Genomic DNA, 72,089 nt, shown 5'->3' on the forward strand with positions numbered 1-72,089 from the left:
TTATTCTTTCCGACTAGATATTGATCAAATTTGTTGTTAGGACCTACTGATCAGTGATCATAACTGTATTTTCTTTGATCTCTCTGTAAATGCTGTTGGTGTCTTAAAAGAACATTGCAAACCTGCATCATTACTGAGAGACCAGCTGATCAGTTCTCAGCACTTTTTTACTGTGATATTTATAATGCACTGCTCCATGTCGCTGGACAAGTGGCACCTTTCAAGGTTAGGACTAGGGCTATCGGCAATACTTCTCCGTGGATGACAGATGCTGTCTGCTGCCTGAGACGGAAGTGTCACAAGCTACTGGGCTAGAAGTTTATTCTTCAGCTCATCCAGTTCATTCATCGCTTAAGATCTCCAATATTCTTTTAAGTCATTAGTAAAAGATGTCCGGACTGCAAACTTTGCTAATCTAATCTTTTCTTCAAAAAGAAATCCTAGGATTTTATTTGACGCCATTAATAACATTGTTTCACTGCCATGCTCTATATTACCATGTTTTTCTATCGGTGATTGTAACATGTTCCTTACTTTCTTTGTTGATATGGATATGGCTATTAGGTCCAGTATTCATCCTGAAACTTGCCCGCCCAACTCTGGCCCCTCTTTATCTCCTACTGTTCTGGACTCTTTCTAACGTATCAGCCGATTTGAATGATGTGATTATGAAAAGGACTCTACCCCTCTCAATGTAATGCCATCTTCTCTATTTTTAAAAGTTTTGCCAGTCATTGGTCCCACTATTTTAGCTATTGTTAACTGTTTCTTGTCTACAGGACGTGTCCCTTCCTATTTCAAGCATGCCACTATTGAGCACTGTACTGAAACTACTCTTCTGAGAGTATCTAACGTCATTCTAATGTCCTCCGATGTAGGTGAGTGCGCTGTCTTAGTACTTCTTGCCCTCAGCTCTGCATTTGACACTATAGACCATCATATCCTGATTAAGAGGCCACGTGATTGGGTGGGCATATCAGGCATAGCGTTAGACTGGTTTTCATAATATCTCACTAACAGAAGTTTCACCGTCTCTATCAGTGACATTGTGTCCGATTCCTCTTCACTGTCTTGTGGTGTCCCTCAGGGCTTGGTTCTGAATCCAGTTTAAAATTCTCACTCTTACCTACAGAGCATTGCACGGTCAGGCTCCTGCATAATGTGGCTGACGATACTCATCAGCTTGCTCTCTTAGATCAAATGAGCTAAATTTGCTGTCTGTCCCATGCACTCGCCTTAAGTCCCGTGGTGCTCAAGCTTTTGAGGCCGTAGCACCTAAGCTTTGGAATGCTCTGCCTGAACCTGAGATTGCCAGTGTTCAGGGCATGATGTTCTGTAGGTCTAGTCTCCTTTAAGCCTGAATGTATTATTAGCAGGGTTGCAGTTAGGGTTCAGCAGATATGGGTCTTTGGGGGACATTACTGATGTCTACCAACTTCATGTAGGTCACCAATAACTGGAATTTGGGCTTCAAAAGACCTCTTTCAGGCCAAGAATGATAGGGATTCCTGACATAATTGTATTCTTGTCAGGGTGAAGGCCTCTGGAACAGCATTTAGAACACCCTGGGACACTAAAGGTATGATTTACAAAGTCTAAACTGCATCACCACAGAACAGTAATTTAACTTTGATAAAATACATGTTAGCATATATACAGTAAGCTGACCTGATGTTCACGTTGTTCTGCGCTTACTGTTTTAATGAGCTTCAGCTGCACATCAAGCTGTAATTAATTCCAACTATTATGACCCCTTTTATCACTTTCAGCCAAAAAAGATTAAATTTTTGATAGGTGATGTCTTTCTCTCTCCCTCCTTCACTTCTCATGGCCAATCAGAATACATTGTCTTGCTTTGAAAATGAGGTGAATAGAGATCTGGCAACTATAGAGGAGTCTTGCATAAAATATTATTTTCAATACTTTTATTTGCTGAATATAAAACACATTTTTTATATTAAAACGTTCTGTTGTCATTTAACAAAATAAGTCAAACTTCTTAAATACTTGAGTACTTCTTAAATACCCTTTCAACCTGTTTTCAATTTACTTTATTTACAGGGTTATGGGATGGTCATTATATGTTTTAGCTATGTCATATAGTGTTATTCATACCTGTATGGTAGTTTAAGGTTTTTCATTTCCTGTTTTATTTTGTAGTATTCTCCTTCCCTCTCGTGGTTTTACTTCCTGGCTTTGTTTTCCCTCCAGTTTTGATTGTTGGCCCTTCCTTAATTGGTTGCACCTGTGTCTCGTTGTCTCACCTCCCCTAGGGTATTTATTCCAGGTCTCTGTCTTTGTTCAGTGTTGGATCATTGTTGTTACACATGATGTTGTTCCTGCCTTGAGTTTTGTTCCTGTCCTGTGAGTGTTCCTGACCTTTGTGTGTGTGTCGCCGTTTGGTGCACCTGGTTCCTGTGCCCAGTTCCCCAGAATTCTTACCGTGAGTTCTGCTTTGGATTCTTTATCTCCTGTGGACCTTGGTTGGATTCTGGATTTTGTACTTTGCCTGCTCCCTATTTGGACTGTTTAGCCACATCGGACTCACTTCCCTGTTTCCACCACTGCCAGCCAGTAAATCCATTTTCCTGTTGGTTGTTCATTACCTATCTGCCTACCGGTCTGCCTGTACCTGCCTGTAAACCACATCACCCCCAATAAACACGGTAGCCATCCGGCTACTTCACCTCATACCGCTTCCTGGTCATCTGCCTTTGGGTCCACATACCACTACACAGCACATACGACAGAATGACCCAACCAGTCATGGACCCTGCAGAAGTTGACTCTCTCATGGGGGAGTTAAAAGAAGTGTTCTCCACGATAGAGACATTCAGTCTCTCCATTCAGGGCTCGGTGGCTATCCCATGCAGGCATTTTGTATACTCCTTAATGGAGAGGACAATACTTTCCAGAACCAGGCTTGCAACTCTTCTCATTCTGGTAGAGAACCTTGCGATAATCTCCAGCATGAGGCAAGATTTGCAGCCCTACCTCGACTCCCAGCCGGCCAGCAACCAGCCAGACTCCCGGCCCGCCAGGTGACCAGGTGGTACCTCAGGCTGTTGCTGTCTTGGCGCCTTCTGGGAAACCCTCCAGGAGGAAGCGTGGCTCCCACAGTGGCTCAGCTGCCCAGCTGCTCGCCTGCTCCACGGCAGCCTCCAGTCCCTGCTGGATACCTTTGCTGCCGGCCTCCAGAAGGTCTCAGTCTTCGCGGCCGGTCTCCAGAGGGTCTCAGTCTTCGCCGCCGGCCTCTTGTGACCTTCCTCCTGTGCCACCGGCATTCCGCCAGGCCTCCAGATGGTGTCAATCTTTGTCACAGACCTCAGGAGATCAGCTCCGCACATGTCCAGCCCCCGGGCCGTCTGCCCAAGGTCCTCAGCTCCGCACATGTCCAGCCCCCGGGCCGTCTGCCCGAGGTCTACCACTTGGCCCTTGTATCCATTAATTTTTATTTTACTTTTGACTGTTTTTCCTATAATGCACTTTACAGTGCACAACTTATAGTAGATTAATATTTTTTTTAAGTATGTGTATATGTTGTATATGTTTACCAGCAGAATAGTCACTGCTTTAAGTTCTCCTTAGAAAATTTTGTATAGTGTCCCATAGAATTTTGGCTATGTTAGCTTGGAAAACATTTGGACACCCTCTGCATCTTGCAAAAATAAAGCAATCTAAGCAATTGCACCACTTTTTAGCATACATTAGGCTACTCTGGAGTTGGTATGTCATACTAGGATAGTTTTTGTATTAAAAAAAAGTTTTTTGTCTGTATGTCCACAGGTTTTCAACACACATCACATAATTGTTTATGGATGGATAGAGGAGAGTGTCAGTGTTCCAGAGATATTAGAACCAAACTATGGACATGCTGAGCCTCAGTAATTTTTATAGTGTGAAACACTATTTTTCTTATGAAATTACTATACTTTTAGATTTTTCCCCAAGGGTTCTCATCATGCTTTGGGTACTGTAAACAAAGTGTAATTTAAACATGAAAGTTCATTCTTGACCTTTGGAACAATAGCTTAACAAAATAATAGTAACTCAACATCTATGAAGCATTTTACAAAGCTTTTATCCACAGCTCATAGTTTTCCTCAGAGGATGGAGTTAGCTCAGTTGACACCATATGATCTAAGTATGGAGCTTGCTGCTTTACTGATGTAGTGTTCCCCACAACTGTCACATGTGATGTCATGATGATGTCATACACCACTCCAGTCTTCCTCTTGGGGGGTTCTGTCTTTAGGGTGTAGCAGCAGAGATCTTAAGGTGTTGAATGATCTGTGGTAAGTGTAGCCTGGCAAGATCTGAAGTTACAAGAGCTTGAAGCAGATTTATGGACATGCTTGATGGATATTGGATATGTGATAGTCAGGAATGATATCAGTGGAAAGTGTGAGTTCTGTTGATCTGAGCAATATGTGTATGACATCTGTGTGTTTGATGTTTTGAAGCATATTTGTCAGGTTACGAAAATAGCATAACACACATAAAATACAGGTTAAAATCAACAAAAGATTAGGAGGAGGACCTAAGTATTAGGTGCAACTTTTCACTACTGGCTGCTAGAGACACAATTCAGTCATGACTCAGAGAGAATATGAGGTTTCATACATACAGTAAAGGAGGAGGAATCCAGGCCGAGCAACTAGTATTATCAGCATATGCAACAAATTCTCTTTGTGTCCCCATTTAGACTCCGTACAAACGTATTGTCAGGGTGATCGATAATAGCCACCACAGAGCAGGCCCCTTTTGTTTCCACATGGAGAATTGCCCTAACTACCAATTTTAATATGTAAACGTCAGCAAGGATGGATTTTATTTTCCAGAGCTGGTGAGGTAGTGGATCAGAGTGGAGGGAGATCTTGGCATCAATCATGTCAGAGACCAGAGCAAGCATGACAAATGACCAGGCCTGCCATCAGCTTTCAGGCTCCGAATCTCCCATTACACAATGAGAGGAGCCAGTCATTTATATACTGCAGCCCAGCATGGGAAGGACATGCACTGCACATCCATCCCTCTTATTATGAAAGCTGTTGCAGTTGGGGATTCTTCTATCAGTGTTAGTGAATAATTTTTGCTGAGCCGTATAGAGGCTCCAGGATTGTGACACACACAGAGCTCTGTCTGTAACTTACATCAGCGTGCTGTGCTAGCTTGTTTGATGAGGCCACCAATAAATGCATCAATGCTGCATCTATTTCTAAGCTTCTGTTTCTGCTGCTACTGCAAGATAATGTCTTCTCTCTTTCAAAGGGAGGGAAGAACACTAATCTGAACAGAAAGCAGGTGATGTACAGCTGGGAAGTACTTTTTTAGTCAGACTCTTATCAGTGTCTTCAAATGCAGATACATGCTCCCTGCATGGAAACAGAGTTTCCCCAATATGAAAGGATTACACAAAGGAGGACTGACTAGACACAGATAGTGCTCTGATATTCAATAGCATGGTGGTGAGGACATGACTTTGTCTGGGAGGTGAATGAGCATATTCATGTACTCTAATAATCACACATACCAAGAAGATGTGCACTACACATTCCTGCTGCTGGTTATTCCACTCATTAACAGTCGGTTCCGTTAACACACAAAGAAATGTAGCAATGTGCCAACAAAGGCAGTGAGGAAGAAGACTGCAAACAAGCAAATATGGTTATAAACAATGCAGGATTTACATATCAGTTATTTGTTTACAAGAAAACTCCACAGCCAATTTTATGCACACAAATTAGTATTTTGTGTTCTCAGATTAATAGGTTGTGTGAAAAAATTTGTAATTTGTGTTTAAACTAATAATTTGTTCTCCAAATTAGTAATTTTTGCCCTTGAATTAATAACCTTTCCTCAAACCTTTCCTGGCGTAGTGTTTTGTCATCCACCAGTTATTTTGGCAAGAATTAGATAAGACTGCAGCACACTTTTGAACACTGGATTTGATTCAACTCACCAGTTTACCAGCTTTTCTGTGGATCGGATATGGCCAGCAGAGATCCTGCTAGATGCTCACTATGACAACAACATCAATGGGAGCGTGTCTCTGCGAAGGTGAAAGAGAAAACATTGGGGAAGATGACTCTGTGACAGGCTGAGAACCTGAGCCCACCATCCACCCCTGCCCAGTATCCTACATATGGGCGTCCAGTCCTTGGAAAGCAGGATGGATGATCTTAGGGGGAGGATTGGATTACAATGAGACATGGGAGACTGTAACACTCTGTATACCTAGAACAAGGCTCACCCACCAGGTGCCGGATCAAGCCATCAGAGTCCTTGCTCTGTTTTCCGTGTGGATGGAGCGCTGTATGGTGTTCTCTGCCGGCACCAGATCAGATAGGATGCTGCCCCTGTCGGGACTGGGGATTTTAACACGGCAAATCTTAAAAATGTTCTGCCGAACTTCTATTAACAAATTACAGCGGTGTGAAACGTGTTTGCCCCCTTCCTGATTTCATATTTTTTTGCATGTTTGTCACACTTAAATGTTTCAGATCATCAAACAAATTTAAATGTTAGTCAAAGATAACGCAAGTAAACACAAAATGCAGTTTTTAAATGAAGGTTGTTATTATTAAGGGAAAACAAAATCCAAACCTACATGGCCGTGTGTGAAAAAGTGATTGCCCCACCTGTTAAAACATAACTTAACTGTGGTTTATCACACCTGAGTTCAATTTCTCTTGCCACACCCAGGCCTGATTACTGCCACACCTGTTCTCAATCAGAAAGCACTTAAATAGGACCTGCCTGACAAAGTGAAGTAGACCAAAAGATCTTCAAAAGCTAGACATCATGCTGAGATCCAAAGAAATTCAGGAACAAATGAGAAAGAAAGTAATTGAGATCTATCTGTCTGGAAAAGATTATAAAGCCATTTCTAAAGTTTTGGGACTCCAGCGAACCATTATCCACAAATGGCAAAAATATGGAACAGTTGTGAACCTTCCCATGAGTGGCTGGCCGACCAAAATTACCCCAAGAGACAAAAGACCCCACAACAACATCCAAAGAACTGCAGACCTCACTTACCTCAGTTAAGATCAGTGTTCATGACTCCACCATAAGAAAGAAACTGGGCAAAAATGGCCTGCATGGCAGAGTTCCAAGACAAAAACCACTGCTGAGCAAAAAGAACATTAAGGCTTGTCTCATTTTTGCCAGAAAACATCTTGATGATCACCAAGACTTTTGGGAAAATACTCTGGACTGACGAGACAAAATTTGAACTTTTTGGAAGGTGTGTGTCCCATTACATCTGGCATAAAAGTAACACCGCATTTCAGAAAAAGAACATTATACCAACAGTAAAATATGGTCGTGGCAGTGTGATGGTCTGGGGCTGTTTTGCTGCTTCAGGACCTGGAAGACTTGCTGTGATAAATGGAACCAGGAATTCTGCTGTCTACCAAAAACTCCTGAAGGAGAATTCCGGCCATCTGTTCGTGACCTCAAGCTGAAGCGAACTTGGGTTCTGCAGCAGGACAATTATCCAAAACACACCAGCAAGTCCACCTCTGAATGGCTGAAGAAGAACAAAATGAAGACTTTGGAGTGGCCTAGTCAAAGTCCTGACCTGAATCCTATTGAAGATGCTGTGGCTTGACCTTAAAAAGGCAGCTCATGCTCAAAAACCCTCCAGTGTGGCTGAATTACAACAATTCTGCAAAGATGAGTGGGCCAAAATTCCTCCACAACGCTGTAAAAGACTCATTGCAAGTTATTGCAAACGCTTGATTTCAGTTGCTGCTGCTAAGATTGGCTCAACCAGTTAATAGGTTTAGGGGGCAATCACTATCTCACACAGGGCCATGTAGGTTTGGATTTTGTTTTCCCTTAATAATAACAACCTTCATTTAAAAACTGCATTTTGTGTTTACTTGTGTTATCTTTGGATATCAGGAATACATTGGACTATGGTTGCTGGTGTCGCTAACATCTCCTTTCTCAGAATAGAGCTGCCAATAATCACAGTTGGTTTCTCAGCGGGTGTGTCGCTGAATGGTGAGAACATGTTAGAAACATGAACAGGTTGGTGGTGAACCGTGGGCTTCTGCTTAGAGCTATGCTTCCTTCGGACAGTCACCCAGCCTTCGTGGGTTCCGCTGCCGGGAGACAGCTAATAGGAGCTACCTCTGGTTGGTCCGCACTGGCTACTGGGAGCTGGCTAACTACAGCAGCTAATGACTGAGTTCCCATGGTTCGGAACAGAGTTTCCAATTCACTACGCCTCGTCTCCAATGCTACAAATAAAGTGCATTTATTACATGTACCATTATCACTAAAGGAAGTAGAGGAATAGCTTAACATTTAACTAAGATGGTCCATTGTTATCCAAATAACAAACCGTGGGTAAAAAAAGTACATCAAAGACACCCTGAATGCCAAGAGGAGGGCCTTTACTGATGGTAATAGGGAGGAGGTGAGGGCAATCCAGGCTGACCTGAAGGTGAAGATCAGGGAGGCCAAGGAGAAGTTCAGGAGGAAGCTGGAGTGGAAACTCCAGCAGAACAACATGAGAGGTCTGGAGCGGCATGAAGAACATCACTGGCTTCAGACCGACTGGCAGCAGAGGAGTTGAAGGCACCTTGGACAGGGCCAACAAACTTAATCTGTTCTTTAACAGATTCGACACACCAGCTGCTGTCTGCCCTCAGACTCCTCTGAGTCCACTGCTCCCGCCTCCTCCATCTTCCTGGGAGAGTCCTACTCCCCCCTCAACTGGCTTTCAGGCTAACGGCCCTCTCCAGACTGCTAAGATAAAGAACGGTAGCTAGCAAAACTGAATAGCATGTAAACTGTGGTATTAGCAGAAGTCATTAAAAGAAGGAGAGCGCTATGAGTGCTTGAGCAGAACTAGTGTACATTTAAATGTATATAGTTAGTCAGTTAATAAAGAATCGAACAAAATTAACTGTGATGAGCTAGAGCAGCAAATTGCTACTAGTAACACACAAACACCGGTGACCAGAAATGAACACGTTTACATATGTCAGACATGTTCTGTATTCATATTATTATAAGTATCAGGCAGGCAGAGAGATGAAGGCAGCTTGACTGAAGACCAAAGAGATTCTGGCTGAGATCACTGGCAGGCAATGGATCTGAAGGAAAGACAGGCAGAGTCAGACAGGGAAAAATGAGCAAACTAGAATATTAGACTGGGTCAGTATTGAGCAGTAGCAAAGTACCACAGTGGTGCACTGAGACAATCTGGAGATGATTGAAGGGTAGAGCCAGGTAGATATAATGTGAGGCTTGATTGGATGATGAGCATCAGGTGTGCCAGTGATCAACAGCAGGAGGGAGACCAGAGTGCCATGCCCAGACCAGTACATACACACACGCAAACGCACAAAGGGACAGACAGGGTACCGACAAGGAAGACAGAGAGGGGAGAAACACAAACAGCACACAAGGATAGGGGAAGAGATGTGGCTGAACTATGACAAGATCAAGCAAGAAATATCAAGCTCAACAAATAAAGAGTACATATAGTACATATAGCCCATCATGCACTATACATAAAAGAGCAATATTATTATCAGTTGTATTATCAATTAATAAATACTTAAAATATGTAACACATTGTAAAATACGGTATAAAACGCCACTACATAACTATCTTATAATTAATTATTAATAAACCTTTTTTTTATTTGACGTTTTTTTCCAATTTCCCGTTTTTTTTGTTTTGTTTTTTTTTTAAGGACTTCTCCCTGTTGGCTTAAAAGTTGAAGATTATTCTTGACCTTGGAAACAGCTGTTGAGTAAACAATCTCAACTCTAGGTCCATTTATTAGCTGTGTGGAGCTTTTGATCGTATTAGATGATGTGATCTGATGATGCTATTTCCAAGGTCAAGAATGAACTTTGAACTGCAACAATAAGGATGTAATCTCTATTTAGATATAAACAATTCAAACCCTTAATGAAGCATATGCAAATTATCCATTTAGAAATTATTTCCAACACATTATGAAGTCATTGTAAACAGAAATAAGGACCTAAATCTCAAAATATCAAAAAAACAAAACAACTCCAGTAGAGGTGCAAACAGAAGGCAGAGTCTGTGCTGTCTGATCATCAGTGTGTTTGTCCTGCTGAGGGTCTTTTGTGGACCACAACATATCACACACTTGTGGAGCCTCTCCTGGGGCCCACACACATGCCTCATTACTTCATATCAATACTGTCCTGTACATACACACACACACACACACACACGCACACGCACACGCACACGCACACGCACACACACACACACGCACACACACACACACATATTTCTGAACATGATAATATGAAGCCCACTAAATGCCCCCTCCTGTTTCCTTTATCTCTGTGTGAAACCAAGATGAGGGCATCCATCTCCATCAGACGCAAAGTTTATTTCTGCACAATGCTGGCAAAATGACTTGTGCAGGTTTTAGCTGGGTCAACTTTTTGTCATAGAAAGAAAAATTACTGCACAAAGGGCTGAGCAATTACCCACTCTTCACTGTTATTTATTCTTTTCTTCTTTTCTTTCTCTCCCTGCTTTCTCAAGACCAATCAACATATGGTGGTTTGCTTTGAGAATGAGGCCAAGTGTTCTGGCAGCTAGAAAAAAGATTCAGTACACACACATACACACACATTCACATATGCACCCACTAACACAGAATAGATGCACCCAGGGGCACACATAGGGAAAGTCTTTGGATGTGTTCATGAATTGAAAGCAGAAGACCTAAATGACAAGAAATCCGCCGTAACCTATTTGCAAGGTAAATGCAGCCTTGTTACATGGGGAAGCATGAAAAGCAGCGCCTCCACCGCACATTACATGAAAAGCTTCCATTGTTCCGCCACTACATGAAGACACTCTGTCTCTCCATTGTGAAAAAAATAAAGTAGAGAACCCTTGTTCTGTGAGCCTTTCATTTCAACAAAAGACAAACAGTGTCTGATTCACTGTCTCATCCAAGCCTGTCGCCCTGTTCCACAGAAAGAGAAGGAAACCTATCACCTGATGAAATATGTGACATGGCTTTGAACTAATCAGGTAGAGGAAATCTTTTGATTTTAGCGTTATTATCATTCAATGTACTTTTCTCAGGGTGCGGCATGTTAGAAAAATACAGCAGAAAGTGCCAGCAATGACATGAAGAGGGATGAGAGAGATAAAGCACATCTTTATTATTTCAACATTATGTTTGGCTTGTACAGGTAATTATCTACATTATGGGCCTGTGTTAATGTCTGCCAGAATGTGCTGTGGTAATAATAGGACTTCCATGCCACAAACGCAGTAAGTAAGACATGGAAATCAGGAGTCTGGAGTTTTATGTCCTTACGTGAAAAATAGAAATGCTAAAGGTGGGAACACCAAGTTCTTGAGATGTTAAGTTTGTCAACTTCCCCATTTAAAGGTCCAGTGTGTAATATTTAGAATGAGCTATTGGAAGAAATGGAATAAAAAATGTATAAGTATGTTTTAATTACCTAATCTACATAGGGAGCAGATCCCCTTCCACGGAGGTCGCCACGTTGCACCGCCATGTTTCTACAGTAGCCGAGAACAGACAAACCCAACACTGGCTCTAGATAGGGCCATTTGCATTTTTTGCGTGTTTTGCACCCACCGTAGTTTCTCCTACATGCTTGGAAGGGGAGGGTGATACAAGCGATATTCAAATGGTTGCAAACTGCAATTACACTGCTAGATGCCACTAAATCCTACACACTGGACCTTTTAAAGAATGTGATTCTGTGATAAATCAAAATGTGATTCTCCAAGATTTTGAGGAATAGTAAGCCACTAGCATGATTTTAAAGAATGGCAAAATGATCAAATCTAAAGCTTAATAGAAAAATATCTTCAATGATATGTTTACAAGTGTGGCATATAGGGAGTATAAATCTTCCTCTTCCCAGTGGATGCTGTGAGTGGTTTTGGTCTGGAGACACCAGACATCCATCCCTGGACCAAAACCGGTCACAGCATTCACTGGGAAGAGGAAGATTTATACTCCCTATATTCCACACTTGTAAACATATTATTGAAGATATTTTTCTATTAAGCTTTAGATTTGATCATTTTGCCATTCTTTAAAATCATGCTAGTGGCTTACCATGACAACCAGGCTTACAACTGATTTTGCTGATGAAGAACATGAGATGAGGTATGAGAACAAGATAAGCTAGAAAAAAAGCTAGTACATGGACCTTGAGTTAAGATTATTTTGACAATCGACAAAGACAACAACAACAACACATAAAGCACATAAACCACCACAGAATGTAGAAGCATTCACCACTTTACCTCGTCAGAGAAAAGTCTCTTCAAAATGCTTATATAAAGTATGTCTTCTTATTAATTATGTGCTTGGACCAGTTATCTTCACCTTATATTTGCTTCCTTTAGGCAATATTATTAGGAAACACTGAGACGGTGTAGTCCCTCATTCGTCCAGGAGTGTTCTATCGTAGAAAAGGTTTCAGTCGTAGTCATCTGGACACTGTTTTCAGAATCAAGACGTTTCGGCTCCCATCCGGAAGTCATTCTCAATTGTGAAAAAATTGGACGGGAACTGGAAATTTAAGCTACTCTGAGTTACATAAGCCCTGCCCTCTGGAAGGAATCTGCCTGAGCTATTAACAGATACTCAGGCAAGTTGTACATATATGAATAAACCCAGAAGTAGAGACAACATATAGAAAATTTGTGAAACCAAATTTTTCTTGTATTGTGTAGAATACAAATACAATGACAACTTAGTTACCAGTTTATTAGGCACACCAAGGTAAAACTAATGCAGTCTAATACAACAGCCCTTCAATAAATTCTATCTTCATGAAGGTTATAATGTTTTTGTTCAAACTTTTTTTGTGAGGCGATGACTCAAATTAATTTTTTAGTCTGCAGTTTGTGGTGTTGAATTGTATTGTGTAATATTGAGAGGTGTTTCTTATGTTTTATCCGCCCTGTTTTTATCAATAAGGGTTTGGGCTGCTATGTTACAAAACTTGCAATTTTAAGTTTTTGTTGACATTCGGTCTGAGATGTGTTAATTCAATTGTATGTTCATTATTGAGGTCATAGGTAGAGTTGGAGTTGTACCAGACTGCAATATACTGAGAGGTGTTTCATATACAGTATTGCCCTCCTACATTATGTAAATTGAGTGGCCTTATCTGTTTGCAGTATAGATCATGTATAGCTAATGCTAGATATGAGTAAATTTACACTCCCTGATGAATGATGGAAAGGTTTGAGGTTGCACTGTGAGCCACAGTGACGCACAGATGGTGGTTGAAGAACCAGCAGCACTGGCTGTAGGTGCATCTTACCCTATATTACTTGCAGTATCACTGAAAACCTTATAACAAATCTACATTAAACCACTTAAATAAAATACAAAATAAATTACAAATGCATTAGCTGTGCAATTTAAATAACTTAAATTGCACAAATTGGGTTGGGGTCATTTCTGGCCCAACATGTTTTTCCCCTCCTATAGTTCAGTTCTGTTCCTGTGATTAATGTTAGACTCCACTCTCACTGACACAGCTGGACAGATAGAGGCTCCAGACAGGCTGCTGTTTGTTCTCTAACTTGACCTTTGGTTCATCTTCTCACCCTGGCCAACTGTCATGTGGTAGGAATCATTTATTTGTGTGTGTGCGTGTGTGTAGCCTAGATGTATGTGATGTGTGCATTGGTGTGTATTTGACAGCTATTGTACGTGCTCCATACTTGATGTCCACCATGTTACATAAAACTGCATGGGTGTGTTTGTGTGTGTGTCCTTGTACGGATGTTTGGTCATCACCTCTTGAGGTCAGTCTTGGTGAAATGGTTAAAGAAAAAGTGATAAACACCTACACAGCCAGTAAAAAAGCACATTTACTATAACAATATAGCTCTAAACCAATAGCAAACTTTGGAAAAAACATGAAGCTGTGAGGAGTGCTTAGCAGCAGAATTTTCTATTGAAGCAACAGTTTGATTACAATATACTGTTTCTGCAGGTACTGAACAGAAGATAAGCCTCATGTTTATCTGTGAAACTATTCAAAGATGGTTTCCTGAGAGATGCTGCAGTCACAACAGTGGAAGAGAGAGCACCAGAGTGATGGGTATTTTTTGATTGAACTCAAGTGGTTGAGCATGCTTAGAAAGAGTATTCAATTTTCAATTCAATTTTATTTATATAGTGCCAATTCATAACAGAAGTTATCTCATTGCACTTTTCCTATAGAGCTGGTCTAGACCGTACTCCTTATAATATTAATTACAGAGACCCAACAAATCCCACCATGAGCAGGCATTTGGCGACAGTGGCAAGAAAAAACTTCCTTTAAGAGGCAGAAACCTTGGACAGAACCAGACTCAATGGTGGGCAGTCATCCGCTGCTGCCGTGTTAGGTACTTTGAATACAGTTATTTAGAAATCAGAAAGAGAATTTACATGACACATTTTCATTTTTTGTTTGTATTTTCAAAGTCTTTTTTACCAGTCCTTTCTAACAGAGTGACATGTCTTTGATAAGGGTTCCATTTATTCTCATGAAAATATTAACAAGGTGTTTTTTTTCTGATTTCTTAATCAGATTATTGGTGGATTGAAAGGCTCCATGTAAACACTAGTGTTTGACAGCTCACTTAGTGAGCTTGATTTGAGCCCTGCAAAAAAAAAAAGAAAAATACATTGCTGGATGCTGTTTTGCTGATCGTATAGCCTTACACTAGTGGGGTAATAACAGTAAAGTTTGGCCTAAAGATGCCACCAGAAACTTCAGCAGTTAGCATGCCAACATGCATATTAACAACTATTAGATGTTAACAAGCTGACACTTACGGAACATTAGCATACTTATATATTACTGTTAGCATTTTAAAATGTTTATTTAACAAAAAAACAAAAAACATTTTGATTGTAAAATTCACAATCAATTGCTCAACTATGGATTAATGGATTAATCTTTGGTTTAGCATTCATGGTGTCACAAATATAGACCACTGACCTTCAGAATATAAGGGAAGGGTGACTTACTTAGTGTTTAAGTAATATAATAAATTAAATTGCAGATAAGTACTCAGTGACAGAAAAATAGTGATCACTGTACCATACATCCAGAATGCTGCACATACTAGATTGACAATATATGCTGTATAGATTGTAAAGCCCCTTGAGACAAATTTGTGATTTGTGATATTGGGCTATATAAATAAGAATTGACTTGACTTGACAATATACCACTCATAGCAATGTGTGAATTAGAATTTGTGTGTCCTATTTGATCATTTTTACATCATAAGGATAAAGTATAGGCCAGTGGATGTATTTTGAGATATAACTTGGGCTTTAACAATCAAAAAGGAATGGTACAGTGGCTAACATAATGTGACTGGCTCATTTTCACTCTATTCACAGCAACATATGGAATATTATAGTATTGTTATACACATTTTCTGATGCCATGTATTAGTCATTTAGCTGGTATGACAAGTGAATAGTGCATTACTTAAAAAGATGCATATTCAGTCTTGCTTCCCCTGTGGTCAGTTTAGCAAACTGTGCATAGTTGTTGACAGTTGACTAAGACATACATATGTTATGGTCAAAATCATATTTATGTTAAAAACAAGAAAACCCCTGGCAGCATCACTGGTTAATGTGGGTTAGACTGTATGTAAACAATGGAAGGACCTCACAGGGATGGTAACACAAATGTCTGTGTAGGAGCATATCACACATATAAGGGTTGCAGTGGCATGCCAAGTCTCCAGGTCAGGAGGTCAGTTGCCTTAACTGCCGGCAGATGGCAGTGGTTTACGCTTAGTTAATGTCAAGAACAGACACAGAAAGAGAGAGGGTAAAGCGAGGTAGACAGATACATATAGAGTGAGCTGCCGTGGTATCTTGCTAATCGATCTGCAACATTTACAAAGAACACTATCATCTCCCAGTCTGCCTGACATGCATATTAACTCTGCACAAGTTTACCACATTCTCCACACACAACCACCACACAATACACTCACACAGGAACACATTTATATGCTAATGGACTACCGCTGCTAATGCACCACCGCTGTCTGCAGCAGTGTGTCTGCATTCACACAAATCTATCAATGTGTTTTTGTGTGTGTATGAGTGTAAGAGATAGAGATGGTAGTATATGTGTGAACTGTCACCACAGAGCCCGCCAAAAAACAGTGGGAGGCAGCCATTACAATCAGGGTCTTGCGTTTAACACACAGGACAATAATTTAGGTGCAATGAAAAGCAGCGGTGTGGCGGATAACTCGGCAGGAATATTACAGTACAATCATATTACCATGCTGAAGGAAAAGGGAGAGCAGCGCCGCCTGTTATCACCATGCTACGGATCGTCACACAGTTTGATTTTATTACAGAACCCAACAGAGCCTACATATGCCAACATTTTTTACCAGTTCACTGGTGTTTTAAGGTTTTAAAGGGTCAGTTCACCCTAATGAATCTAGCTTAGCATAAACAGGAAGCAGGGTAAATAGACTGGCTTCAAAAATACACTTACCAGCACCTCTTATGCTCACTAATTAGCATGTTGTATCTCATCTGTTTAATCTGTACGCAAATGAAAATGGAACACGGACAATATGTTGTTTTAGGGGGAGTTATGTGAACTATAGGTGCAGTGACTGTATGCAGCTTCCAGTTTTGTTATCGTAGTAAGGTTGTCAGGTTTAATACCATCGTACCTGTACAGAGACCCAAACCAAAACCTGTGCTCACTGACAGGGCCGTATGCAGGGTTTTAGAAATACCAAGGTCCAAATACTGAGCTTGTAAGGGGTCTTGAAAAACTTTGATTTCCCCGATATAAATATGTGCATTTTAAGACATTTGGAGAGCAAATATTCAGTGGACAGTAGCATAAATGATCTGTCAAGCAGTAATACATGAGACTCAGGTTAAATGTTGCAATGCATGGTCCACACTATAATCTGGAAATACAGAAGAGGCTAAAATGATCACGAAACATCTGAAAATATATTTTGGCAATGTTTAATTAAAGTGTTCAAATAAAGGGAAATTCACACTACAGACACCATCTACTCCTTGTTCTCTCTCTCCCTCTTTATTCAATGCATGTCCCTTTCCCTGTGACTCCTCACTTGTCTCTCATGCCAAAGTGTATTAAAAATAATTTTGTAAAAATGTATACACCTTTATTTTATCTTTATGTTTAAGTTTGACTACAGACTCAACACCCGAGTGCACTCATATTAATCTCGGGGTGACTTCAACCATGTCAGTGTTTCAACAACACTGACTAATTTCACACATTATGTGAATTGTCCTACTAGAGCGTAGAGGACACTGGACCTGCTGTATGCTAATGTTAAGGATGCAATGTCCCAACTAAGATGGTCCATTGTTATCCGAATGACAAACCGTGGGTAACAAAGGACATCAAGGACACCCTGAATGCCAAGAGGAGGGCCTTTACTGATGGTAATAGGGAAGAGGTGAGGGCAATCCAGGCTGACCTGAAGGTGAAGATCAGGGAGGCCAAGGAGAAGTACAGGAGGAAGCTGGAGTGGAAACTCCAGCAGAACAACATGAGAGAGGTCTGGAGTGGCATGAAGAGCATCACTGGCTTCAGACCAACTGGCAGCAGAGGAGTTGAAGGCAGCTTGGACAGGGTCAACGAACTTAATCTGTTCTTTAACAGATTCGACACACCGGCTCCTGCTCATCCCCCCTCTAACTCAGCTGCTGTCGGCCCTCAAGCTCCTCTGAGTACTCTGCTACCCCCTCCTCCATCTTCCTGGGAGAGTCCTACTCGCTCCTCAACTGGCTATCAGGCTAACGGCCCTCTTCACACTAATGACTCCCCCCCTCCCCCACCTGTAACCTCTGCTGTGTGCCTGACTACTGACCAGGTGAGAGGACAGCTGATGAAACTCCACTCAAACAAGGCTGCAGGCCCCGATTGAGTTAGCCCCATGGTGCTAAAAGCCTGTGCCCCCCTGCTATGTGGTGTCCTTCAACGTGTCTTCAACCTGAGCCTGAGTCTTCAAAGGAACCCTGTTCTGTGGAAGACATCTTGCCTTGTTCCTGTGCCGAAGACGCCACATCCCAGTGGCTCCAAGGACTACAGACCTGTGGCACTGACCTCCCACATAATGAAGATCCTGGAGAGACTGGTGCTGGAACAGCTGCAGCCCATGGTCAGACCCCTCCTGGACCCCCTTCAGTTCACCTACCAGCCCTGGCTGGGAGTTGAGGACGACATCATCTTCCTGCTGAACCGCATCCACACCCACCTGGACAAGCCAGCTAGCATGGTGAGGATCATGTTTTTTAACTTCTCCTGTGCTTTCAACACCATACGGCCAGCCCTGCTGGATGAGAAGCTGGCAGCAATGCAGGTGGATGCCCCCCTTGTGTCCTGGATTGTGGACTACCTGACTGGCAGACCACAGCACGTGCGCCTGCAGCACTGTGTGTCAGACAGCGTGGTCAGCAACACTGGGGCCCCTCAGGGGACTGTCCTCTCTCCCTTCCTCTTCACCATCTACACCATGGACTTCAGCTACCACACAGATTCCTGCCACCTTCAGAAGTTTTCTGATGACTCTGCTGTGGTGGGATGTATCAGCGGTGGTGATGAGACTGAGTACAGGGCTGTGGTGGGGAACTTTGTCTCATGGTGTGAACAGAACCATCTGCAGCTCAATGCGACAAAGTCTAAGGAGCTGGTTGTGGATCTACGAAGGGCCAAGGCACCAGTGACCCCGGTTTCCATCCAGGGGGTCAGTGTGGACATTGTACAGGATTACCTGGGAGTACACATAGACAATAAACTGGACTGGGCTAAGAACACTCAAGCTGTTTACAGAAAGGGCCAGAGCCACCTCTATTTTCTGAGGAGGCTCAGGTCTTTCAACATCTGCCGGACAATGCTGAAGATGTTTTATGAGCCTGTGGTGGCCAGTGCTATCCTGTATGCTGTCGCATGCTGGGGCAGCAGGTTGAGGGTATTGGACGCTAACAGACTCAACAAACGGATCCGTAAGGCCAGTGACATTGTGGGGGTGGAGCTGGACTCTCTGGCCAGCATCCTCCACTCTGACACCACCGCCAAACTACATGCCATCTTGGACAGTGTCTCCCACCCACTCCATGACGTGCTGGTCAAACAAAGGAGTACCTTCAGCGGAAGACTCATCCTGCCAAAAAGCACCACAGAGCGACACAGTAAGTCATTCCTGCCTGTGGCCATCAAACTCTTTAACTCCTCCCTCTAAGTGTTAGTCTGTATGACCCTAAGTCATTAAACTGGACATTGATCATTACATCTCTGCAATACTTGACATAATTGTGCAATATTCTGTGTTAATACTACTGTGCAATATACTCTTTTCAGTTTACAATTCCCTATTTATTGATATAGATATTTATTCATACCTCTATTACTGCTGTGCTATATCCTCCGTCTCATTACAATCTTAATAAGCTATACTTAACTTGGCAGTTCATGCACTATTACCTTATACTGTATTATTATCATCAACCGGTAAACCAATCATGTGGTAGCAACTCAATGCATTTAGGTATGTAGACATGGCCAAGACAATCTAGTGAAGTTCAAACAAGCATCAGAATGGGGAAGAAAGTTGATTTAAGTGACTTTGAACGTGGCATGATTGTTGGTGCCAGACTGGCTGGTTTGAGTATTTCAGAAACTGCTGATCTACGGGGATTTTCATGCACAGCATGGGTTTACAGAGAATAGTCCGAAAAAGAGAACACATCCAGTGAGCGGCATTTCTCAGGGCAAAACTGGTTTGTTGATGGCAGAGGTCAGAGGAGAATGGCTAGACTGATTCGAGCTGATAGAAAGGCAACAGTAACTCAAATAACCACTCATTACAACCGAGGTATGCAGAAAAGCATCTCTGAATACAAAACAAGTTGAACCTTGAAGCAGATGGGCTACAGCAGCAGAAGACACCGGGTGCCACTCCTGTCAGCTAAGAACAGGAAACTGAGGCTACAATTGGCACATGCTCACCAAAATTGTACAATAGAAGATTGGAAAAACGTTGCCTGCTCTGATGAGTCTCGATTTCTTCTGCAACATTCAGATGGTAGGGTCAAAATTTGACGTAAACAACATGAACGCATGGATCCGTCCTGCCTTGTATCAACGGTTCAGGCTGGTGGTGGTGGTGTAATGGTGTGAGGGATATTTTCTTGGCACTTTTGGAATGTGGTTAACTGGGAGATTTGCATCATGGATGTGTAGCCGACAAATCTGCAGCAACAGCATGATGCTATGATGTCAATATGGACCAAAATCTCTGAGGAATGTTTCCAGCACCTTGTTGAATCTATGCCACAAAGAATTAAGGCAGTTGTGGAGGCAAAAGGGGTCCCAACTTCGTACTAACAAGGTGTATCGAATAAAGTGGCTGTTGAGTGTATATCTCTGTCGTAATTACATTGTTTGAATTGGATCAGGTCAGTTTTTGTTTGTGCTGAACATCACAGGGACATAATGCTAATTCTACCTAATTCTAAGTACCTGCTCTTCCTCTCTCATATCCATCACCTTCTCTCTTTTTTTCTCTCTCAGTCTCCTTGTCTTGTCCGGTATCTCTTCCCTTCCTAAAACTGAGCATTGATTGAATCCCTTCATTTTCGTCTGTCTCAGTGAAGAAAGTAAACACAGGGTCAAATGATATTTATTTGTAAATGTTACCGGCCTCCGCTAAAATAATCTTGGAATGAAAATAACAATATACAGGGGTACCTAATTTTAACATGAATTTTTAACCCTTTACACAAATTGAATTGATAGAATAGGAAGGATGGAATTAACGTTAGCTGGCTAGCTAGGTAGTTAATTCACTCAAGCAAAACTAACTAGCCGGCATCATGATGTGATGTTATGATGACCACTGTTTAATGTAGCGTGACCATACATTCGTCAGATGATGTCTGGGGATGAATGACATTGAACTACAAGTAGTTTTTGTAGTAACGACAAGATCATCCACCTACACACACACACACACACACACACACAGACACACACACAGACACACACACACACACATAAGCAATGACGGTGATCAAAAGAGCAAGTTGGTAATCTTGGCATTGTACAATATCTCTGCCACACCAAAGTAAAGTTATTTTTAAGCAATTATTTCACAACCTTTATTATTTACACCTCAGTGTCCTCAATGGTGGATACGGCCATGCTCACTGACCGTATCTGGCAACTTGCACTATAGTCGGAGACACTGCACAGAAGTTCTCATCATGAGTCATTCATGAGGAAATACTTCAAGCGCCTATATCCCACTTAAACTACAAATTGTCGGTTGCACATTTCTATTTGTGAGCATATTAAACAAACATGGCACAACATGTTAATTTGTGAGCTCTTGAGGTTTTGGTTGGTGTATTTTTTAACTTTAGACAGAGCCAGGCTAGCTGTTTTCTCCTGCTTCCAGTCTTTATGCTAAGCTAGGCTAACCTTGTCCTGAAAGCTCTGTGCTTAACACTCACACATAAGATTGATATCAATCTTCTCATCTCACCCTCGAATAAGTGTATTACCCAAAATGTTGAAGTATTTCAACATTGCTCTTTAACTTGCTCTGACAGTTGTGAATAAACCTTAAGCCACCTTTAAAGGGCAACTCCACCGATTTTACACATCAAAGTGTATTAACAGCTCTCGGGGAGTTCTACGGTATATGTGAAAAAAGTTGTTGTGTCTCCAGAGGGAGCTGTTTGAAGTCTGATAAATGTCCTCAAGTGATTCAGCGTCGGTTGGGAGTACAAGTTGGAAAAAGGAAAAAAAAATAATAGTGAGAAGTAAGCTCACCAGACCTCTGTAGCCTGCTCCCACTACTAGCATTGTTTTAGATTTTTTTTTTCACCTAAGTCTTTTTGATCATTGTCCTCTAACTGTCCAGCCACCATAGTCCTGATAAGAGACAAAAAATGTTGATATGCTTGTCTGCATTGCCTTCAGCTATTACTGTGCAGTCAAAGCAATGAGCTTTTCTGACTTATTTTTGCCTGGGTTTTGCCTCTCAAAGTATATACAGGCTTCCCTACATTATTGGTGAAGGTTGTTAGGGCTGTTTGCATCCTGAAAGGGATGCCTGCAGACACTATTTAGGGGTAAAAAAAAGAACTCCAAAATTAGTTTCTCAAGTTAAAAAAACCCCATTTAATCTATATTTCTATTTACAGTAAAATTCTCTAGACACTAGAATTGAACATCAGTCAAAAATAAGAGAGTAAAGCACAGAACTCTCGTAGAAACAAATACATTATCGGAAAGTTAGCACATACAGATTATATATATGTAACTAATGTTAGCTAGGTTGTGGGTTACAAAGTGTCCCTACAGTTGCTACTGCAAAGCTACCAGCCAATGAGGATGAGACGGTTTCCCAGAGCCAGCACACCAGCTCCAGACAGCAATACTCACAACTCTCCTGCTATTATATCTAACATCACAACAACAGCATATCTGGGCAAACTAGAAAGTAAGTTGAATGTCCGTGGGCAAGTAATTTAACGTTACTTGACGCACAAATCATGGCTGGAATGGCTAGAATAGTGTTGTGTGGCTCTATCCAAGCCACTTTGTTTCTCATTTACAGAGCCAAAGTTGTGTACAAACACTGAATTGTTTTTCTGCACAAAAAGCTAGCGGACCGTGAGGAGAATGCAAAAAGATGTTTATTGGATTAGAATCGCATACCCCACCTTTAATTTTCTGTTGACTGGCTAATCGATTAAACAACTTCATTGCAGCTCTAAAATCAAACCAACCTAGTTGTCTACATACAAAAACCAGGGCCCAGAACAATAATGTGGACCGTTTTACATCAAAACTGATGAGCATGTCAACATATGGGTATATATATATATATATATATATATATATATATATATATACCAATATATTTGCCTCATAAATAAGATAAGAGTTGCTAATTATTATTATTGCTATTTTTTGTTTAAAAATTATATTACAAAATTAACTAAAAAACGAATTAATTGTATATCTCTCACAGCTTTTTCTATCACACTGTGCTTGTACTAGACTGCAAAGGATGGCTATGAACCATGTTTGGTCCTTCAATGAATACCAAATTCAGTGGGGTGCTGTTTGTGTTGAAGGAGTGTGCAGATGTAACCTTACCAGAGCTCTTTGAAAGTAGAGCAGGACAGCATACTGTACGTCTGCTTACCTGCTTCTGGCATACCATTGCTAAATGGAAAAGCATGTGGTAACCTCTTCCAGCATGGCTGCAGCAAATCCACATACTGTATGAAGTGAATACATGTATGGCTTTCTTTTATGTTCATAATATTATTATATAAAGTCAATAAGACTGCACCCATTGACACTTTAGAAAAATTCAAGTAGATACAGTATGGGAATGCTACATTTATTCCTATATTGTGAATATGTTTGTTTGACACCATAGTCTTTAAAGTTAGAAATTAAAATTACAAACTGAAAATGGTCAATCAGCTTTGCCTCCCCTTAATGTAATTTAAAAAAATAACTATGGTTTATTACAACTTGTCTTTTTTGACAAGATAATCTTAAAGTCCACTTATTAGCTTTTTCCTGTGTTCAACCTACATCTCACAGTCAGGTTTGATTTGGGGTTTTATATTCATAGTTTCATGTCGATCATTTTTATCAGCTATGGTAATATTGTACCGCAAAAAACCCCAATCAATCATGTGGTTGATAGCCAAATAAGTTTGACTAACCTGGAGGTTTGTTTACAGCCTGTCTGATCACACGACAGCTCGTGTTTCGCTCGCTGTCTTTCCTATTTTTAGTTATGTTGCTGCTTTCTGTTACAGACAGAAGGGCAGGAGACACCGAGGTGGAGACAAAGATGGTTTTATTCACAACAATGAGACACACTGTTAGTTGAGTAGTGGTGGGTGATGGGTTACTGATACCGTCCTTGTTAGGCAGTGCTCGGAGATCGGGAGCAGGAGTCACATGCTGGAGACAGGCGAACACTTGACTGGAGGCATGAACACTAGAAAGGAAACACACACAGGAAAGGGCTGGAGTCCAAAGCATTGTCTAGTTCAGTAGGGATTAGCGTCCTTGTATAAACGAGACTGGACAACTGACTGAGGTGACTAGGTGTGTGATTGGAAACAGGTGTGTGATTAGAACTCTGGTGAGGGAGTGCGCTGTGGTTGTGAGGCTGTGGAGCCTGGCGTGTCCGTGACACTTTCTGAGATGTCAGCAATTAACCTTGTGAATATAATTGTATTAATATTTATAATATAGACTATAGAATAATAGCCAAAAAAAAAAAACAAGATGGAATACTTCTACCCCACCATTAAGAATTTATAAGCAGTATATTAACACTCAAATGGTTTATCACACAATAATGTAGTTGTAAATTTTATTTTCCCCTATTGAACATTCACAACTGATGTACAAACAGTTCATGAATGACTGATATGTGATTACACGCATTAACTAATCATTAAAATGTGTTATAAAGCATTTATTAACTGTTCGTACAAATATACAAAGAATTGTATAAACTGAGTGTGAAGAAATCATAGCAGTTCTCCAGCTGCTGTTTGGTTTGCTGACATATCTTTCTTACACTTATGTTAGTTATTTGCACACACTCAATCTGTGTGTGTGTGTGTGTGTGAGTGTGTGTGTGTTTAAGTGAAGTGAGGGATGAGAGGGAGAGACTAATGGAGGGATGTGATATAAATAGATAGATAGACAGCTGGAGAGATGGACAGATATAGATTGATGAAGACAGAGAGACAGAATCAGACAGCCAGTGAGAGCGATTCTCTCAGCCTCTGAGTTTGTCTATTTGTCTTTTTTCTATCTGTCTGTTTTCCATTTGTCCCTCTCTAGGCCCACCTCTGACTGCCTCTCCATATTTCAATCTGCTCCTGTCTCCCTCACTCAGACATAACTCAGTATCAAATGGTCCCAGTGTGGAACACAGTCACCCATACGGCCTCCAGCATCTTTATTAACCAACACTCTGCCTTCATTCTTCATCTTCATTCTTCATTCCTCTTCTGAATTTTGGGGAAACGACCTGTGAGGGAGGAGAGTGATGGATTACATGTGTCTGGGTTACAGTAATTTGATGAGAAAAAAGTGATAATACATTACAGTAACTTAAAGAACAGACTGGACAAAAATAAGGAAATAACAGAAAACAACTTTATTGTAACTGTATGTTGCTGTTGTCCCACCAAAAAACCATTACTGTACTTAAAGGAATGTAACACTTTGGGAAATACACTTATTTGCTGTCTTTGAGAGTGAGATGTTCAGATGGATATCAATCAGCTGGAGTCAGAAGGTGGTTAGCCTAGCTTATCATACAGACTGGAAGTTTAATTTCATAACTTCGGAATGCTTGACCAGAGCTCCAACTGTGTAGTCCCACTCACTGAACTGAAAAACACCTGAACATTCAGTTCAGCTTGTTAATTTGTGAACTGAGACGGTCGTTTGTGAAGTATAAGCCAGTGAGCTAAGAATTTAGGGGGATAAGGATACAGTTTGCAAACTGAAAGCTGCTATAACAAAGTCCTACCCTATTAAGTACAGCACGTATGTTTTCATGACACCTAAATATTCAATAAAACATTTGGTACTACTTCCTACTTCCAGACTTGACACGAGAGGGAGAGGGGCAGGCTTGAGCGACTCAGCGACTGTCTATCACTCAGGGCTCACGTTCACTGAACATGCACTGTTCCCTTGCAGTGAAAGGATCTGAGACAGTCTCCCATTTTTTCATATTGCAGGTTTCACGCATTATAAACTACGAGCTCTCTTAAAAACAAATGTAACAAGAAAAGTATGAACTGCAGGGCATTATTCTGCACCAAAAAATATATTTGTCTATTGAAAATACAATAATATTTGAAAGAATAAATTAATATATTACCCTATTTCTAGTAGGTTATTTCTTATGTTCACAAACTACTTTAATCTGCTCACCTTGTTTTCCCCTTCAGTCCCCCTTCACTCCCACACACACACACATGCACACACCTTCACCTCTGTCTCTGCACACACACACACCGGCTTGCCCCGCCTGCCTCTTTCTTTTTCTCTCTCCCCGTATGTGTGAGCACTGTTGACTTTCTTCTTCAACACTTCTTTATAAAGTCACCCAAAAAACACAGCTCCCGTTTTGGATTTTTTCACCTGCGTTTCTGTTTTCCCAACAGCAGGTGAGCTGCGTGTGGAGGAGGCTTGTTGGCTTGTTGTTAATGACGTCGCCTATCAAAGTGGTCAAACCCATCGTACCGAATGACATCGGTACCAACAGGTGCACTTATAAGCTTTTACAAAACAGCGGCATAAGTAGGCCTACATAAACAGGAGACTCTCTCTGTGTGTGTTTCTCTGCAGAGCATGTGCGACTGCCAGTAGACTGCACAGGAAGGGTAGAGCGAGGGAGATTGTGGGCGAGGTTTTAATGCTGCTGCTTGTCCTCCGGGGGAATCCATGCTTTGACCGGGTGCAGCCATACTTCATTGTGACGTGTCGACGCACGATATGCAAATGGAGTTAGTTGAAAGGCCAGTGTGTCTCATACAGACACTAAAGAGTACCTTTAGTGTACCCTTTAGTGTCTGTATGAGACACACTACAAAGGTGTGACATTTTTTAAATGTTAATCATTGTTTACATTTTTTTTTACGATTATTTTATGTATTTAAATACTGGTCCATGCATCGATTAGTTTCCATTCATTCCTCTATGGTATGAAAATCTATTTGCAGAGTCTTGAAACTTGCTTCCCTTCACATCACAGTGAACATCAATTTGGAACAGATTTAGTGAATATGTGTGTTGTATTACAGTTTAAGAGACGATTAATTTGTAACCTCTGCACTGCATTACCTCACAGAAAAAAATGTACTTTGACAAAAAATAATGCAGACTTAATGTTCACTGTGATGGATTACACAAGGAATGGAAACCAGTGGATGTCTGGAACAGTAGACAGAAAATATCAAAACACAGTAGCATGCTTTACGAAATTGTGATGTAAAGTGCACGATTTGTAGAAAATATTTTCAGCATTAAATACAAAATTAACTGATATCTAAGCAACATATGCTTTGCTCTTTCATCCCTTCCCGAAAAGCTGTTTTAAATAAAGATGTATGATATTCATTAAAACTCTACTGTTAGAAACCTATTATTTTATGAAATTCAAAACTTTACTTACAGTGGTAATGTGGTGATCCCCAAGATCTTTCTTTTTTAACTTTATATTTCTTCATGTTGTTGATGATTTTGATGATGTTCGTGTACTGCGTTCATAGCTCATTGTTTTGGTGTTTGCACTGCATTTACCAGAGATCATATGAGTTTAGCCTGAGATATCTTTTACTTTGTTTTTTCAGCCTTAGTGGCTATCACTGCTCACATTAATTATTTGGTTCCCTTGCTCACTTGCTGTTAGTCTGGTCAGAGCTGAACTACGATTGTATTGTTTTAATTAAAGTCAAAGACTAGCAAAATGAACAGTTCTTAATACAAAAATGTCATGGGTTATTATTTTAAAATTCAGTTGGCAGTTGATGAAAACGGCTCCTGACAGACTGCAACATGCACAAACAGGCTGACAGACAGACGGGCTCATGGATAGATGGACAAACAGACAGACACAAGTACAGCAAAACAGATGCTGGCTTATCTTTTCTTGTCCCCAGGGTGATGGACAGATTGGTCTCCATGGATACAGGATTAAAGCAGCATAAGATCATCCTGCTGTTAGGGCATGCATATGTGTGTGCATATATGTTAATGGGCTTGTGTGTTTGTGTGTGTGTGTGTGTGTGTATCCAAGAGGATTTATGTATTCACCCTGCAAGTATTTCATAGACTGTGATCAGGATGTGAAATGCATCAATCCAACCAAAAAGCATACATTTTTAAACTTAAATAAGAAAGATATTTAGACACCAGTTACTCAGCATGATGCACATAACAGCTCAGGAGAACTACACATATCAAAAACATCAAAGTGTTGGCTAGGTATGGAACTTTTTAGCCATGCTAGCTGCTGAAATATCTTGACAAACATTGGATAAACTGCTATGAAATTTGGTTCAGACAATCATGGTCCCCACCACCAGCACCACCAGCAGGTTGACATTTTGGTGGTTTTATAAAAAATGTCTTAACGACTATTGGATGGATTGCCATGAAATTTTGGCCTAAGTACAGCCTAGCATGGTTATAGACTGTTTCCCCCAATTCACAACAGTCATCAGCACCACATAAGTGCCACTGTATACACTCAATCTCTGATCTGTTCCTTCATTCTTGCTTGTTTTCTCCTGTTGTACAGATGGCGCTTGTTTAGCCTTTTTCCAGTAGCTTACATACTGTAGTTCCATCACTTTCTCACCTCCACACACATGGTAGGTGGGATTGTGGGTTTATTAAATAACAAACATTTTTGGACATAGTCCCTCCAGTTCTCGCTTGCTTGATAAGTCCGCAAGCACTTTGTTTGCAGTATGTGTGTTTCATGTTACATGCTCCATAAGGTGATGCTGTAGAAAAGTGTGTGTGAGAATGAGTGTGTATGAGTTGGTGGAGGTGGCACCCCACCCACTAACCTCCCCACTGCAGCCACTAGCAAACACTCACACCCATCTGTCACACAATCCCACTCAAAATCCATTTAATTTGGTTAGCATTCAGCCCTGTCCCCTTCCAATACTCTGCCTCTGCATCTGTGTAAGCGGTTCAAATTATTCACATAATCATTATTCAGAGATGTCCCTCATTTGTGTGAAGGGTCACCGAACGCGACTAGAATGTAATCATGCTTTCAAATTGTTTCCAAGTCAGTGACATATACACACTCAAACACACACATATGCATGTTGATGTGCGCAGGCAGCAGCCCCCTGCAGTGCCATAGATCAATACTGTTTAAAGCGTTGCTGTGTACTAGCAGGAGGGCGAGATGAGTGCAGTGAGAGTGTGCTCTAAAATGCCACAGGCCTAATTAAGGATTACTCTGGATGAAGTCCATTGGTTTAAAAAGGCAGAGAATGGGCCCCATGAGGTCTCCACAACAAAATGGATCCCAAGTGGATCTTTAGCTCGCTGTGATTTAAGGAGACAGGAGTGCAACTAAAACCACATGGTCTAAACGCAACAGTTTACAGTAGAGGTCGGCAATTAGATACTAATTAAATATTTATATGTGCCCAACAGAAAACCATAACATATTTATTCACCACCACTCACAAAAGTTACACTTTTTTGGGAGGTTTTCTCCATCAGCGAGCCAGACTTCTGAATGTTCTGAATCCACATTGTAACTACTGAATTAAACTACAAGACAACATCATTATTTTTATTGTAATGTACTGGTAGTTTTAAAACTTCAGACAGTTATTCACTGTCTGTAGATCCCATCCTGCATTTACACAAAATAAATAACAATGAAAGTTAATGGAGTGTTTCCTAACAATATTGCCTAAAGGAAGCATATATAAGGTGAATAGAATCGGTCCAAGCACAGAACCTTGTGAAACTGTGTGAGTAACTTTGGCATGCACTTACCGTTAACATGTACAAACTGAGATCAATCTGATATATAGGATTTATACCAGTTTAGTGTGGTTCCTTTAATGTCAACTGAATGTTCCAGTCTCTGTAAAAGGATGTGATGTCAATGGTGTCGAATGCAGCAATAAGATCTAACAAGACAAGTACGGAGACAAGTCCATTGTCTGATGCAATTAAAAGGTCATTTGTAATTTTCACCGGTGCTGTCTCTGTGCTATGATGCACTCTAAATCCTGACTGAAAATCCTCAAATAAACTATTGTTATTTAAAAAGTCACACAACTGATTGGCGACTGCTTTCTCAAGGATCTTCGAGAGAAATTGAAGGTTAGATGTAGTTCAATAGTTGGCTGAAATCCCTGGATCAAGAGTGGGTTTTTTAAGAAGAAGTTTAATACTAATACTTTAATACTTTAAAGGACTGTGTTACATAGCCTGTTGATAAAGACAGATTGATCATATCCAGTAAAGAAATGCTAACTAAGGGTAAAACATCTTTAAGCAGCCTAGTAGGAATGGGGTCTAAGAGACAGGTTGATGGCTTCAACCAATTCAATGAATTTATCGTTGATGGTTATTGGAACGCCATTTCTTTTCAAGTTTTCGCGATGTTTGCTTTGCTTTGCGGGTTTGGGCATTATACCAAGGACCTCACCTTCTTTGTTTTATTATATTCTCTTTTAGAGGTGCGATAGAATAGAATGTCTTTTGCAGTGACCCTGCAGCGCTATCAACAAGATGGTCAATTTGGTAGGGGCTGAAATAAGCATAGGAGTCCTCTGTTATACTGAGACATAGCACTGAATTAAATGCAGATGGAATCGCTTCCTTAAATTTAGCTACAGCACTTTCAGATAGACATCTAGTGTAGGAGTTTTTGCCTAATGGCGTGTAGTCCAGTAATAGGAGTTCAAAAGTTATTAAATAATGGTCCGATAATGAAGGATTCTGTGGAAAGACTATTAAATGTTCAATTTCAATGCCATATACCAGAACAAGGTTGAGGGCAACTCCACCTCCTCGGCCGGTGCCTCAAGGAATGTGAGTATATGATTGGGCGGAGTGGATTCATTTAGGCTAACATATTCTCCATGACCCAGCCAGGTTTCAGTAAGACAATATACGTCAATATGATACTCTGATATTAAATCGTTCACTAGTACAGCTTTAGATGACAGAGATCTGATGTTTAAGAGTCCACTTTTAATTCTCCTATTTTGTTATGCTATTTCAGTGTTTGAGTTTGGGTTTTTATGTATAACTCCTCTTCTGTTAACTTGATTAATTTAAGTGGTTGGGGGGCAGACACCATCACTAAGGAGTTTTGGGTAGGTAACTGCTCTGGAAGCGCAGAGAAGCGTGTAGGACTGCAACTCTGCCTCCTGGTCTCAACTCTGAGTTGTCATGGTTTTGGTCCACTAAAAAACTCGGCCAGATTTCTAGATATGAGAGCTGCTCCATCCAAAGTGGGATGAATGCCGTCTCTCCTAATAAGACCAGGTCTTCCCCAGAAAGTCTGCCAATTATCTACAAAGCCCACAATGTTTGCTGGACACCACCTTGACAGCCAACGGCGGAATGAAGACATGCGGCTAAACATGTCATCACTGGTCAGGTTTGGCCCAGAGAAAACTACGGAGTCCGACATTGTTTTTGCATATGTACACACCGACTCAACATTAACTTTAGTGACCTCTGATTGGCATAATCGGGAGTCATTACCACCGACGTAAATAACAATCTTACTGTATTTACGTTTGTCCTTAGCCAGCAGTTTTAAATAGGATTCAACATTGCCTGCTCTGGACCCAGGAATAAATTTGACTATGGTCGCTGGTGTCACTAACTTCATTTTTCTCAAAACGGAGCTGCCAATAATCACAGTTGGTTTCTCTGCGGGTGTGTCACTGAATGGGGAGAACTTGTTAGAAACATGAACAGGTTGGTGGTGAACCGTGGGCTTCTGCTTAAGGCTACGCTTCCTTCAGACAGTCACCCCACCTCACTGGTTTCCTGGCTGTTCGGGAGCTGCTGGGAGACTTCTAATGGTCATGGTCAACAAACAAGTTAACTAGAAACATTTGCAAAAGTACTTCGCTTTTTAAAGCGAGGAGCCTTAACGCAGTGGTCTTACAAGTGTACGGAGACGATCTGGCACTGGAGATGTCGGAGTGCCTGGTATTTGAGCTGTGGAGACTGATGGGTAATTGAAGTCAGGTGAGCCGGTGATCAGCAGCAGGCGGGAAACCAAGAAGCCAGACACAAAGACATATCAGAATCAGAATCAGAAATACTTTATTGATCCCCGAAAGGAAACTCTTTGTTACAGCAGCTCGCCATACACACACACAGTCATAAGTGCTTGAAGAGACTGGTTTAAGTTGCGAGACATGAAATGGGGGGTGAATTCTCATGGAGCGGGGTAATCTGAGTCCGACAGCAGAGGGATTAATGATGCGATCAATGATAAATGGAGCAATGTAGCGGGAGAAATTTTCTTGGATTTGGTCTGTAATGGGATATTTTTTGGAGGATAACCAAACTTTCTGGCCTGGTTTGTATGTGGGTGCAGGGATCCGGTGTCGGTCTGTGATCTGGCGGTTCTTCTCTGCTGATCGAAGAAGTGCTGCTCAGGTCTCCCTCCACACTTTGTGGCAACAGCGGAGGGGATGTTGTACTGTCAGGACCGCAAGCTCACTCTCCTGGGATGGGAACAGAGGAGGCTGCTAACCTAGCGAAGATTTGAAGGGAGAGAGACCAGAAGCAGCACAGGTAAGTAAGTGAGTTGTGTGCATACTCAACCCAGGGCGATGGCCACAGTAGAGGCACTCCCCCACTGCTTGTCTACGAGAATGCGCGGCTGGCGTGAGGTGGGCTCGACCAAGTTGCATGGGTTCTGAATCAGGGATGTCTGGAGGCTGCTGACATGGTCCCGGGGCCAGGGTTTGGTTCCCAGGTCTCAGGTGTGTGGGAAAGGTCGTGTTGCATGAAGGCTGGGTGAGTGACCGATTAGTGCGCTCCTGACGTCGTTTGCGTATGAAATTATCCATTCTGATGCATAGCGAGATTAGGGCGTCTAGACCGGTGGGTTCATCCTGGGCTGCCAGCTCATCCTTTATTTGCTCATTCAGGCCCTTCATGAACGCACTGATAAGCGCCTTCTCGTTCCACCCCGAGTCTGCAGCTAGTGTGCGGAACTCAGCGGAATAACCCGCCACACTACGGGTACCCTGACTGGTCCGTAATAGTTGGCCTCCTGCAGTCTCACTGGTGTCTGGATGGTCGAACACTGTCTTTATTTTGTTAAGGAATTCTGCCAAAGAAAGTGACGAGAGGGGTTGACTCGCATGTGTCGCCTCCGCCCAGGCTAACGCTCTTCCCCGTAATAGTCCTACAATGTAATTTATTTTGGACTGGTCGGTGGAAAACGTGACGGGGCGCTGGCAGAAGACCAAGGAGCACTGCAGTAGAAACCCCCGACACCTGGTAACTTCTGCGGTGAAGGGGTCTGGGTCAGAAACGTAGGAATCTCGGAGCGGTGGTGAGGACAGTGAAGGAGATGACGTCATTGGAACCATAGCAGAGAGCTGGGCGCTTAGTCTGGACACCTGGAGAGTTAGTTGCGTCATCTGAGTGACCATGGCCTGGTTGCTGTCAGACAGACCCCGGAGAATCTGCTCATGCTGTCCGAGAAGGACTCCTTGGCTGGTTAGCACTTGATGGAAAGGCACTACTTCCGGGTTGGTGTCTGCTGGGTTGATGTTGGCCAGATTGTTCTGTCGTAGTGTACGATCTTATGAACCCAAGAATGCAGAACACAGGTAGAAGTGTATCAAATGACAAAGTCAGTCTTTATTAGCATAACACAGAATTACTGGGAAAGGGTTTTTCTTCTGCGGGGTATTCTGGTGCAGTCCTTCGCAGCTCTGGAAAGGCAGTGAAGATCCAGGAGCAGAGGCTGGAGAAGCGTATCCTGGCCCAACTCGAGTAGAGTACTGTGTGGATCTGGACAGGAAGTGGAGTTAGCGGCGATGTGTAGACATGGATAGACAGCAGATCTGAAGCGTGGGGCAGGTGATGACGTGTAGACCTGGACTGGCAGCGGATCCGTGGTGTGGCGTGGGCGGCGATGTGTAGATACGAACAGATGGCGGACCCGTGGCGTGGAGGTGGTTGGGTCATAGAGGTCAGGTTCAGGGTGGTAGCTTACTGAGTCAGGAAGTTGGCCGGCAAGGCGGTGTGTGGCTGGCGAGGCAGGTAAACAGGCAGGTAGGAATCCGGAAGGAGAAAGGGGCAGCAATCACCGGCACAGGATATTTCTGAGGCAAAAGTAGATCAAGTACTTTGCTTTTTAAAGCAAGGAGCCTTAACGCAGTGGTCTTACAAATGTACAGAGACGATCTGCCGCTGGAGATGTGGGTGAGCCTGGTATTTGAGCTGTGGAGACTGATGGGTAATTGAAGTCAGGTGAGCCGGTGATCAGCAGCAGGCGGGAAATCAAGAAGCCAGACCCAAAGACATACACACACACACAGACATACATCTAGAGATGAAGCCGAGGAAACACAAGAAACACAAGGAGGTGGAGCACACAAGAGCACGCAGGTATGGGGAGGATATGGTGGCTGACTATGACCCCACAGAATGGCTACATCCATGGCCACCTCCATCTGATTTTACAAACATAATTTCAGGCATTGGGTGAGTAAAATGTCAGAAAAGAAGCAAAGTACACAATTATTCTGGCAGCCTAAAAGCTGAGAGGTGTTATGGGTGTTAAGGCAAGAAAAATAGCTTCCTCAGGGGTGGCATGATTTATACATTTTCAGAAACACACAGGTGGCTTTCATAATTTGAAGTGCCATTGTAGAGATCGATACAAGAATAATGATGTTTCAGTGGAGAAAATACTTCCAACTGCATGAGAGTGCCATTCCCCTGCTGAGAGGTCTGTGAGCTGCCACTGCTGTCTAGATATAAAGCAGGATAATGGATTCAATGAATGGAATGGATTCAAAGGACTAATTGTTGTGCATCCACTGTACACAAAATGCAGTGCAGCAACCATTTTGGTTATATTAATAACCTTATTTTTCTTCTTCTTTTTAACAACCACACTGGCTTATTCATTCTGATGGTGCAGTTTATTAGAATTTACCAAATCAGGGCTTCCTTGACCCACACAGTGGCAAAGTCAGACACAACTGTCAGAGGCACAGCAAAAAAACCCCGTCCCTTTGCAGTCCAATCCCAATGAATGTTGCATTTATTTTGTTCTTGATTTAAGCCAAGAAAGACTGGAATGTCTATTTACCGATTCAGCAAATCCCCAGATTACGTTTTGAAAAACCTTACTTTCTACAATATCTGCACATGATAATTACATATTGGTTAAGGTATAGTATGGTTAGCAAACTAAAACACTTGTTTCAGGTTAAAGAGATGTCATGGTTATTGTTAATAAAAAAGGGCAACGCTAATTGCAGATCTATGACGAAACTCCAGTTTCCTGCATGAAAGTCAGACATGCTACACACCCATTCACCTGCTTTTGATAGCTAATTCATGAGTTTTCCACCATAATGCATTAAAGCCTAGTGGTGGGCTGTGTTAAAAGACCCCATCCATCTATAACTTATCCAATACAAAAAGGTCAATGACTTTCATATGATTATAAAGTTATCCAAAAATTTTGCCAAAAATCAGCATCAGAACCCTCTTTAGTTTAGTCCTGTTATTTTGAATCAGGAAACATTGCTGAAAATTCTTGACTATTGTAATGAATTGTATACTTGTTTAAGCCAAGAAGCACTATTACAGTTAGTTCAGTATCATGTTGCATGATTACAAACCAAAACTACACTGCATCCTAAACTACCCCAATGCTGGCTTCCTGATAAATTAAGGATTAATTTCAAAAGTATCAAAATTTAAATATTCAAAGGTATTTTATTGACCCTTCTTTAACTAAATTATTCCCTACACTTTTAACAATCTTGCCTTTCCCCCCCTGTGGTGTGTACATATATTCTTTCATTTGTAACGCTTTTCAAAACCAAAGTTCTATAAAAAAAAGTACTTTACTTACTCACTGACAAAGTCCAAAATCCTGAAAATATGATAATTTATTGATTTGTTTGCAGGACATCCAGTCTGTGCTGTTGGTCCTTCTTCATCATCTGCTGGCTAAATGCTACATTTGATAGCATGTAGCTGGAAACAACTGGGAAACTGTCTGGAAAAGAATTTATGATAATCAGGAACAAGGGAAATATAGAGTAGCTAATGTACTGCAACAATTCACAAGTGTTCAACACAACACTACGGAAATCACAAGTTAAATGTACAACAGTTCAACATAGTACCCTGTGTGTCTCTGTACTGTATGTATGTGTGTTTGCATTGCCACATGAAAGTGTGTGTCCTCCACGGAGCAGATGGAAATCAGTGATTTACCACGTGTGAACCTTTTGGCCTAATTGGGAGTGTTTCAGCAAGGGGTAAACTGTCTGACCTACACTTCTCTGACCCCACCCCTTTCCTGTTTGACCTCCAACCCAACAGACATGAACCCAGATCCCCATTAGCCTCACAGCCCCTCCCCAGCCCTCCCCAGTCCCCAATTTTGGGACTGTCCAATTTTTTAGATGCTTACCGTCCACATTATCTTTCAAATTTAGTCTGAGTGATTTAAAAGTGATTGTTGTGAAATAAATATTGTGAAAGGTCAGAGTTGAAAAAAAAATAAATGTTGCATGTTATCATTGTGGTTATGTTCTCTTCTCTCAATCAACTCTAAGTTTACAGTTTATTTTTCAATGAGGAATCAGTTAAGCTGAGTGTCATCAAAGCTGATGTTGTTGTTTGATTTGTAGAAACATGTCTCTGAGTATACAAACAAATAATTTCAGTGGAAAATTATTTAGTATTTCAAACTACCCTGTAGTCAATAGAAACAACAGACTCAGATCGGCATGAAAGTACATTTTTAACCTTGGAGATAGTAGTTTAGTAAGTAGTTTAGTAATAGATGAGGACTGTAAGATGTGGATGAAAGCGCCAGAAAGATCAGTCTGTCTGATATTGTCTGATGCAAGTGTGACAAGACATGAAATTAGATTTTATATATATTTATTTATTCATTACTTTATTTATATATTTTTTGAATTGTTTTTTTTCTGTTGTAGTATTTTGAACAAATGAAACAAGAAAACACAGACAGATAAAAAACAATAACAGTGGACATAATAGACAAGAAACCAAGACTGGATTTGTAGGTAGGTTGGTAGGTAGATAGGGCTGCGCGAATAGATGTCCCAGAACCTGGTCCGCTTTGGTCCAAGCGATGTCACTCAGTTGGAAATGTAGTAATTATATTAACAAGGGCAAATTGAATATTTGGAGAAAATGTGCAGCAGTTATGAATAATAGTTAGAAATGTAAATAAACACATTCAATTAAATACTTTCTGAGCAGCAGTCTTCTTGTCCTTTCGGCTGTTCCCTTTCAGGGGTCGCCACAGCGAGTCATGTGCCTCCATCTAACCCTGTTCTCTGCATCCTCTTCACTCACACCAATTAACTTCATGTCTTCTCTCAATACATCCATAAATCTCCTCTTTGGTCTTCCTCTAGACCTCCTGCCTGGCAGCTCCAACCTCAGCATCCTTCTACCAATATATTCACAGTCTCTCCTCTGAACATGTCCAAACCACCTCAATCTGGCCTCTCTGACTTTATCTCCGAAACATCTAACATGAGCTGTCCCTCTGATGTACTCATTCCTGATCCTGTCCATCCTCGTCACTCTCAAAGAGAACCTCAACATCTTAAGCTCTGCTACCTCCAGCCTCTTGTCTTTTCTTCAGTGCCACTGTCTCTAAGCTGTACAACATCATCTTCAACTTCCTGTTATTGTATTTTCCCATTTTTGCCATTTTGTTTTTTTGGCCAGTGCTTGTTTTGTGGTGCTGAATGGACAGCTCTAATATGGTGCCCTATACATTAATATTCACATCACATTGCATCTCACAGATGCACTTGGCTGTGTACGTGCTTAATCAGCATTGAAAAATCAGTTTTAGTGACTAGTGAAGGAATTTTTCTCCTATATTTTTTGATAATACATAGATATGTCATAAAATACATCTTGCATTAAAAGAGTACTCAAGGAAGTTAGTATTGCACTTCCATGAAGTTGAGGGTCTTGTAAGATTAAAAAAACAACGAATGGTTAAAGAGTGCAAGACAGCGGCAGGGTGACGATGGACAATAGTCTTTTGGCTAACTTTCACACGTTAAAGGGGTACTTCAATGAATTAGTATTGAACTTCCATAAAGTTGGGGGACTCACAATGGACAAATAGAAGGCCGAGATATCTTGAGTTTTAGTTTTGATTATGGATCAAGCTCCAAAAGCACTGGATCCTACACTTCCCATAATGCAACTCAATAGCTTCTTTTTGTTAGCCCCTCACTGCCTGGTAAATGTCCATGTCTTTGAAACTCCACACCCCCGATTTTTAAAACAGTTTGTAAGGCTTTCTGTTAAAAATTAGTAGTCCACTGCCCACAAAGATCATTATGACATCAACAGGGTTATTTTCCCAGACCTGACAAAGCTCCTCCAGAGCCACAAAAGACACAATACAACTATTTCCATGGGCTGAACAGTACTCCACAGTACTCTGTGACAAGTAAACTGATCTTTATTTGTAAAATATGTGAAATTTTCCTTTAGCCCAAATGTTTGATTATTTTTGAGCAGTGCTACTATTCTGTCAGAGCTTCAGTAGCATGCCACATGCTGTTGGACAAGCATTATCTGACATGTTAGTTTCTATGAAAGGTTTGCAAACCCTCAGTAAATCAGCCCCTCAGTCTTTTCTATACCTAGCTTTCCTATGTGAGTGAAAACTCCCAGTGAGCCATTTTCTCATCACCTCTAACGAGAACATGGCATTGGTAGAAAAAACAAGAACCCAGTGAGTGTTATTTTAAAAACATGAGACATGACAGGGGTAAAGTGACTTTTTCTTGACAGTTGACTGCTTAACTGGAAGGCCCTGCTTTGTTCCATGCTGCCATTGTGCTAGCAGGCAGGGAGACATAAGGCCCGGCTGTGAAATGACAGATGTATTGAGATGTAATGGGCGTATCAGTAGCAAAACCAACTTGTGTTATAAGGCCCTGCTGACAATGGTGCTGGGGCAGGTAGTTTTACAGCGCTGTTTCCAGCAATATCAGCTTTGTGACTCTAACAAATGTGCAGAGCGTGTCACAACAGCCAGTACGCTCTCAAAGACATAAAAGTAGAGAGTCAGACAATTAAAGAAGAGGGATTGAGAGATAGATAGCAGTGTTAGGCAAACCAATACTAAAGGCTGAGCCCTTTTAAAGAAAAAGGCTGCTCCAGTTAAAAGTTTCCACCTCTACAGTTTAAATTATTTCACACTTTTACTTCAGTGTTACACCACTTGTCCATAACCTGTGTTGATTTTAATGACAGGTTTGGTTAGATTTGATCATCGTGTGTGTGTTTCATATGCCTCAATGAGAAAGCCAACAGCATTTAGACAAACTGGGCATTCAGACCAGGGTGGTGAGGGCGTGTTGCTCAAGGTACTAGTGAGACAATGAAATATCATCCAGGAGGTTCGGTGTGAGCAACAGATCCATAAGTTTGAAGGCCTCTGAAACACTACACATTGGATTAGAATACTAAAGAAGGATTTTACAACTCTGGAAAGTTATCATGGCAACAATCAATTTATCCTGAGGGGGGCATGAACATTTGAACCAAATTTCATGACAATCCATCCAACAGTTGTCGAGATATTTCTTTCTAAACAAATATTGTCAACCTCATGGTGGCACTACATGAAAAGTCAGGGGATCATTAAAGTCATTGGGATTCATCCTCTGGCAACCATGAATGTCTGTACCAAATTTCATGGCAATCCATCCAACAGTTGTTGAGACATTTTAGTCTCGACCAAAGTAGTGGACCAACTGACCGACAAGCTGACATTGCCATTCATAGAGCCACGCCACTAGCATGGCAAAAAATACAACAATAATAAGTGGTGGAATATAGAACTGATTCTGGCACCTTTAATACAATAGAATATTTATAGTCTTTGTAGTTTTGTAACAGTATTTTGTATGTAGTAGATTAGCAGAGTAGAGAGTATGACATGCAACTCATTTGCAAAAGTATGAGTAAAATGTTTGAACATTTGTAAGAATGTGGCCATGATCATAAAAAGAAAATATAGATTATACATTAGGGTTAAATTCTGAAGAAAACTAAATACTAAATATAGGTATGGCAGGTATAGGATTATTTTCAATTTTATCTATTAAAAAACATAGAACACGGATGCTTTATTTTGTTTCTTTTTTGTTCAGCCACACTGTTTCCACTTTATTTGAAACACAGCATCCTCATATGTGGTTGGAAAAGGATTTGTTTTTTCTTGCTATGAAAATATTTTATAAGGAATGGATCACGAGCAATGCTAACCCCTGCCACGCCCACTAAATATGTATTCCCCATGATAACAATTTTGTTTTCCACAGTGCCTCAGTTGTGCGGTATACGTCTGTTTCATGTTACCACTATGTGCACTCCCACTGTGCTCCAGTGACTGCACTTTGCATCGGGCAACCTAAGTGACAGAGATGACGCTGAACACACACTTACAAACTCCCAGTTCTCTTAAAGTTACTCAAGTATTCTCTGCATTGCTGGGTCCCGGGGGAATCGACAATACAGTGCTTGCCCAGCCATGCTATCTTGATTGCCACAGTAACAGCTTCTCTCCCTGAGGACCAATCAGCCAGACTCTTTGTCAATAAAGCAGACTGTTTTCTCCTGCCTGGATGAACTGACCCTTTGAAATTGCTGCTTGACCGATGTCTTCAGTGCAGACAAGAAAATACACACCAGTGGCAAAGAAGACCCGCTGTCAGCTGACACAACTACGATCCAGACAATACAGCTGCCAGGTGAAGGGAGGAAGAGAAATGTAAAGACATTTGGCTGTTTTTTAAACCTCCATTTCCAAGCCTGACTGAGTCTCATGCTTTTTGCAAGCAACCCTCTGCTTCACACTGATTCACACGAACGTTATGATTGTACCACAGTCTTATGCCTCCATAGTCCATAGTAGGGTGCCTTGCTTAAATACTTAAATATGCTTCAAATGCAGTGCTTCAGCATCTGAGCCCTCCTACCCTTTTCCGACATAGGAATTGGGGGACTGGGTCTGACTAGTTTTCTATGTTTCCGAAACCGACAATCTTCACATAACTACTTACTTCAGAAGAGAGGCTGTCCAAAAATGTTATACCCATGATTTGTATGATTCATCGTGTCTCACCCCTCTCTATCATGGCAAGCTTTTTGCCTCACTTTCCAGCATGTCCACTCAGAACAGGTAGAAACACGTTTGCCTTTAGACGTGGTCAGATGAGCCTTTGTAGGAACTAGTTTTTGGTTGAGGCATAATGAACCTTTAAGAGATTCCCGTCTATATTTTCCCAGCTGGTCTGGTGATTCATTAAGATGACTTTCCATTGCTTATCTGATCTCTAGGCTACTCCTAGTGAGTATTTATCTAAGTCGAGGACTCGCAAGTCTGCACTTTGTCACCACTTCCATTTATGACAGAATCTCAAGGCAGTGATGTTTCTAGGTATGTGTCCTGCATCTCTGACACGTTTAAATCCGAAAGGACGCTGTAAACTCACTGTTGACGCGTCCAGGGGACCCACCATATTTTTTTCCCTAATGATACTAATGTTCAATAACAAATTAGTGTTAAAATCATAAGCAAAATAAACCTTACTGTCAAAAACCCCATATCTTACTGTAGCAAACTGGGTAGTTACTTTGGTAATGACCAAAAAAACTCCTCAAATACCGTCACAAAACAAATGTATTTCTGCTTTTCACCCAAGATGTAGTCCAGGTGGCCTTGCCAGGCAATGACCTCCAGCACACACTGGGCCGGTCTGCAGCTGAGTGTGAAGGAGTCAGGATAAGGATCAGCACTTCCAGGTCTGAGGTCATGACACTCTGCTGGAATCATGGGTTCAGAGTGAGATGCTGCCATAAGTGAAGAAGTTCAAGCATCTTAGACTTTTCTTCATGGAGTGCGAAATCCCCCCCAGGGCAGGCATAGAACATGCTGGAGGGACTATATATTCTGCGTTGTGAAGGTGAAATGGAGGGTAAAAGGACATCCAGGCCACTATTCTTATTTTAATGTCATCATCACTACAAGAACTCCGACAAGGCAAGAAACCTGTCTGATCATCTGACTGCTTGTGTTTCTCAGTCCTCAGTATGCTAAAAACTGTAACCACTTTCTGGATTGTTGAACAATTCTCTACAGGAGAAGCGGGCCAAAACAAACAATCCGACAATGTTGCACACTTCACACTGCAATTGGCCAGATGTGTGGAGGTGTGAACGTAGGCAGGGTTTGAACTTCTCGGTCAAGCTTAGTTTTTTCATTCCTCACACTACTTCCGCCACTTTGCAGATGTACAACCAAGTGCAACACCAAGAATGCCTTCAAGGAGAGACTCTGAAAATGTGTGTCCTTATTCTCATTTGATTTAACATGTCAAGACTACAAAGACACCCAAAAGACACAAACAGTTCTTGATGATAGATCAGGAAGTGGGATGCAGCCAGAAGGAGGCTAAGATGGCAGGCATTTTGCTTTGCTTTTGAGTGTTAATTTCAAATATACTGAACCCTTTACCGTCTCAGCGATTAACTTGGTGTGTACATTGTTGTTCTTACTGATAGGAATGAAAAATACAAAAATAAGACCCAAGTAGTATGAAACCAGAATTTCAGTTTGAGAATCTGTACATAGGATGAAATGTTGTAATTGTTTGTGTTACAATACAAGGAGACCATTAATACCAAAAACAATTTGAGGAGTCAAAAAGAAAGTACTAATCCAGACGTAGTGCTACAGAGTTCATCTCATTTTACTTTCATAAATTCCCAGGACCAGTGGACAGCAGCATTCACCATCAACCTAATCTAATGTAAAGTTTTTGTAATGACATTATTCATCATCCTCACTTTTAAAATAAAAGTTACTAAGGGAATGAATTAAAACTTAAAAACCCATTGTCTTTGACTCCTGTTGAGCTGTGCTAATTACTGACGAAGAGCCATATGTATGTGCTCATGTGACTGAAATAAGCAGTTGAGTCCAACAGTGTTGATTTATTTCTTTGACAAGCTGTCACCAGCTGCACTGCCCAGGGGTTTCACCTATGGGTTTCACACTATAAAAAAACTCTCCCACTCCCGCTCCACGGAAGAGATGATCCACTCTCCTATACACTGTTGCCTTGCATTGTCTGCTGTGCTATTTGTTGCCTACCAAACTTGTAATGAGAGCTCATCACTAATTAGAATGACAAAAGCATGGCACTGTGTCACTGATGCACCTGCATCAACACATAAAAAGACTTAAACATAAAAAGGCACCAATGTCAACACAACAAGGGGAAGACAGAGGAGATGAATAATGCAGACACACACAAGTTCCACTGCACACACACACACACACACACACACACACACACACAAATACCCTCATGCACATCCATCCACCGTACACACAGAAAGAGAAAGGATGTGAGTCAAATTACAGATACAAACCCAGAGGGAGCAGCAACCATATTACAAGTCCAATGAGAAAGAAAGAAAGCTACATTAATGTATCTTTCATGAGCTTGGCCCCTTGGCCCATGAGTCCCTCAGCAGTCCGGCTGGCCAGCCAGCAAGCTGGCTGCCTTCCTGAATTTCCCCCACTTTGGGGACTGGGAGAGAGCTTTGGCTCTCAAATGAGTATAAATATAATAAATATCAGATTACCCTCACAGCCTGTTAATATTTGCACACCACTACCCTGGGCTAAACTACAAAGGCAGGTGTGTATGTGTGTGTGTGCGTATTGGGATGTGTAGAATGACTCATATCAGTAATTTACTTATTACTTTACATTTTGTTGAATTTGTACCATTAAAGTCATGCTAAATTAGCTAGTAGCAGTTCCTGTTTGCACTTAACCATGGATGGACAGACAACACCTGAATTACTTTGATACCAAAGAAAAGATGAATTTGATGATCAAGGCAAGATCAACACTGCTGCTAATCCCAGTTGTATGTGACATCTGTTTAATCTGGTTTGACTGAGTTATGACTGTTAAGATGTGTTCAGACAGAGCACAGAAATAATTTTCACCTTTTGTCATTCTTGCAAATTTTTGCAGTCTGTATTTGTTCACCCCAAAAAGCCAATAAACCAACTTTACAGACATTAGCTATTGCTAGCTAGCAATATACAGCTCAGACTCTGACTGGTCTCAGAACTCACCAGGAAATTCATGCCTTTCTGTTATTTTCCTCCAGTCTCACTCCTTTTTTCTTGTCTCTGTATGTCCTTGAATTGAAGTCATAAAGAATCTGAACTGTTTTTACTTGAGTGTACCTTTTTGCTTCACTTCGCCTGAGCAAGTTTGTCTCTGGTTGTCTACTTTAAATGCGATTGCATGGCCTATAAAATTCACTTCACGCCTGAACACACATTGATGCTGAGTTAAAGATATATATATATATATATATATAAAAAAAATAACTTTGTCCTTCACCCTCCGCGAGTGGTCTCATCCTTCGAGCTCGGGTCCTCTACCAGAGGCCTGGGAGCTTGAGGGTTCTGCGCAGTATCTTTGCTGTTCCTAGTACTGCACTCTTCTGGACAGAGATGTCTGGTGTTCTTCCTGCTGTAGCCACTCCTCCAGTTTGGGGCTCACTGCCCCGATGACCACGGGCACCACTGTTGCCTTCACCTTCCAGGCCTTCTCCAGCTCTTCTCTGAGCCCTTGGTACTTCTCTAGTTTCTCATGTTCCTTTTTCCTGATGTTGCCATCACTTGGTATTGCCACGTCAACCACAACGGCTTTCCTCTGTTTGTCCACCACCACGATGTCAGGCTGGTTCGAAATTACCATTCTGTCAGTCTGAATCTGGAAGTCCCACAGGATCTTGGCTCGGTCATTCTCTACCACCTTTGGGGGTGTTTCCCACTTTGACCTCAGGGTTTCCAGTCCATACTCAGTGCAGATGTTCCTGTACACTATGCCAGCTACTTGGTTATGGCGCTCCATGTATGCTTTTCCTGCCAGCATCTTACACACTGCAATTATGAGCTGGATTGTCTCAGGGGCCTCTTTGCACGGCCTACACCTTGGGTCTTGTCTGGAGTGGTAGATCTGGGCCTCTATTGCTCTGGTGCTCAGGGCCTGCTCCTGTGCAGCCATGATGCCTCTGTGCTGTCCTTCAATCCAGCCCGCTCTAGCCATTGGTAGGACTTCTTGATATCAGCCACTTCAGTTATGTTCCGGTGGTACATCCCGTGTAGGGGTTTGTCCTCCCATGATGGTCCTTCCTCCAGCACGTCTTCCTCTGTTCCCCATTGCCTGAGACATTCCCTGAGCACGTCATCTGTTGGGGCCTTATCTTGGATGTACTTGTGGATCTTGGATGTTTCATCCTGGATAGTGGCTCTCACACTCACTAGTCCACGGCCGCCTTCCTTACGGCTAGCGTACAGTCTCAGTGTGCTGGATTTGGGATGGAACCCTCCATGCATGGTGAGGAGCTTTCGCGTCTTAACGTCTGTGGTCTGTATCTCTTCCTTTGGCCACCTTATTATTCCCGCAGGGTATCTGATCACTGGCAGGGCGTAGCTGTTTATTGCCTGGGCCTTGTTCTTGCCATTGAGCTGACTTCTTAGGACTTGCCTTACTCGTTGGAGGTATTTGGCCGTTGCCGTCTTCCTTGTTGCCTCTTCGAGGTTGCCATTTGCCTGTGGTATTCCAAGGTACTTGTAACCATCCTCAATGTCTGCTATTGTTCCTTCTGGGAGTGAGACCCCTTCTGTGTGGACTACCTTCCCTCTCTTTGTCACCATTCGACTGCACTTCTCAAGCCCGAATGACATCCCAATGTCAGAGCTGTAGATCCTGGTGGTGTGGATCAGTGAGTCGATGTCCCGCTCGCTCTTAGCGTATAGCTTGATGTCGTCCATATAGAGGAGGTGACTGATGGTGGGCCTGTTCCTGAGTCGGTATCCATAGCCAGTCTTGTTGATTATTTGGCTGAGGGGGTTCAGACCTATTGCTCTATTTTTTTACATTTTGTTATAAAACCCAAAATCTCAAAATGTCCTTCCAGCATGCTGACAAAATGTTATTGCTCACAGCTGAACACCAACATTAAAGGGTAACTGCACTCTTTTGCTAGAACCCTCCATCCCAACATATTTAAAAAATTCAACACAGGAGTTGGAGAGCAATGACTATAAGATGCGTGGCCTCGTGGCTACATAGTGTGTGAGCAGAGGGGCAGGGGACACTGGGGAGACTGACCACCACTCAGTGTAGCATGAACAGCAACATAAAGCTAGTAGTCATGAGCAGCTACTGTCAGACTCTATATGTCTGGAAAGATGGAGTTCAGTGGTGCTTTGACAGTCACTGGAAGCACATTTACGACCCTTTGAGAAAGTTGCAAAAAAAGTAAATAAAAATGTGTTCCTCCAGAAATATTGGAATTTGGGGACATTACTGGGGGCTATAACAAAATCAAAGAATTTAGTTGCAGAGAGAATACAAAACTTCATACTTTGATTAATTTATCAATACAGTTTTTACAAAGGGTATTCCAGGATGACTCATTTTCCAGTGCACATTTTGCTTTGTCTGTTGCTTGCCCATGACTTCCTTTGCCAGTTCTGTCACTCACAGCACTCAGGGGACTTGTTGAGGCAAAACTTTGCTAATCCACCATGAGCTGTAACAAGACCTCTCTCTGGCTATCAGCTGAGCATGTTGGTGGTGTACCATGCCTTCAAACTTTAAAGGAGTTTTCAGGCCCAACAGTAAGTAAAAGTTTGGTCTCATTTTATTCAGGCAAATGGAATGCTGAAGTGGTTTTGCAGTCTGTGTTTACTGGCCAATGGATGTGTTTCCAGACTGACAGCACTGTTGCTGTAACAACATGCTCTGACTGTGTGTGGGAGTGAAGTGTGCCTGTAAATGCGTGTTATAGCTCATACTCATTCTCAGACTGATGATCATCAAACACATTGAAAACTTTTCACACATTTTTTGCTAGCCCCTCTTCTCTTTCCTCCTGTCTCTTGCATTAGTGAAGATAAGCAGTGTCTCCTGCATCATGATATTTCCTGCATCTGCTGAGAATCTCAAAACTTTTGCTTTGCACCATTGTTTGAATTCCATGCTCAAGTTGAAACTATTTAAACCTAGAACTAAAAACTCAATTTAGCTTCTTGCTGTATCAGAACACAACATATAAATCATGAGAGTCTCATTCTTGTCAACATAATCATTTCTGCCATCTCTACAATTTAAAGGACATGCATAGGGATGCATACCACCAGCAATTCCAAGTAAACAAATTCAAGAAACACAGCTTTAAGGATCAGGATGTTCACTTCAACAGTATGGCTGGTTTCTAGCAGCCTTAAAGGAATAGTTCAACATTTTGCGAAATAAGCTTTTTGGCTTTCTTTCCTCAAGTGATATGAGAAGATGGGTATCAATCACATGTCTGAGCTAGAGTCAGAATGTGGTTATCAGGGGGAAACAGCTAGCCTGGTTCTATCCAAAATACACCTACCAACATCTCTAAAGCTTATTAATTGACACAATGTATCTTATTATTTTATTTTCTATTTTAACCTGTACATGAAAATAAGGTTAAGACAACAATTTGTGATTTTAGGGTTAAGTTAGAGTTAACATGTTGGACCCTGTCCTGGTACGTGCAGACTGAAACCAATATCTACGCATGTGTTCTACACAGTATTAGGATTAAGGTAGGGCAGGTTTGGTTATCAGCAAAAATATCTAAGATATTTATGAATATATAATTTTTTTAAATATGGATTAATAATTACGGGGCACCACCCTGGGATCAGGGGCCAATAACCGAATGTGAAAAACAATCTCAAAGGTGCTGTCCACTTAAAAATGCTGATATTTAAAGTACTATCTTACATTAATAATAGTGGACAGTGAATGGTGAGCACTGACCATCACAACCAGCTGTCATTACAACACATACACAAAATAACCACAGGCAACTGCTCTTTAAAGAAACAATTTTAGAAGTTTATTTAACCTCAGCACTGATTAATAATCATTAACTTCAGCCAACAACCACTTTCGTCTATTCTAAACATAATAAGCATACAACAATCAGCAAGCATATAAGGTGGATGTGTGTTTGTGTGGGTGTGAATGCATGTGTGCGACAATAGAGAGGGGGGTGCGAGGAAGATGGCAGATGTGACCACATGGATGTCGTCACGCACAGATACAAAATGGAGGACACGCTCTATTTGTCCTCAAGATGTCATGGAGCATAGCTAATTATAGTACCGCGCTATCTGGGTCATTTGAGATGTGAAGAAAGATTGCAGAAGAAAAGGTGGTTAGCGGTTAATTAGCCTTACTCCTTTGCAGGATTGGGGCTAATTTGTGGGGTGGTTGCTGATCGGTGCATGGCTGAACAAACAGGAGTGAGTGCAGTTTGGCCTGTTGCTTTTTAATGTATTTGTACATTACATATGAAACAATTGCCGTGATGATCTAGCCACTAAGGAGATGCCTGAGGGTGATTGCACTGATTTGGTGTTCCTGATAAGGTGACGATCTGCTTGCGTGATTAACGAATGTGGTCGTGAGCCCAGTCGGTTTGAGACTGAACTGAACTAATTTGGTCCCTTCAGCCAAATGTTGCTTTTGAAGGGAGTCATCGATCGTGAGGTTGTGGCCTCTGAATGTGTCCATAATCTCAATCGCCACGTCATGCCTGTTGGAGTTGAAGTGATGGAGGACAATATCATCAATTTGTACTGTACTGGAAGATTTTGCCCAGGGTCTGTAGTTGTTTTTGTTGGAGGAGGAGCCTCTGTTGGATTTCTGGCATTTCCTGGTCGAGTTCACCCATGTGTTTTTGAAGCATGTTGAGGCTAACTGAGTTGGTGGCTGAGAGGCCATATAGCCATAGAAACCAATAGAAAACAGTGACCCAATTGCTGATGCTGTGGTGAACAAACCACCCAGGAATCATTTTGGGCAATTCCTGCCACTGAGGTCCTCTTCAGTGACCAAGAAGTTCTGTAGTTGTTCGAGGATGTGGACCATAGTTTGTTTTGCTCACTCCACCGTGTCATGGGTCTGGTCGCCACCCCATCTACAATAGCTCCACTTACCTCCCTTTCTGTCTGTGTCAGCTGCGCTTGCCTGGCGGACAAAATTGCAGAGTTGGAAGGAAGAATATCTACTCTTTATCAGATCCAGGATTCTGAGAAGTTCATGTACACCATCAACTTTGGTCCAGCACAAAGTGATACAACCTGTGCCCAAGTGACTCTGCTCCTTCCCTTTCTGCTGTTGAAGTTGATGAAGCTGCATCTCCTTCAATGCATGTCACCGCTCACTGACCTGCTGTTGCTGCACCTGTCACCGTCCCTGATGATCCCTGGGCACGGCTCCAGGGATCATCCAGACCTCCAGGTTCTCTTGAGCGCAGGCAAATATGGCCCAAAGGTGGTTGCACAGGTCTGTAACGTACTGGTTAGCCGTGTACACAATCGCAATGCTGACGTCCTCTGGGTGATACAAGAGGTGCAGCAGAAGAGTCATTTCCCTCCCAGTCATCATCTCAAAGGGTGTAACTGTGGAGCGATGGCGATGGACATGATCGCCATCAGGACCAGTGGAATTTTATATATCCCAGTCCTTGCCATTGCTGATCACATACTTTTTGAGCATGTGTATGATGGGGTGGTTGACACGTTCGACTTGCCTGGATGACTGAAGGTGATAATTGTGGAATTTTACTTCCAGGCCCAAGATATCATATAAGGTGGTCGAGATGCTGGAGGGTGCCTCGATCTGAATCAACAGAGAGGGATAGCCCCCAGTGACCAATCACGTCGTTCAACTGCAAGACTGTGGTCGTCATAGCCATGTCGTTAGGTGCTGGGAAGCATTCAACCCATTTAGAAAATGCACATGTGACGGTGAGGATGTACTTGCTACTTCGAGAAGATTTTGCGACTGGTCCGACTCAGTTGATTTGAAGGTGAGATCAGGGGAATGTGAGACCCCTTCTCTGGAGTGGGGCACAGCCCAGTGGTCAAGATGGCTGGAACTGGCAAAAGACCAGGCATCCTTGGACATAGGACTTTGTATTGCAAGCCATTGTTGGCCAGTAAGCCACCTGCTGGAGAGTTTGGAGAATGGCTTCATGGGGAATCATGTGCGTGTGCTAACATAACCCCCCTACGGTTTGTTGGCACAACCCACCGTGTTGGTCCTTTACCATTAAAGGTATAGACCAGCAAACCCTTCTCTAGCCTGAAATGCGCCTTGTTGAGGCGAAGAGCTCGCAGCTCGGTTGACTCAGTGGATGTTTTTTTTGGCATCCCTGGTGGTGGAGGGTTTAACATTGTCGGATAGCTTGAAATAGCTGGGTCTTGCTCCTGCATGGCAATTAAGTCATCATCACCGGGTTTACGACCCAGGTGCAGGGTCGTAAGTGTTTTTATTGTTTTAAATGTACAAAACACAAACCGACCAACATACATTCTCTTATTTCATACAAGGCATCCCCATCCACAAACCTCATACTTTGTATAGATTATTCCTCATATCTCTTTTCGTCACAGATTTGCATCCAAGGTTCGTACAAGTACTGAGAATGTACACAGAACACAGCAAACAACAAAAAAAGGAGGAGAAGAGGAGATGAGAACCTGAATTTTTTATTCTAAAGAATTAGCATCAAATGCATTTTCATAATAATCCAAGAAAGGTTGCCATATATTTTGAAACCGTTCTGCTGAATTTTGGACAGTAGTTCTTAAATTTTCGAGCTGGAGGAAGGACATATTTTCGCGCACCCAACATGAGTGTTTTGGGGGTTAGGGAGATTTCCAATTTGTTAGAATTAGTCGGCGGGCTAACAATGTAGAGAATGCTATTAATTGAGATTGGCTTCTTGAGACCCCAACTTTACTGTGTACCACCCCAAATATTGCAATGATAGGGTCTGGATCAATATTCTTTTTACAAATGTAGGTAAATGTTTTAAATATCTCAGACCAGAATGTGCCTATGCTTGGGCATGACCAGAACATATGAGCCAGAGAGGCAGGCGCTTGGTGACAATGCGTACAGTTGGGATCCACGTTAGGATATATTTTGGCCAATTTGGTCCTAGAGAGGTGCAGGCGATTAAATACTTTGAATTGTATCAACCGGTGCCTAACACAGATAGACGATGTGTATATTTTATGTATAGCTCTTTGCCAATTTTCATCCGTCAATTCTGTATTTAGATCCTCCTCCCACTGTACCTTAAGAGACAGAAGAGATGGGCATTTCATGGCCTGAATAGTAGCATACAGCTGGGAGACACCACCCGAGAGATGAAGTTTGACCGTCAGACAATGATCAAGAGGACCGATATTTGGTTTTGAGGGGAATGTACGAAACTGGGAACGGACAAAATCACGGACCTGAAGATACCTAAAAAAATGTTTTCGGTAAACTTAATTCATTGACCAAATAGTCAAAAGAAACGAACGTGCCATCTTCAAAAAGATCTCCCACACTGTTTATGCCTTTTCTAGCCCAGGTGAGAAAGGCCGTATCTATAAGTGATGGCTTAAAAAGAAAGTTTGAGGACAAAGGCATAGACACCAAAGCTTGTATGTGACCAAAATGTTTGTGAAATTGGGTCCATATGCGTAAGCTGCCTCTTACAATAGGATTGTCCGTATGTGCCCCCACTGCCACTGGCAGTGGAGCACACAGCAATGAGGCCAAAGAGACAGATGAGCATGAATGCTGTTCCATTAGACACCAACTTGGACTACTCCCACCAATAGAAGCTCCATACCATATTACTAATTTGTGAATGTTTGCAGCCCAATAATAGTATAAAAAATTTGGTAAAGCTAGTCCAGCATTCTCCCTTCGTCTCTCGAGAACTGTTTTCCGTACGCGAGGTATGGTTTTGTTCCATATAAATGTACTGATGTTCCTGTCAAGTTCCTTAAAGAACGATTTAGGTATGAAAACTGGGACTGTTTGGAATAAATATAAGATCTTAGGTAGCGTTACCATCTTTATTGAGTTAATACGTCCAGCCAGGGACAGAGACAGAGTAGACCAACGATTAAGATTCTCCTTTATCTGTCCTAAGGCTGATTTGAAGTTATTTTGAAATAGGTCTTTATATCTACTTGTGACACTTACTCCCAGGTATGTCATGGGGCCCTCTGTAGTCCTGAATGGGTATGATTCAAAGGATTGATTCCGAGCCAGAACATTAATTGGGAACATAACACTTTTGGTGAGGTTAATCTTGTACCCAGAGGATTTACCAAATTGAGAAATAGTGTCTAGGCATTCTGGGATTGACGTCTCAGTCTCATATAAACATCAGCAAATCATCAGCATACAATGACACTTTATGAACCAGGCTGCCCCTCGTGATACCCCGTATATTGTTGTTACATCGCAATGCCACGGCAAGTGGCTCAATGACCAGATCAAAGAGAAGAAGGGACAACGGACAAACCTGTCATGTCCCTCTCTGAACAGTGAAGTATTGTAAATTAAAGTTATTAGTCCTCACTCTAGCTTGGGGTGCTGCATACAAAGTCCGAATCCAAGAAACAAAGACTGGGGCAAAGCCGAATTTGCTTAGAGTTTTGAAAAGGTGTCCATACTCAATGCGATCAAAGGCTTTATGCGCATCTAGTGAGATCAGTTTCTGGCGAGTGAATCGAATGTTTAGAATATATTATGTTAAAGAGGCGACGTAAATTGTGAAAAGACTGCCTGCCCTTTACAAAGCCTGTCTGGTCAGGATGCACAATTTTTGGTACTAAAGATTCCAATCTTAAGGACAGAATCTTGGTAAGTATTTTATAATCACATGTGAGTAGGCAGATCGGGCGATAAGACTTGCATCCCGTGGGGTCTTTGCCCTTTTTGGGAAGCATAGATATTGTGGCTTGGGTCATAGATGTAGGCAGCTTCTCTTGTTTGAGTGATTCCTTATAGACAAGGCACAGTAAGGGTATTAACTTAGAGGCAAAAGCCTGATAAAACTCAATTGGATACCCATCTGGGCCTGGTGCCTTTCTATTTTTCATTGATTTAATTGCAATTGACTAATCTCAGTTTCAAGTATCAGCTGTTCAAGGATGGCCTTATCCTCCTCAGCTATAGTTGAGAGTTACATTGTCAAGAAATACATGATCACTAGGATTATCTGAAGAGTATAAGGATGAATAAAAGTCTGAATTGCTCATTAATGTCTTTGGGGTCAAGCTTAACTACTCCATCCGCAGTTTGTATTTTTATAATAAAATTGACAGCAGAATATTGACGCAGCTGGTGAGAGAGTAACCTACTTGCCCGCTCTCTATGTTCGTAAAAGTTTTGTCTAGACTTCAGAAATTTCTCTCCTGCTTCCGTGGAGGCAAGGAGATCAAATTCAGTTTATAATGCTATTCTTTTTTTTACGGAGGTCGGCTCTAGGGGCCGAGGAGTGTTGCTGGTCAACATCGTGGATTAGATTGATCAACTCATTGTAGCATCTAGACCTGCTTCTATTAAGACGGGCAGTATATTCTATTATTTTACCCCTAATATATGCTTTAAGAGTTTCCCAAAGTATTAAAATATCAGTGTCTGGCAGCTGGTTAGTTTCAATAAAGAAATCAATCTGTGTTGAGATAAAGTCTACAAATGTTTCATCAGACAGCAAAGATGTATTAAATCGGCAATTACATTGAATTGGCCTTTTAACCTGGAACCAAAGCTCCATAGTGACCGGGGAGTGGTCAGAGATAACAATGCTTTCATAGCTACAAGACTTAACTGATGAAAGCATTTTTGATCCAACAGAAAGAAATCTATTCTTGAGTATGTTTGGTGAACAGCAGAGAAGAAGGAAAACTCCTTTAACGTAGGATTCTTAAATCTCCATGAATCTACTACACCACTAGAACCGCAAAAAGCATTTATAATAGTTGCAGATTTAAAAGGGGATGGAGGGGCTGTAAAGACTTTGGAACGGTCTAGAGAGGGTCCAAGAACCGTATTAAAATATCCTCCCAGAATCAGATGATGTGTGCCCAGCTCTGGTATACGGCCAAACAGTTCTTTAAAAAAGTCTGGGTTATCCCAACTAGGACCACCGGCACGTTATAAAGTCTGCCCTGAACAATCACAAAACGCCCGCATTTATCGCCCACAGCACTGGTTTGTATAAATTGTACATTTTTGCTAATCAAGATGGCTGTACCACGAAATTTAGAATTTAATTCAGAGTGGTAGACCTGTGATACGCATCCTCTCTTTAATTTAGGAATGTTTGTAGTGCGAAGGTGTGTTTCCTGTAGGAAAATTATCTTTGCTTTCAGTTTGTTTAAGTGTGAAAACAACTTGCTTTGCTTTACAGGATGATTGAGTCCCCTCACTTTCCAGCTCACAAATTTAGTCACAGGTCTATTTGTTCCATCTGCCGAACCCATGTCTGATAAAGTCCAACTCAGTGCTATTATGAAAACTCATCTCCAACTCTGAGAAAGACAAAGAAGGTAAAGGGAAAAAAACAAAAGCACAAAGACAAAGAAAAAGCAGACATTGCAGAGTAAAAAGAAAACTTTTAAATCACCCTTAAACAACACAGACCCCTGCTGGTCCCTCCCCAAATGAGAGACTGCACCCCCCCAACCTCCCAAGCTACTATGAAGTTTCATGGAAAGAAGAAAATAAAACTTACCGAGTGGGGCTGAGGCCCCACACAAACCTTATTATAACCATTAAGCTGAACATCTATAACCTTAACAAGACTATTTAGAACCGTTACTCAATATCCCTGTGTACATGGAACGGAGAGAGAAAGAGGGGGAAAAAAAAAAAAGTTATCAGTGCTTTGATTTCAGCATTTGCTAGAAAACGATTCTAAGTAAAAAATGAAAAACCATGCAGACATATGGATTGTTGTATATAAAGAAAAATAAAACAGTTAAATACACAAATAGATATATAGTAGGCCTATTTAAAAACAGTCAAATTATCCAAACTTGTTTCCTACATATATTTGAAGACAGTTCTGAATGAAAAAAAAAAAAAAAAAAAAACGCCTCAGTCCGCATATGCAACTAGCCATCAGTACACCCACTTTACAATGTCACTAAACTGATCCAATGTCCCATGGCATTACACTGCAGCGATATTGATCTCCAACAACAATTGGTTTACTCCAAAACTCCCACCAAATATAACGTTACCATGGTATGTAGCCGAACAAACTCCCGTGTTAATCACTCATAAGTCTCCTGACGAAGGTCAGTAAAGCTCTTCTGCTGGCCGTCTCGAGTCGTAACCCTTAGTTTTGCAGGATACAACAGCCCGTATTTTACTCCCTCGCATTGCCGTAATAACTGTCTCACCTGTCCGAAAGCAGCTCTCCGTCGCGCCACATTCTGCGTGTAGTCAGGGAACACTCTGATAGTGTCGCCATTTTCAGATACAAGTTTTGGAGATGTAGCAGCATTTCGTAGAATACTTTCCTTCTCTTGATAATAGTGGCACTTAACAACAAAAGCTCTCGGTGGCTGCCCATCTCCCGGGGTTTGTTACAAAGTACGGTGAGCCCTATCAATAACGGGCGGTTCGTCCAGGCCCATCACTTTTTGTAAATGTTTTGCAACGAAGGTGCTCGCTGAAACGCCTGCCTCTCGTCCTTCTTTAACCCCAAAGATGCGTAAATTACACCTCTGTGATCTCGCTTCCAAATCCTCAGCCTTAGCCGCCAAACTCACCACCTTTTTTCAGTTCAGCCACCTGTTACTCCAGATTAGCGATAGCATCCGAGTGAGTGTTAGCTGCAGTTTCCAAGCCTGCGGTGCACTCCTCTAGCGCGTTAGCTTTGATGTTAGCCTGGTCGATTGCACCCTTCAGCTCGTCTCTCAAACCACTGATTTGTTTGCATATTTCTTCATTTTGCATCTCTGCTTTCTCATCCATTTTCGCCAGCAGTTCGTTCCTTAATAAAGTTATTGCTTGCAATATAACTGACTGTACCGAGCTCGTGCTTTCTGCTGGTTCATTAGCTTTAGCAGCCTTCCTCAGGTCTTGCATATTTATAAACGGCTCAACTCGGTTCATGTGGGAGAGCTCAGTTAAACACGTCTACATCCCTTCGAGGCCCAACCGGAAGCCAGGTGCAGGGTCTGTGTACAGATCTGAGGGTTTTCTTGTGCTTCCCTTGTTTTGCCTACAGGTGATGGTATTTATTGTGCAACTCAGGGAAATTGGAAGCCATTCATCTAGCAACTCCCTGGGCGTACCCTGTTTGGCACCTTGCTTGCCCTTCGCAGTCGCAGTGTTGGCACTCAGCCAGGCCCTGCCCCAAAGCCATTTTGTGGTTCTGGGTGTATTTGACCTCAAAGTCGTAGCCTTGTAACGCCATCATCCAGGAGGTGACGTGGCTTCCCTCAGCCGTTGGCTGTTCAGGAAAAGGCCACTTTCTGGCCTCGAATGTAGCCGCGGAAGTATTACATAGCCCATACAGTGGTGAAAGAGCCTTTTTGCAGTCAGAGAATTTGATCTCAATGCTGTTCAGAGGTTGGCTTGCATATGCATTCAATAGTTCTTCGAAATTTGGTCTTCTCGTCAAGGTGCCGTAAACAAGGGCAGCTGTGGGCGGCTGCGTCGCTCATAACCTTGTGGAGAAAGATGTTAAACTCAGCTGGGGAGTTAGAATACCTGAATGGGCAGCGCTTCCAAGTGTACTGGTGGTTACAGAATGAAAATGGCAATTTGTATTGATCAGCTGGATTGACTCATAGTCCAGAAACTGCTGGCCACGGCAGCAAACTTTCATTCAACAGCCGTGTTATTGGACTTTGGTCTGATAATGCACAGGTTTTAGCTTTCACAGTGGCTACAAAACTAACACAGTTAAACGAACCAGCGCCATGGTCCCGATACACAATGGAATGTGCTGTGTATAAAAACAAACAGCAGAAACAGGACACAGCAGTCCGTTACTTTCCACAATAATGCAGAGCACAAATCACAACAATGAAGCTTAGATGAACACACAGTTATAAAATCTATTGCTTCCCAGACACAAGCGTCTTACTTGGGATGGCTCTTGACAGTCCATTTAGTAGTCAGTCTGTTTGAATTATCCCAGGATTACCAAGGATTATCCAAGTCCTCTCAGGCTCGGACACTGACGGGCCGGGGTCCGTGCTGTCGGCGGGTTCAAAGGCAGTCGACGTTTGGTGGGGAGAGAGCAGGGCTCAGCGGTTATCTCTCGATAAGTGGGCAAACCCAGTCACCATTGTATCCCTAAATATAGTTGGTTACAATCCTCGTCTTTCGGGAATGTGACGGTACCGTGTGGCATGTTGGAATGGGGGCACCATCTTGTGAGGAAAGCACTGTTACCTGTACCTGTTACGGTGGACAAACTAAGCACAATAAACAACATAGATCCATATGACTTGGCAGCCAAATAATGGATTATAGACCCCAATGCACTACCTCCACTCATACACCCTGACATTGTAAACTATCTCATTTTTGGACTGAGTGCATACACTATGCATGAGTTTTAAAATTACAAATCCCTAGAAGCTCATGAACGGTTTTGCAGCAGTGGCTGGGTGCGTGATCTGCTAGTTCACAACCCAGATAGTAAACATACTCCTGGCTGATGTCAGCCTGAGATTGTAACTTCAGCATTCTATTCATAACATCTGACAAGCATCAGCCGATAGACTGATTTCTTTCTGTATGTGCTCTATTTCAAAACGTCTCAGATTGGGTCAGCCCACTGCCTTTGCTGCCACCACAACAGCGCTGAGCGCACTCTCTCACCAGCTGACCGCAGCACTCTAGAAGGAGAGACACTCACTAATCGTAACGTTATGTTTTCATAGGAAACCAATTGCACGTCCCAGTAATTAGAACAGTAAATAAGGCAGTATCACATTAAACGTTTCTCCCACACTTTTCAGGATGTGAAGAGGGGCTGCGAGGCGAGCTGCTGCTAATGTTAGCTCAGCTTGTTTTTAGGTCAGGATTCCTTCAGTGTACATCGTTCACAAGGTTTTTGCCAGGAGCAAAATTATCCGCAGAGGTCTCCTCCTTTCCAAAATAAACAGACCTGGTAATTAAAACTGGTCAAAGCACTAAATAAAGCAATTTCACGCTAAAAATCGGTGTTTCTCTGACGCTCTTCAGTGGCCACGTCCGGGTGGGTGTGAGCCAAGCTGTTTTCTCAGCTTTTCTCTGAAAACTTAAGATCCCGATGTCTGATGACAAAAATATAGGCTAGTTAAAAATGACCAAGATCTAAAAAGTGACAATGATCGTGACTTCCGTGGTATTGTTAGAAAGTAGTTGGCTGGAAAGCAATGTACTCATGTGTTTTGTTTTTTCTCCCTCTTACAGGCTGTCTATTAGCAGAATCCAGACTGTGTGTTGCCCCATTGTGTCTCCACACCTGTCGACCTGTGATGTTTATATATTTCTGTTTCTTTGTTCCTTCTCTTTTCTGTTTAAGAGGTTGATGGCTGCATATCCAGCTCGATATTATATCTCTTGTCATTAACTTGAATTGTGTCTCTTTATTACCCACATACAAAATCAGGTAGTGATCCATCGGTTCCTTCTTGTCTGTGATGGATGGATCACTCTTCTCTGAGCTTGTGCATTCTTCAAAACAGCTTGCTGCATGCTACAGACAAACAAAGTGGTAACACAAGCTGATGGACCTTTTTTTATTCACACACACTAAGGTACATCATAGCCAACAGTAATTCACTTCAGACCAGCTAATTCCTCCAAACATATACTATCATGCTGCCATAATTTCCTTTCAATTAGAGCATTTATAGAGTCTGAGGATACATTATCAGAATCAGATTCAGTGTGGTACGCAAGCCACAGGCAACTTCAGTGTGAGTGAAGACGAGTGCTGGGAGGGCAGAGTCATCTTTCTTAAAAGTAAAGTGAGTAAAAATCAGACTTCATGGCTGTGCTGGAGTGACTGGAGGTCTGTGTGTTACATGTGTATTTACTGGGCACTGACAGAAATGTGACAAGATGCTCAGCTTTGCACTTGTCATGGTTTCTGCAATAAGTACATGAGGGAGATTATCTCCCGCAGTACTCTGAGCATCAGGGTTCTACAGTGTGACAGTGACTGTCTGGCTGAGGGTAAAGTTGTCATATGCTGTGTGTAGTGGTATATGGACCCAAATGCAGATGACCAGGAAGTGTAATGGGGTGAAGTAGCCAGATGGCTACAGTGTTTGAGGGTGATGTGGTTCACAGGCAGGTACAGGCAGACCGGTAGGCAGACAGGTAAACAAACAGGAAAAAGGCAGATAGGTTACCGGCTGGCAGTGGTAGAAGCAGGGAAGTGAGTCCAAGGTGGCAAAACAGTCCAATAGGGAGCAGGCAGAATACACAATCCAGAATATAACCAAGGTCCATGGGAGACAAAGAATCCAAAGCAGAACTCACGGTAAAAACGTCGGTGAACTGGGTACAGAAACCAAGTACAACAAAAGTGCACCAAACAGCAACACATACACAATGTCAGAAACACACAAGCCAGGAAGAAAACTCACGATAGGAGCAACATCAGGTAAGCATCACACCAGACAGTAGAAACACCATACATTAACAACAATGACCAAACACTGAACAAAGACAGAAACACGGACTAAATACCCTAGGGGAGGTGAGCCAACGAGAAACAGGTGACACAATTAAGGAAGGGCCAACAATCAAAACTGGAGGGAAAACAAAGCCAGGAAGTAAAACCACAAGACAAGGGAAGGAGAATACTATGAAATAAAACAGGAAATGAAAAACCTTAAACTACCACAAAAGTAAGGGCTGCACATGTACAACCTCTGCCACGAAGTGCTGTACCCCTGGATGAAGACAACTAGAGAGGTTATTATCTGACTTGTAGCTTAAAACATACAGCACAGATGCAGTAGTGCATTGTTCAGTGTTCTGTTCTTCTGTTCAGTTTAAAACCAGCTTCAGCTCCTGTGACATTTAAACATAATCAGTTTATTGCCAGCTTTTACAGATAGACATGACTGAAACATACTTAACATACATAAAGGACCAGTTCCCATTCCCACCCAGTCTTTGTCACTGCCAAACTGTCTCTTCCTATTCCTGTCATTTTGTCTTTCAAATGTATTTCAAACTATTGGTGACATTGAGAGATTTTCTACCCAAAAACCTGAGCAAATCAAGTACATCAGGGAATTCTTTTAAATGTCAAAGAGATATAATACACTTCTACATTGCACTGCTTTCAGCTGTAGACTGTAATCTGTAAAAACATGGCTGTATAATAAATGTCATATGTCACTGTAATTGTTCTCCCATCCCATGAGAATCATGTGGATGTATGCAGTAAAACTTGTTGATGTTTCTGAAGACATTTCCCAGCGCAGATCTTGAGTTTGCAATGCAGAATGTGGCCACTGCAAAGATAGCAAAAAGCCGAGCTGTAGTGTCTGTACAGGGACACAGCACCGCAACACAAACATGTGAGGCCCCCCTGCAGCTAACCCTGAGTGGGCCCCTTTCCAGCACAGAGCAGGCAAATTTGAACATATTTCATAATGAGGATACTTATCATTTCAAAAGCACAAGAAAATTTAACAGACCACTTTAGAGCACTGGACATAGATCATAGAGTTAATTGTATTACATTACAAACTATAAGATTCACAACAGCTGTCAAAGTGCTGATCCTGCGATGGCCATAACTGCGGGAGCTGTCCAGGGTACTTACGTATTTTTCAAAGTTATTGTAAAAAGCCCACCTGCCCACTCAACTCAGATTGTTACACAACTGTACTGTGAAGAGCACATCTAAATGAGACCACTTGTTCTAGAAAATCTGTGCATAAGTCATCTCTGTATTGATCAGCTAGGGCACTTGCTGATTTATTCACTTCATCATCAGATTTTAACAAAAGTTCTTGTGGGCATAAAAACCCAAACCTCTGTGCCACCTCTTGCATGCCACTGAACCTGTGTGTCACCTGTGCAATGGCAGTGTCTACAGCTGTGTAAAAGACACTTTGAATTTCTCCTCTGCATTCAATAGCCTTTCATCCTCACATAACTCATCAAAATGTCTTTTGGTGCACCTAGCACGTTTCTGTGGAAATTATTTGAATGAATGATTTTTGGCTGCACTGGCTAGATATTTGATATTTATATTTTATAAAGAACTTGACTTAAGGACTGAGACTGAGAGACAGATGAGATGAGCCTGCTCAGTACTTGAGCATCTGCTAAAAAGGGTGTGAAAAATATGTGTGGGTGAAAAGGATATGGGTCTCTTCCTCTATCTTGAACGAATAGGATGCTCAGTCTGCAAATATTTATGGCTGCTTAACATAATGCCTCTGTTATTGAGAAGTTGTTAATTTGAAAGAAAAAAAGTAGTTTAACTGTGATGATGTTAAAAAAAGGAACTTATGTTTTGCTTGCATAGATTAGGCATGTTTTCTGTGTTCCAATGAACACCTGTGTTGCTTGTTTTATGAACATATGTATACCTTTGTTAGATTTGGTAGAACCCCTAAGCTCTAGTGTATAAAAGGGGTAGTAATTTCCTCTTTGCCTTCGTCTTCTCCTTTTAGCGTTTTTGACTTTGGTCCTTGTTGACATTTTTGCCTTTTGGCAGCTCTCAGACATTTGGTCTGATTTTCGATTTGTAGCCTTAGATTTGGAATTTTGTTTGGTTTCTTCACTCTTCTTATTCTCTTTTCCTCTATGTCCTAGGAAAATCGTTTTGATTTATTAAAAGATTGATGAATCTCTGGACCTGATTCTTTGATCCATCCATCCAAGGCTTACTTCACAATGGTTCGGTAATGCCCCAATTTTCTAAAATTTTAGGAATGCTAATCTATATTATGTATGCGATAGGGAAGATAGAGAAGGAACTCGAGGAGGGGGGAGAAGCTTAATGTGGGAGGTATGCCCTCTCCTCTTTTCTACATATACGTATTTATATACGTTTTCTCCAGTGATTAGAGACACTAGAGTAGGCATTTATTCCCCTTCCCGGTATTTTTACCGGTAAGAACCCGGTGGTCGCCATTTTTCGGTGCGATACTACAATATGTGTAAATCCTCAAACAAACGGACAACCTAGCTGATAGGCAGGGAGGCAGCGTAGTAGTCTTAGTAACTTGAGCCTCATGGCAGTACTTGTAAACTGTTAAATAGCACCAAACCAATAGGAACAGGACTTAATTGGACCGTAGCCTAGGCTCCTAAGCAGTGCCCAGATTGACACTTGAGTCATCAGAACCAGTCAACAAAACCCAAGAAACTTTCATATATTTTCACCTATCATTTCATCTTTCGGAATCATATCAGAGCACCTGACTGAGTTGATCTACTTTAGAAATGAGTTGTGTCTATTATTACAGAATAAATTTGTATGAAGTATTTTTAAGCTTGTCAGTATTTTTCATTTTACTAGTAATTAACCTCTGTAATACAGGGTCATACCAGCCAAGTTCTATAACGGACAAAAAGTTTGTTTATTTCTCCTAGTTTCTCACAATCTGCATAGAAAGCGGATGCAAGTGTCAAGGTAACGTCAAAAATTCTCATCAATAACTTATTGGCTATATTCAGAGGAAATTTGCTGATCGATGGCAAGATTTGCTGCCATGTGAGAATGGGAATGTTCGTGTAAATTGATATTTCGGGACAGTTCTTCGGCAGTCATTAATTCCAGTTGTCCAGGCCAAATTATGACCTGCCTAAGATCCCTGCAACAAAGCTTAGTTAGCACCAGCAGCTACAACACTGTAGCCTGCCAGCTAACTTTACAAGCAACAGCAGCAACAAAGCCAGTTAGCGCTGAGCTTCTAACTCTGTAAGGAGAACAAAGGAATACTGCACAGTAAAGACTGCATCGGAACCACAGTTCTTCCGAGCCAGGCTCAGCCTCAACCAATCGAAATTGCCAGCTAACAAAGGTGCACCAAACCAACCCTTCTCCCTTCCTCCATGGACTAGTAACATTAATCTTAACTTAACTGGGCATAGCATAACAGTGTAAACAGCTAAACACAGGACGGCTTAATGTTTGTAAATATACAGTACATGTATTGATTTGGTTTTTCACTTTGGTTTATTGTTGTGATGTCTTTTCATAGTTAGGTTATTGGGTAGCCACACCACTAAGTTGATGTTAGTTATGCTTCTGCTTCACGCATGTACTCATAGAACTTTTTACATCCAGTAACTACTATGTCTCACATGCAAACTAACTTTCCTCTTTTCTAACCTGGCACTCTTATCCTACACGAATCACACACACACACACACACACACACACACACACACACACACACTTCAAATTGGCCTTAAACATAGCCACACATGTGGAGAGGAAACTCAGAGCTCCCACTTCACATACTTTCTTTGTTTCTTAACATGTGTGTTCACGCTTGTGCATGCGGAACATACAGAGGCAGAACATGGAAACACACACACGCACACACACTCCTTTGTTCTATAGTTAAGTACCTTTAGTTAGATTATATTGTCTGTTTTACTTTTGTTATCTTTTAAATAAATGCTTTTGAAGATACATGCTGGTCTATGTTGCACAAGAGTGAATGATGCCAATCTCTACGATTCAGAACTCCAAAACCGCTCAACCTTTAATAGCTATGGATGGTAATTTTGGTTGTAGTTATTAATTTAATTATTAATCAGAGTTCCAAATTGATAGTTTAGTATATTTTATGAGACTGAATTAATTAATTGGCTATCGTTTTCCCTTCTTTAAGGGAGGTGTCCCGAGGTGAATTTAATGCTTAAAGTTAAATTCTGTCATTTAATATAAATATTGATTATTTATAAGTGAGTATATATAAGTGAGTGCAATCACTCTACTTCATCTTTTTGAACCAATTAATGTGTTAATGCTATATAACTTTGGTGCCTCTTTGAGGTTTATTAATTATCATTACATATTTTGGTATCCTTTAAGTCATCATCCTCGTCAACCTCGCTTTTGCCTTCTAAATCTTCTTGATCTTGATCTATCCTGTGTTGCTACAACATTTCAGAAAAAGTTATGTTAACATGCCAGTTAACATATAATTTTTATTGTAGCCTGCATTTTTATTCATGAAATATTCTGTTTATATGACTCTTTCGTGGTAGCCTATATTTCTCTGTCTGTATATTTTAACTAGCCTATTTTGAAACCATATTCCAAAGACAAATTTCCTGATAAAGTAAAAAAATATTTATTATTCTGATTCTTAAAAAAACCTCAGTATATACAGGCTAACTAACTTCATAGATTGGTGTCTAATAAAGCTCAATAAAGGAATGGACACAGTGTCAAAGCTCAACCTTTGTCCATTCATATATTTACCTTTCTTGATGTTTTCCCACAGTGCTCTGTAGGTTTTGACCACTCAGTGGTTGGTGATATAAAGGGTGTCATTCCGCATCACCTTGTAAACCGGGGCAAGGAGTGCACATTAAACAAGTGCTGTCCAACTCTGAAATGGAGGTCAGCACATACCTTACATTAACAACCAGACCTTTTCCAAATTACAATAAAGCTTACTGTACTTTAATAGGTAAAACAAAAAAAACCATGTCTGTTTCCTTTTTCGAGTATGTCAGGTACTTAGCTAACCACTGTTGCAGTACCACTAATGGCAACTAGATGCTCCACAGGCTCCATGGAAATCCAATAAAAAATTTATAGACAATCTCAACAGTTAATTTCATGTTTAATGTTCGCCAAAGATATTTGCCAAAAGAAAACAAAAGCATGATCACAGATTCATGTTGTTTTCACCTTTTCGATAAGCCAAAACCGAACCGATAAGCATGCCAACATGCCAACTTCACACAGCGATTGGCCAGGTGTTCACACAACTACACTGCTTCTAGAAAAGCGCAGTCAGTCCATTTTCCATATGTGCCTGCTTAGCAACTTTCATTTGAATGAATAGGGCACCATCTTGGAGCATGGCATCCTGTTTTCTTTTGATATCCATGGAGTGAAACCTTAGAAGGGCCAAACTTCTGCAGACTTCAGATTCAGATAGTGGCCAAAAAAGTTATTCTCCCCAGCTAGCAACACTTAACACCAGCTGCATTAGCAGGCAAGCCACCTCCACTGAGGTGGCTGCCATGCTCACTTGGCTCCTCGGAACACACACACTGAGGCATTAACACACTCACACATACACCCACTGTAAGCTAGGGAAATGGCAAACTTAGAAATCCTCTGACAGGGGAAAAGTCGAGACATCAGTACACAAACACACACTGTGAAGCAGAAAAGTGACAGTGACGGGAGGGATGTGCACATGTCGCTACGCAAACACACACACATACCCACACTTTACATTGTATCGGAAAATCTTGTGAAGATGTCATTTAAGCACAAACCTCATGCGTGCAGTCAAATTATCTGTCTCAGTGTCTGTGTGTGTGCATGCATCAGGAAGCAGCAGTCTGTCAGTTTGACTGGAGCGTGTTGTAGTGATTTGTAACTCTCAAGTCACGTCGGCTGCTTCGCCACTTTCAATTTACAGCCTCCTCTTAACAAGCTAACCACAGGCTCCCGTGACATCCCCACCCACACACACACACACATAAAAAACACACACACATGCTCACACACCCCACACCCCAGACTTTGCCCCTTTCTAATCATTACCCCAGCATGCCAGCCACAGCCCTCACACAGTCATGCTTTGTTTCTGACAGCCCTTATTCCCAAGAGCAGCAGGTTTGGGGGATTGTGCGTGAGGTCTGACACCCGTTTTGTCCCCAGCTGGCGTACACCCTGAGCGTAGACAAGAAAACGTGCCTCCCTCTGCCAACCTATGTTGCTTTGCCTGCGTGAAATAGATAAACAGCAAAACATTATTTCCTTGATTTCCGAAACATGTTTACTGGAAAGTTCCCTACCAATTAAAGGGAATGAGGTTTGAGGGGAGTGTGTTGTGTCGCAGGTGAAATCTAGCAGATAATGAGTGGAGGCTGACACTGACACTGTGTTTCTTCATGGAATACTTTTGATTCTATTTACACTGAGTCTCTGTTCTTTTCTCTTTTTAAAGTCATCAGATGCATGAAGATCCTTGTCAGTGGCTCTCAGACATCAAACAACCTCAGAGGAATGGACAAGGGGCCATGGGGGGTGAAAGGGAATTCAAAGGTCAGGATAGCCTCAAGACCCCCCACTTCCAAATCATCTTCTCAGCAATCCACTGCTACAAACAGACATTTGTTTCAACATACTTGTGAAGACATGAAACCATTTCATTGTCTGGTTGCATCCTTAACCACAAAATATAACCCCTAGCCTTTTACTAGCCCTCAATGAGGAGTCCTAAGTCTAATACTGAAGAATGATTTTGTAGTTTCTGGAAGAGTGTCTTACTGGCTAAAGCTAGGTTTATCCTTAATGCAATGGTTAACAGCAGTTCTGCCACAGATTATTTATAGTTCAGGGTTGGATTTCTCCCACTGATATCACCACTGCAACACTAGATGAATGTATCGTATGTGACAGTGAGTTACTGGTGTTATATCGAGGTTATTTTTATTTCTCCTTGTCTCATTATTGAATATGAGACTACTGTGCAGTTGCTGTGTTTACGTTGTTTGATTCGCTGTGATAGAAAGCTGGGTTGTGGTGAGCAGAAGGTTTGCAGTGGAGAGGGCTTTGTTAGATGTGTGTTACTGAAAAGGAGAAGACAACTTAGTTTTTCCTGAACTTTCTTGATTTTGTCTTCACTAGCAACAATTGACACTGTCATCACAAACATGGGCAGCCCAAGCTGATCAATCCCAGTTTTTGCAGTCTCCCCTTAACACACAACTATGATCCCTCCTTAACAAAGCCACCACATAATAAGGAGATAAACTACTCACCTACTTCAGGTTAAAATAGTACTACATAAAAATTAATGTGTAGATGAGTAACCTTCATCCTACCGACTGGGGTCCCCTAGTCAATGTATGTTAAATATGTTGGTAGGATGAGGGTTAAGCCAAAAAACAAAAAAAGCAAAATTATAATATTAGACTGCAAGTTCACCTGGAAGTAGATCCCTAAGCAGTGAACTACAGTAGTTAATCCATGGAGCTAATTTTTGTGCTTGCTTTCAGTAGGACTAAAAAATATTTCAAAATATATGTATAGACTCAGAGCCTACAGGTGGATGCTGGGGTGGAGGTGGGGCTGTATGAACAGTGGCCACAGCAAAAGAGTGAGCACAGACCTGATAGCCTAAGTACACTGCCATTAAAAAAAGGGTGTGTTAGACATATGTTACAATGAGAAGAGTATGCTGATTAAGTGAAACAGCAGATGTGAGTTGACTGCCTCAACTAGCTCATAGGCTCATTTATGTCACACTGCTTACCCCGATATACATTGTTTTGCCAGAGTCAGTCTTTCTCGAATTTGTAAAACAAAGGTGGTGAGTGCAAAGTTAGTATGACCCATAGTCAAAATGGACACAAATATGAGAATAAGACCCAGGTTGAAAAATACTGTCATTTTTCTTAAAAAGACTGAGTTCAGTATCAGTAAAGGGAGTACATGATTGTGACATTATTGACACAGATTTGGGTTTGAAGAGGGAGATTTTTGAGCAATATGTTCAAAAGCACTCTCCTTCACACTGTCAAAACACAAAATGAGGGAACATCTTGTGGAAGATTAGTGAAAATATTGGTACACATTTTTGGTTATTTTTTAAGAAATGTTCATATCTTACGGTAGGCTGGAGTGCAGTTTTTCTATTTAGGCATGTTAAAAAGGCTGTTACAGTAGTCCAGGTGTGATGAGATAAAAGCATGTAAAATAGTTTCCATATCTTTCTCCTCTCACTGTGGTAAACATTTGATGAATGACGGCTTATTGTTTTTACCAATCTTAATCTAAAGGTGTGTTCAGACAGAACATTTAACAAACTTTAGCCTTTCATCATTCATCACTGCTGTCCTTGTTGATTCATCCCAAACAGCCAATGTACTGACTGTACAGATGTTAGCTGTAGGCTAGCAAAAAACAGACACACTGCCTGTGTGTGTGGGTGGGTGTGTGTCTGTGTGTGTGTTTGGGAGGCAGCTCAGCCTCTGACTTATCTCAAAACTCACCAGGAACTCCATGTCTTTCTTTCATTTCCCCCAGTCTCTCTCCTTTTTCTTTGTCTCTAGGCCTATATGTTTATGAAGTACAGATGCATCTTTGCCTCAGTTTGTGCCACCCTGTTCAAATTTGCGTCTAATTGCGGTCTGTCTGAACACACGGTAAGAGTATACAGCCAGTGGTGTAGTTTATTTTAGTGGGTATACTGTGATGATTGCCCCAACCCCACACACACCCGTCCTGGAGCAACACCCCATAAGCACCACCTCACTCACTAATGCAGACAGTACATGCATTCACACATAACTGAGAGCATTCCAAAAGACTCGGTATGTTTTATCAGGATGAAACCTCCTGAAACAATTTATTGTAAGCAACACAAGACTTTAACAGCCAAGGACATTTACAGCTGGGGAGATTTAAACGCTTTGGACTCTGAGCTGATTTTCTATCCGCTCAGAGTCCTATTCTGTCCTTTACTAGTTCATACATTTTATGTTCACATTGTTTTTTATCTGGGCATATCTTTTTTGTTTTTCGGGAAATCTGCTCTATATGAAGTGATATTGTATTGAGTTATGATTGAGTTATTTGTAAAGTATTCCTCATGTCATGTATATAAACAATATGATCATGTGTTTCGTATGCTTGGATAGATGAAGTTCTTGTTCTTTCAATATTGCTTTAAATAAAAAAACATTGTAGAGTGAACTGACATGCAACAAAGGTCACCGACCAGAATCAAACCAGCAACATTGTGGTTATGTGGCATGTGCTGTAACCACTCAGCTACCAAGGCACTCTGTATACAGCTGAGTGTTGACATCATATCATAATATAATATAATAATCATAATATAATATAAACATGTAAGGTATGCAAAAATTACAAATTACAAATTGCGAACTGAGGCACTGGAGTTAATCACCATCCCTGGTGATTTCACATGGCTGGAGGAGACAGTATATTTTTTAAGGCATCCACGATGTGTGTACTTTGAGAAAATCTATGTTTCGCAAGACTAGGGACTGTGACTGCATGTTAATGATCCGAAATGATTGGCTTAGAATGGTGCATGTAACCCACAACCATGTTTATAGTCGTTAGCCTGTTCCCAACAAGTAGTATGGTATGTAGCCTAGGCCCTACATTGTCTTTGGTCACGATGGCAGTGGGGTGGGGGCGAGGAAAGATGACAAGAGTCTCTCTGCATGTTTGGCAACATTTCTTCAGTTTGCTGTCACATTTCTCGACCCGGTACATGGGGTGAGTGCTCTACCTGGTGAGCTACCGGGGAGCTCCATCCTTGTGCATTTTTAAGTGGGTATACAGAAATCCTGGAGCTTTCCTAGAGAGTAGACGGCGTATACCTGCGAATCACGTCTACTATACCACTGTATTCAGCCACACTAGCAGCTCTGTGGGGCTGTACTTAGACACTTTTTAGCAGTACTTTGAGCCAAATGCTAATGTCAGCATGCTCAAAATGACAATGCTATTATGTTTATGTAGGTGTTATCTTTGGCTGAGTACACACATTGGCTGAAGAGAGCACTTTAACCAGAGAACAGACAAGTTTAATGTTAGCCTGACATCAAGTTATTAATGGAATTAACGTTGATTACCTGATTTATATCTGACAAAAGAAAAAATAGGGGAATTCTTCCATCTAATATTATTTCCTCATGCTGTTGGTAAAATACTCAAGTCAGGTAAGAAGAAACTTACATTTCAAATTCTTGAAATGTGGGCTTATTTTCTCCTTTAGTAATCAAGTGTTCAGGTTTAACAAGTTACATTTGTTTGGAGCAAGCATCACATTTGCAAGGCTTTCCACCTCATCCTGTACACTTACAGACGGACCTAACCTACTTACAGAGAAAGAAACTACTCCAAAACATCCTTGTTGACATGTTTGAAGCTGCCCTGGGCAACAAGCTGCCACTATGTGCAGTTCATTACCAAGAGCAAACCCATTTTCAGGTCAAACAAAACCAAGTGATCGGCCTGCACATCAGACACGTGAGAGCACTGAAACACACACACACACACACACACACACACACACACACACACACACACGCACTATGTCATGTAGAAGATGCTGCACTCAACTCTGTCAACAACACTGCTAAAGCACTCACCACAGACACATGCAGGGCAGATAGTGAATTTTAAAACAAATGGTACAGAGAGGGCCAAGACAAAGACATACTCAAGCTTGACTGGCTGTACTGGACTAACGAGTGTGCTGCCTCAGTGGCTTTGCCTTGCTCACTTTTTCCCCATGTTTCACTGGTCAAACCTAAGAACAAAAGGTGGCCAGATTTGGAACCTTGGACTAAAGCATATAATGAGGCTGCTGGGTGGGAGAAGACATCTGATCCTAATGTTGATTTTCATAAGGGTTTAAAGGTACACCGCAAAAAGATAAATGCAGTCAGAACTGTTGAACTCATCCCAGACACAGAGTGGAAATTGGCAAATTTCACAAGATTTAAACAAAAATGGTAAATGGACTGTACTACTAATATAGTGCCTTTCTAGTCTTTTCCGACTACTCAAAGCACTTCAACTACATATCACCCCATTCACGCACATTCATACACTGATGGCATACTAAGTGCTCATCAGTCCAAGGTAACTAATCACTCATACACACTCACACACCAAAGGCACAGCCCTCAGTAGCAATTTGGGGTTCAGGGTCTTGCTCAAGGACACTTCGACATGTGGGCTGGGGGAAGCCGGGATCGAACTGCCGACTTTCCGATTGGTGGATGACCTGCTCTACCACTAAACCACAAACCAGCAGACAACCTCTTTGATGCATTTCAAGAACATTTCAATTTTGTGATTGACATCACTGAAATTTCTAAGTTACAAGAGGTGCCATCATGTCTGTGGGCACAACACAAATATGATGTAGGTCAAATCAAAGGCGTTGAACCAGCTGTGATAACACCTAAATCTTCCTACAGACCATGCCAAAATCAGTATCCATTAAAAAAGGAAGCAGTTGACGAATCTGGTTTTTGGATCTCTCCTTAAAGCTGAAGAGATTGTTCCATGTGAGAAATCTTCTCTTCGAACATTTCTAGTTCCCATCCCATTTTTTCACAATTGAGAATGACTTCCGAATGGGAGCCGAAACGTCTTGATTCTGAAAACAGTGTCCCGATGACTACGACTGAAACCTTTTCTATGATAGAACACTCTTGGACGAATGAAGGACTACACCGTCTTCGAACACCAATCATTCCTGTCAAAAAGATCAGATATGCTGGCCAGCTGGATGAGTGGAGATTTGTTCAGGACCTGCAAGCACTAAATGCTGCGATCCTTGATGATTTAATGATTTGTTCTCCCACACAAAAAGCCTGTGTACAAGACACAGTTGCTCTCCTCAAAGATCTAGCACAGAATGGCCATAAAACTAGCTTATTTAAACTGCAGTTTGCATCTGAAAAGGTCTCCTTCCTGGGTCATGTGATCACTGCAGAGGGCAAAACCCTCTCATTCAAACCATTCCAAAACCTGAAACTAAGAAACTTGTAATGAGTTTCTGTGGCCTAATGTCCTACTGTCGTCAGCGGGTAAAAGATTATGCTGAAATTGTGGCACCATTATCAGCAGTCGCTCATGGGAAAGGCCTCACTGCAAAAGACAAAGTGGAATGGGCACCCAAAGCAGAAAAATAATTTGTTGATTTAAAGCTAGCTATGCAAACCCCTCTGACGTTATACCTACCCGAGTGTAGCAGATATTTCACACAGACTGTTGACGAAAGGGGTGGGTTTATGACATCAGTACTATTGCAGGAACATGGGGGACGACAGAGACCTGTGACCTACTTTTCTTCAAGGCTTGATTCTGTAGCAGGACATCCAAACTGCCTCAGAGCTGTGGCAGCTGCTGAGAAGGTGATAATAGCATCGCATGACATTGTAGGATATGCTGACTTGACTTTGTTGATTCCACATGCTGTGTCAATGATTTTGCTTGAACAGAAAACTCTCCCACGTTTCAACA

Source organism: Siniperca chuatsi, linkage group LG8 (assembly GCF_020085105.1).
Source record: "Siniperca chuatsi isolate FFG_IHB_CAS linkage group LG8, ASM2008510v1, whole genome shotgun sequence".
NCBI lineage: Eukaryota > Metazoa > Chordata > Actinopteri > Centrarchiformes > Sinipercidae > Siniperca > Siniperca chuatsi.